Genomic DNA, 72,089 nt, shown 5'->3' with positions numbered 1-72,089 from the left:
GGAACAGCACCACTTCACCACCAATGTCTGGGCCTCCATGCGAGACCTGTGTTCCTTGTTGCGCTGTTTCGAGTACTCCACCAACATGGCCAGTGCCGATAACGCCGTTCTCAGCGTTACTATCCCACTTTTATGCGTCCTTGAAAAAACGCTCATGGCGATGATGGAAGAGGATGTGGCACAGGAGGAGGAGGAGAAGGAGGGATCATTTCGTAGGGTTTTCGGCCAGTCATTCCCAATTGACTCTGAGGGTGGGTTTCTGCACCTATAAACCCAAGGTACACAATTGTCCAGCCAGGGCATAGTTCTGGAGGATGACGAGGTGGAGGATGAGGAGGAGGAGATTGAGGAGGAGGAGGAACCATGTTCACAGCAGGGTGGCACCCAGACCAGCTCATGGCCATCACTGGTGCGTGGATGGGGGGATACAGAGAACACAGACAATACACTTCCCACAGAGGACAGCTTTTCGTTGCCTCTGGGCAGCCTGGCACACATGAGCGATTACATGCTGCAGTGTCTCCGCAACGACCGCTGAGTTGCCCACATTCTAACTTGTGCGGATTATTGGGTGGCCACGCTGCTGGATCCCCGTTACAAGGACAATGTACCGTCCTTAATTCCCTCACTGGAGCGTGATCGTAAGATGCGCAAGTACAAGAGCATGCTGGTAGACGCCTGACAAAGGGGGAACAGTGGAAACACAAGGGGAAGGCAGAGGAAGAGGTCGCCAACGCAGCTGGGGCTCTGCCAGCACCTCAGAGGGCAGGGTTAGCATGGCCAAAATGTGGAAAAGCTTTGTCAGCACGCCACAACAACCAGCACCACCAGCTGATATGGAACGTCTTAGCAGGAGGCAGCATTTCACCAACATGGTGGAGCAGTATGTGTGCACATGCCTACACGTACTGAATGACGGGTCTGCCCCCTTCAACTTCTGGGTCTCCAAATTGGGCACATGGCCTGAGCTTGCCCTTTACGCCTTCAGGTGCTGGCCTGCCCTGCAGCCAGTGTATTGTCTGAACGTGTGTTTAGCACGACTGGAGGGGGTTATCACAGGTTATATTTCACAATGTTTTGGGGTTTACCCTGATTAAAAAAAATAAAAAAAAGATGTAAAAGCAAAAAGCAGTGTAGGCTACCTCCTCCACCGCCGCTTCCACCTACACCGCCACATCCACAGCCTCCTCAACCTCCTACTCCATATGGACCTCTTCCTCCTAGATCAAGATTATTATTTTTTATTTTTACGTATTTTATGTTATTTTAAGTCATTTCCCTATCCACATTTGTTTGCAGAGCACTTGCCATGCTCTTAACCACAATTTGTTGGCATTTGCAGCATTCTAGCCCTTTCCATGACATTTTTACAGCCTTTTTAGTGCTCAAAAGTTCGGGTCCAAATGTACTTAGGGTCAATTCACACGTCCGTTGTTTCTTTCCTGATCTGTTCCGTTTTTTTGCGGAACAGATCTGGACCAGATCTGGACCCATTCATTTTCAATGGGTCCTGAAAGGTCCTGAAAAAAAAATGAATGGGTCCAGATCTGGTCCAGATCTGTTCCGCAAAAAACGGAACAGATCAGGAAAGAAACATTCACACGTCCGTTGTTTCTTTCCTGATCTGTTCCGTTTTTTGCGGAACAGATCTGGACCAGATCTGGACCCATTCATTTTCAATGGGTCCTGAAAGGTCCTGAAAAAAAAATGAATGGGTCCAGATCTGGTCCAGATCTGTTCCGCAAAAAACGGAACAGATCAGGAAAGGAACAACGGACGTGTGAATGGACCCTTAAACTGGGTTTGGGGTCAAGTTCGGTTCAAGTTTGGGTTTCTGAAGTTCGGCCGAACCCGTCGAACCCGAACATCCAGGTGTCCGCTCAACTCTACTTCAGATAAATGCCATGATGACAGTAAACGGTTTCAAATACCATCCATGGATGAATAGACTTATTCAGATATCATCTAAGGATGGGCAAAAAAAACATTCAAACACCATCTAAGGAGGTATAGTGTTAGGAGGTATAGTGTTAGCTGGCCTATAAACTGCCGGAGGTAGAGGACTCAAATCTAGGTATATGGTTAGCTGGGTAAGGCTCTATTCACACACTCCTGGTGTGTTGCGGACCCGCAAATTGCGGATCCGCAACACACCCACCCGACACCCCTATAGAAATAGCAGCTGCGGACAAGAATAGGACATGTTCTATCTTTTGCGGAGCTGCAGACCCAAAGATAGGGGCCGCGCTCCACAAATGCGGATGCGGACAGCACACTGTGTGCTGTCCGCATCTATTCCTTTCTGATAGAGAATGAATGGGTCCGCACCCGTTCCGAAAAATTACGGAACGGATGCGGACCCATTTGCGGACGTGTGAATGGAGCTTTATTCTCATGGAGAGATAGCCATTAGCCTGTTCCTGTGAGTTAGCATGGTAAATATATTATGTAGTTCAGGGGGACAGTGAGCGATACTCATGTGCACGGAAACACCAGATGTACACACAAACAAACAAACCAGGCGCCATATGTTTGAGATGCAAGGCTGTAAGTGATGTAATGAAGCGTATAGAGCTGAAGGCATATCGCAATCAGTTCCAGTATAATTACCTAAGAGGCCGGTCATTAGAGATGGCCTTGTGGTTCGCCCGTTTCGCGGCGAACTTTGCGTGTTCGCCGAACATGCTGTGCTATGTCTAAATAAAGTCAGTTCCTGTTTTAACCCTCAAAGTGAAGTGTCGTCTCATTCTTTGGGGAGGATTTATGGTATGCTGTTCCAGTTTGACTGATAGGAGCGTAAACCTATTCGTATGGTTTCCTATTCAACTGTCTACAGCATTCATATGCTTGAGAGGATTTATATGCTTCTTCGGTTCGGTGATTGTGGGGTCTGCCAGAGTGCTTGGAAACCTCAGGAACACACTAGGAGCATCCATCAACGGAGGTACTCAGTCGGGGTGCCAGGTGATCCGTTACATTGGTGGCAGCAGTGGGATGGCGTCCTGGTGTGAGAGGAACAACACCCTGGAGACACAGGAATTATTATGGAGCGGCATAGAACCAGCGAGTCCCTGGACAATGCTCGAGGTAGGAAATGAATTTAACCGGAGGTTACAGAACCTCTTGGCACCACTGGTCAAGCCAATAGGAGAGGCAACCAGGTTGGACTGCAGAGAGAACGCCCGACAAGAGATGTGGGAAGAAACCCTAGAAGGTGTCCAGTGTTGGCGAGGTGAGCGTCTTCCCAACAAGGAGCAGCGGTTACAGGCCAGAGTGGCCCTACGGATACCTATGCTGGGAGAACAGGCCCAGGAGGAATTGGTGATGCAACTTAATTCACTGGCATGGAGGGAACTGGGTCTCGATGATGCATACCAAGCGCTACGTTGGTACGCGGTTGAGCGGGTTCCCGGAATGGCCAAATTTGACAAACCCGAGGGCAAGGATTATAATGGCCCTGGCTTATTATGGGGGACCTTTGCAGAACCGGAATTTGGGAGTGCGGCAGAGTCACGGCTTTGGGACATATTTGACTACAGAGAGGCCGTGCTGGATCTCCCTATGGCCGAAGACCTAAGGCCAGACCTGATTGAACTAGCTGTCCAGGAATGGGAACTGGAGCAGGATTACCAGCACCTGTTCAGCTCCAGTCAGTCACCCTATACCCTGCAAGTACCACCAGAGCAGTGGGAGATCGAACAGAATTATGCGGACTTATATAATCAAGTGACACCGCCTGTCTCTAACCTGATGGGGCTTATGGACTGTACACCATTGGGAGCGGTGAGTTTCGTTCCCCCTCCCCAACAACTAAGCCCGTCATCAGGAGACTTGCATTCGGTACCTCCTACCCCCCAACCAGCTCCAGAAATGAGGGATTATATCGACTGGTCCTGGGAAGACCCACAGATGGCAGGTGGAGATGGGACTGCGGTCTCTCTACTGGCCCTACAGGGATGCTGGGCAGTTGGCCAAGATCCCCAGCAGCAGAATATTCCACTGAGAGGGGAGAGTCTCGTTCCCCCTCCCCAGCGGCAGCCTAGCCCACCAAGGGGAGACAGTAAGCCCCACAACAGTGCAGATGGGACCGTAGTCTCTGTACCTGCACCACTGGAGATATGGACAGTCTGTCCTGGTCCACAACAACAGGACGATGTATTGAAAAGAGAGGCAGTCTGTTTTCCCCTACAACAAGGGAGGGTGTCGCAGAGAGAGGAGCCTGTTACCCCTTCCCCCCAGCAACAGCTTTGTTCCACCAGGGGAGAGGGCACCCTGGTTACCTTCCCCCCAAGTCATGGATCTACAACTGGGCACAAGTGGCAGGGGGCCATAGGGACAACTACACCTTTTGAGAAAAGCCGGCTGACTATCGGAGTCCCAGACCGACTGAAGGTCTGGAGTCCGGATAGTCTCAATGGGAAAGGGGAGAAATGTGGCGGAACCCGCATCGCCACTGGGCATTGGAGAGGCCTGGCTTCCCACCTCCTACCTGCTGACTATGGCCCCTGGTAAATTTGTACGTTTGGGTGCAATTTGGGTATGTGGTATTTTGTATTGCTGCTGCTGGCCCTTTGGGGACCATCCGTGGACATATTGTGACTTTTGGGAGCGATGCCCTTTGGGACTGTATAGCAGATTGCATTCAGGCTGTTTTGAATGTTATGTATGTTGTTGTGGGTTCGGTTGAATTGTATTGCTGTGTATTGTAGACTGTGTGTGTCTTGCTCTTGCTGTGATGTTTGCTATGTTGGAGGCATTGCTGTTCTGTGCCTCTTCTCCTCCCCCTTTTTCCTGTCCCATTGGTTTCCCAGCAAGGTGTTGTCTCAGGGACACTGGGAGACCAGTTTAAACTAGCTGCTCTGTCCCTCCTCAATCTACCATCAGCCCTTGCTATTGTCTGCCCCCACCCTTCCTTGTACTATAGTCCTCCATGTGCCCTATTGTATGTAAATGAGGCTGTTGGGGGGGTTTAAAGTAGGTGTGCTATGTCTAAATAAAGTCAGTTCCTGTTTTAACCCTCAAAGTGAAGTGTCGTCTCATTCTTGGGGGAGGATTTATGGTATTCTGTTCCAGTTTGACTGCTAGGAGCGTAAACCTATTCGTATGGTTTCCTATTCAACTGTCTACAACATTCATATATTTGAGAGGATTTATATGCTTCTTCGGTTCGGTGATTGTGGGGTCTGCCAGAGTGCTTGGAAACCTTAGGAACACACTAGGAGCATCCATCAACCGAGGTACTCAGTCGGGGTGCCAGGTGATCCGTTACAGCGAACATATGGAGAAATTCGCGCCCGCCATATTCTTTTACATTATGAAGAACTTTGACCCATGACACATCCATCAGGTGGTACACAACAGCCAATTGAGACATTTCAGCACATGGACATACCCCCTACCTTATTACCTTATAAATAAACTTGATCTGGCCGCCATTTTACATTCAGTGTTTTGCCAGTGTAGGGAGAGGTTGCTGTGTGGAGCAGGGAGAGGCTGTTAGGGACACCAAACGCTAGGTAATAGGGCCACAAAAGTCATTTTAAGGACTAGTATAGGTGTGCTATCTATATGTGTGATACACAGAGGGGTGCGATATACTTATACTTTTATTATGAGTCAAAAACACATAGATCTATATAGTGATCACCTGGAACTCAGGGGCCTAGGGGCTAGGGGCTTACTAGGGCCATTTTTATATAGGGTAAGCTTCCGGATGGGGTCGCTCTTATCAGGGCGGGTGGTCTGTAGTTAGGCTATCAGGGCCAGAATAGCACCCCCCTGTAGGGCAATATCAGGGACAGTTCTTTGCCCACCCTGTCCTTCAATACCACATCATCATCTAGCCCAGGGATAGATGGTTTTTGCTTTCCCTCCGGGATTCATGGATGTGCACTGGAACTCCCGGATTGTGGTAAGACATATGGTTTCTGATTTGGTGCCGCCGAGCACCTGATTTAGTGCCGCCGAGCACTTGTTATTGCCTACCACATCTATGCTTTTTGCTTAAAGGGGTTCTGCACTTTGTTTTAACTGATGATCTATCCTCCGACACCCGGGACCCCCGCCGATCAGCTGAAAAAAACCTCCCAGGCTGTGAGCTCTGCGCTGCGATTGGCCAGTGCTACAGCCTGGGAGAAGAAGACACCCAGGAGAACAAGGGCAGTCTCCGCCTATTATAACCACGTGACCGAACATACCGGAGGGCATAGCGGGAGAACGGAGCGGCGCCCAGGGATAATAGTAAGTGCAGTGAGATCCCTGGGCGCCGCTGTACAGATCATGATACTTAGTTCACAATGTTTTGCAAGATGAAAGGTCCTCTTTAAGGGTGAACTCACTTTTGCTGCCAGCTGTTTAGACATTAATGGCTGTGTGTTGAGTTTTTTTGTGGGCACACCAAATTTACATTGTTTTGCAGGCTGTACACTGACTACATTACATTGTATCAAAGTGTCACATCTTCAGTGTTGTCCTATGAAAAGAGATAATATAATATTTCCAAAAATGTGAGGGGTGTACTCACTTTTGTGAGATACTGTATATACAGCCTATACCTATATACAGTCTATACCTATATACAGTTTACACCTATATACAGTTTACACCTATGTACAGCCTATACCTATATACAGCCTATACCAATATACAGCCTACAACTATATACTGCCTATATCTATATACAGTCTATACCTATACACAGTATATACCTATATATAGTCTACACCGTGTAGAGTGTACATAGATGTAGACTGCATGTAGGTATAGGCTGTATATTGGTGTAGACTGTATATAGATAAGATTAAGAACTTCTGTTCGAAACGCGCCAAGTTTGCTACACTTGTTGGTGGATGTCCAGTCTATTTTGTCTACTGCCTGAAAAAAAGACGAAGATTTTAGCTACAAAAATTTGCTGGAACTTAATTTGTTTTCATATCAAGTATTATACCTATGCACAGTCTACACAGTGTAGAGTGTACATAGGTGTAAACTGTATATAGGTATAGGCTGTATATTGGTGTAGACTGTATATAGATATAAAAAACTCACTGAAAAAAGTGGCCTAAACGGGTGAAAATGCTCCAAACCCAGACACTGTGGCATGTCTATAACCGGGGGAGCAATTCCTCTGCATGCGGTCCTCAGACAACGGCAATCCCCAGCAAAAAATGCGTACAATGGAGGATGCCGGGGCGGACCGCATGCACCACAAGAACATCTTACAAGAAATGATACATTGTGCAGATGAAAAAATATACATACAAAAATCACTGCACAAAATGCACCAAAATGATACGCAACTGACAATACTAGCTAATTCCTCAGGCCGATGTTAAAAGCTGAGAACTTTGCCAATATCTTCCAGTCAGGAACATATCGGAGCTCCTCATGTTATGAGTTGGTTTCTAGCACTGATTCTGACCCTGTTCACACACCACAGGCAGTTTAGTGGTAGGACCCCATGCGTGCTGAGACACCGTGACATGGTGCATGAGGGGCTCCGATATGTTCCTGACTGGAAGATATAGGCAAAGTTTTCAGATTTTAACATCGGCCTGAGGAATTTGCTAGTATTGTCAGTTACGTATCATTTTGGTGCATTTTTTGCAGTAATTTTGTATGTATATTTTTTCATCTGCACAATGTATCATTTTGTGTAAGATGTTCTTGTGGTGTATGCGGTCCGCCAAGGCATCCTCCATTGTACGCATTTTTTGCTGGGGATTGCTGTTGTCTGCGGACCGCATGCGGAGGAATTGCTCCCCCGGTTATAGACACGCTACACTGTCTGGGTTTGGAGCATTTTCCCCTGTTTAGGCTTTGTTTCAGTGTTTTTTTTGTCTTTATGTGTATGGAATGTGCCACTTTATTTTGTTGGTAACGTTCTTTTGCACCTGGAAGCTTCTGTGTCACATGGTCTGTTGTGGGTGCGGCTCACAGCTTTATCCTACCTCACAGTGCATTGGTGATACCCAGTGCAGTTTCTAGGTAAAATTTCTCTCAGGGCGAGTGTCAAAAAAACTCTGACCCCCCGGGTACGTCACGCAGTGCGGGCGGTACAGTGAGTGAGCGCCACCGCCCGCAGAGCCTGCCTGTGGGGGGACATTATTTTTAATAAGGATCACTATGGACATTATTTAGAATGGAGGCTGCTGTGGATGTCATTATAACTGTATAATGTCTGATAGGCCTAGTCCTGAGTTATATTACCCTGCCCTGTATAATAATGTACCCTGATACCCCTTAGTTATATTACTCCAGCGGGGTAATATAACTAAGGAGTATCAGGGATGGGTACATTATTATACAGGGCATGGGCAGGGTAATATAACTCAGCTCAGGACTAGGCCTATCAGACATCATACAGTTATAATGAGTAATGACACCAACAGCAGCCTCCATTCTAAATAATGTCCATAGTGATCCTTATTAAACTTAATGTCCCCCACAGTGACAGTGGCCCCCATTTTCATGTCTCCCACAGTGGCCCCCCCATTGTAATTAATTCCCCCCATTGTAATCAATGCCCCCCCCATTGTAATAACCCCCATCCCCCCATTGTAATTAATGCCCCCCCAGACCATCACTCGCCTCACAGCAGGCATCAGCACTGCTCAGGGGCTCAGGGCGGGCGGTAACAGGCAGGCAGTGCGGCGCTCACTCACTCACTGTATGTCACGCGCCTGCGCCGCCTAGTGGGAGGATCAGGCGCGTGACGTCAGTAAGTCTGACCAGGGCCGGTGCAAGGATTTTTGCCGCCCTAGGCAAGATAAAAATTGGCACCCCCGCCCCCCCCTTATCAGATCCGGAAATGCGGACCCGGATCCGCAATTCCGAACCTGAAAAAAAATAGTACATGTCCTATTCTTGTCCCCAATAACGGACAAGAATAGGCATATTCTCTTAGTGCTGGCAATGTGCGGTCCGCAAAATGTAGTATTAATAACTAAACAATTAAATAATACACATATTGCATTGTCTACTTACCACCAGGACAATTAGATGATCTGGTCTCTGGCTGCAGTCTGGCTCTGCGGACTCCCTTGTCACTCTCTTCTCCCCCCCCTCCCTTGTCACTCTCTTCTCCCCCCCTCCCTTGTCACTCTCTTCTCCCCCCCCCCCCTTGTCACTCTTCTCCCCCCCCCTCCCTTGTCACTCTTCTCCCCCCCCTTTGTCACTCTCTTCTCTCCCCCCTTGTCACTCTCATTCTACTCCCCCCTTGTCACTCTCATTCTACTCCCCCCACCCCCCTTGTCACTCTCATTCTACTACTCCCCCCCCTCCCTTGTCACTCTCATTCTACTACTCCCCCCCCTCCCTTGTCACTCTCATTCTACTACTCCCCCCCCTCCCTTGTCACTCTCATTCTACTACTCCCCCCCCTCCCTTGTCACTCTCATTCTACTACTCCCCCCCTCCCTTGTCACTCTCATTCTACTACTCCCCCCCCTCTTGTCACTCTCATTCTACTACTCCCCCCCCTCTTGTCACTCTCATTCTACTACTCCCCCCCCCTCTTGTCACTCTCATTCTACTACTCCCCCCCCTCTTGTCACTCTCATTCTACTACTCCCCCCCCTCTTGTCACTCTCATTCTACTACTCCCCCCCCCCTCCCTTGTCACTCTCATTCTACTACTCCCCCCCCCTCCCTTGTCACTCTCAGTCTCATTCTACTCCCCCTTGTCAATGTTGTCACCTCTAATGTAGCGTGGCCGAGCTCTGTTCGCTCCGCGGTACAGGAGCTTTTGTTTCCTGTACCCGGCTGACAGGAAGTGCTCACTTAGTGTGCACTTCCTTTCAGTCCGGCCGGGTACAAGAAACAAATGCTCCTGTACCCCGGGCCGGACCGAACAGAGCTCGGCCACGCTACACGAACAACTCAGCAGTCTGCAGCGCAGGCAGGCTGCGTAGCACTGAGCCGGCCGCTCAGGAGGCTCAGCATGAGGGGCGCCGCCGGCCGGCCGCCCGATCCTTTAACGGATTTTTTTTTTTTTACCTCAAGGGCGCCCCCTGCTTCTGACAGCGCCCCGGGCGGCCGCCCGTCCCGCCCGCCCCTAGAAACGGCCCTGGTGATACCACTATGGAGGCATGTGAGAGCCTGGCTGTGAGTTGGTTTCTAGCACTGAATCAGACCCTGTTCACACACCACAGGCAGTTGAGTGGTAGGACCTCATGCATGCTGAGACACTGTGACGTGGTGCATGAGGGGCTCCGATATGTTCCTGATTGGCAAAGTTCTCAGCTTTTAATATCAGCCTAAGGAATTGGCTAGTATTGTCAGTTGTGTATTATTTTGGTGCATTTTTTGCAGTGATTTTTATATGTATATAGATATAGGCTATATATAGGTATAGGCTGTATCTAGGTATAGGCTGTATCTAGGTATAGGCTGTATATAGGTATAGGCTGTATATAGGTGTAGACTGTATATAGGTGTAAAATGTATACAGGTATAGACATTATATAGGTGTAGACTGTATATAGGTGTAGGCTGTATATATGTACATAGGTATAGGCTGTATATAGGTATAGACTGTATATAAAAAATAAAGAATCTACGCGGCACTTCCGTGAATGTGCGTTTATTCACCTGGTATCATGCGACATTTCAGTCCTCTCAGTGGGACTATTCTCAAGCAGTGGTTACAAAGTAATGGGGCTCAATGCACATATAAATAGTGACACCATCATTATGAGGCAATGAAAATAATTAATAAATAACAGTGATAAAAATTTTAAAAATTGTGTTGCATTAAAACAAGTGCTGACCATGAACAATTCATTGACATACACAAAGGTTTTTTACATTCATACAAGTTATTATGTGCAAATAATGTGATAAAATATACAATTCAATATTAATAAGATAATTAAAAACACCTGTATGTTTTTGTAGGGGAACAGGGCTCCCACGTGTGTAGGGAAACATGGCTCCCAGAGCGTCTGTGATTACAGACTGCGCATGTCAGAAATATACTTAGAGAAAAACCAGGACCTGTGACGTCCACCTGACAAATCACATGGTGCTCACATGATCGCAAGCAGCATCAGAGGCTGTCAGGGAACCCACAGGTCCTGGAAGGTACAGCTTTCCAATCAAGACATAATTAAAGCTATCTATCACATCTGAATCCACAGGTCCAAAGCCACATGATCACAAACACCTGATATTCTAAACAGGGATGAGTTTAAGAATATACTAGAATCTAAATAATTGTTGATAATGGTCCCACTGAGAGGACTGAAACGTTGCATGATACCGGGTGAAAAAAAACGCACATTCACAGAAGTGCTGCAGAGTTTCTTTATTTTTTGTATTTTTGAGCTTGAGGGATCGCCCTTCAGCCGCTGGCATTTGCTTGATTTACAGTGCTGCTCCCTGATTTATTTATTCTAGCCTTTTAATAAAACATATGATTTATACAGTAGATCAAAAAAATATACATTTTTCATTTACTGGTTGAATTTAAAAATGGATGTTAAGGCCTTAGAGGGCCCCTGCCCCTTTTTCCTCCTTACGTCTTTTTTCCTTTTCATTCTGTGCATTTTGATTCTCTCAATACATTTTGCTTATATCAGTTTTGATAGTTTGTGACTGTTTTGGTGTCTCGTGTCAGACAATCTGGCTGCCTTATAAATACCATAGGTGGCTAGTTTGCAAATCAGCATAATGAATCTCTTATCTTTGGTCATTTTGTGGGTAGTCGATACCATTAGGCCAAACTACCGTAGAGTAAAAATAATTCTGGCTCTTATTTTCTATTTTGCATTTGAGAGATATTGATTGTTATCTCTGTATGATGTTTTTATATTTTTTGTATTTTTGTTGTCCATAGATTGATTTAGTTGTTTTTTATACCAATCTTTTAAAACTTAATAAATATTGATTAATCATAAAAAATGTGTGCTTACATGTATAAAAATGAAAAATAATAAGCTTTGCAACAAACTTTAATTTCCGATTTTGCTCGTGTTGCCTAGCACTGGTCTTGTGTGCCCCCACCACTACTGTTGCTATTCAGTGTCTACTAGTATGACATCAACTGACAGTTGAGGGAATTTAAGTAACATCTTTATAGACCAATGTGATCTCAGTTGTAATTATGGGGCACCAAGGGACTGGAACAAAGAAGAGCATTAAGCAGCCTGTCTTTCAAATTTGAGTCTATATGGACAGATTTCAACTAAACTGGATTAATTGAAGGATATAAAAATATTTGAGATGATAAAGTAATTTATTCTAAAAATCACATCACGATTTATTGCTATACATCAATAAATGTGCAATGAATGCTGTAAGCAAAAGTAATTCAATAAATTTTGCCCAATATTGACTAATTGTTTCCTTCTTACAGTAGAGTTTCCTCTATTATCTCGCTTCCAATCTCTTTTTTATCGCCAGTGGTTTCTTTAACCAGTGATACCAGATTTGAGATTGTTGTGTTGGGATCCAGTAGTTTGACCAGGGGTATGTTTACATTTTTGTCTTTGAGGATACGACTTTGTAATGTCATAGCTGACATTGAGTCAATCCCCAGAGAACTGAGAAGAGTGCTCATAGTGATGTCACTTGGGCTGACTCCTGTGAGTTCAGTAACTACTAACAAAATATCATCTTCACATGTTTCCTTTTTGCTTTTTAAAGATTGGTTTTCTTTTGATGTTTGCTCCCAACTACTCATCTCTCCTAGTACCACACTGTAGAACCGCCTTTTTAGTGCTGGGATTTGTGACATCTGGTTTTCATACGTGGTTTTAAAGTTAAATTTGAATATTGCTTGACTTGGATTATTCAATTGAAGACATTTCTTTAGATGCTCATGAATTTCCACAGTACTCAAGAGAAGTATTCCTTTTGCTTCTAAGATTCTATGCATATGAGGCCGATTGCGTAAAAATCCAAGATTGAGGCCACCCCAACTGATCGCTTGTCCACAAAGGCCCATATTCCTTCTGTATTTGCAGAACATTTCTAGAAAGGAGTTGGCAGCAGCATAATTTGCTTGTCCTGAATTTCCAACAAATGAAGCAATAGATGAATAGCAAACAAAATAGTCAAGTTTCATGTTTAATGTGGCAAGGTGAAGATTCACAACTCCATCTACTTTTGGGCTAAGAACTTTCTCAAACAGGGACAAGTTTAGATTCTGCAGAATCCTATCAATAAAAACAACAGCACTGTGGAAGACACCTTTCACCGGGATATTTGGAAATATTGTTTTTATGAAATCAATGGCATTTTTAACCTCTGGGTAACAGGAAATGTCACATGATAAAGTGACAATCTTGGTAGTTTCATTTTGATTCTGAATCTCAGCTAACTGTTGTTCCATTTCATAGGTTGATTTTCTTCTGGATAGAATCACTATGTGGCCACCACCATTATTCCCAATAAATTTCACTGTTTCAAATCCAAGACCAGTCAGACCACCTGTGACAATGTAAACAGCTTTATCTTTGAAGAGCATTGGATTGGATGCTGACATTGGTATTGCTGAGACAGTACTATTGTCTAGCTCAATTACCGGTAAGGACTGAGAAGTAAAGTAGCTGGCTTCTCCAATATGACAGTCAGATTCTCTCCATGATGGTTGAATCAAGCGTTTTGGAATGTTAATGGTGTTTTTTGAAGTAATGGAATAAAGCCACTTATGCAGATTTTTTGAATGCTGTTGCAAATATGCCTTCTGGAAAATAGCAGAAATATCAAGTAAGTGGATTTGAAAGTCTTCATTGCTGCTAAGAATTGTATTTCGCAAGTTTTTATTATTTTTATGATCAGATACTAATACCACATCTTTGAGGAGTGGTAGTGCATTAAGAACTTCTCTAGGGACATCTCCTACTGTCGGAAGAATAACCATTGAAGTGCACTGCTTATCAACTGCCCTACTTGCAGCAGATATTACAGTTTCCCATCCACTCTGCTTTGCTGTCTTGGCCAAAACTTTGCATAGGACTGAGTTTACATCAGGCGTTAGAATAGCAAGTTTAGACTTATTCTTTGCACGTGGTAGTTGATTGTGCAGAATTTCCCAGGCTAAGACAAAGAATGAGATGCAAGGAGCATTTTTTATCAGTGGAGCTTTTTTGACTAAGAAGCAAACATTTTCGGGAATACTGATGTTAGAGGTTGCAGTTATTGGATAGCAAGCGGCAACTCGATTGCCAACCTGAAATCTCTTAACACCTTCGCCAACGGCAGTCACAATACCAGCAAAATCCAGCGCAACAAGCTCATGCTTATCACTAGTCAACGAGTTCCAGTACAAAGTATTCCCATATTTCCAGCTTGAAAGGCTAATAGGAAAATAATCATCTGTGTGGATGCAAATTTCATCAACACAGATTTCCAAGTCTTTGCTTTTAAGCTCAAATAATTTGTAATTAGACTGTTCAGCAGAAATATTAGTTACAGTATAAGGCTCTGAAGTGTAAAGGGTGAAATTATCAGATTTCTGTAAATAATCGATCTGCCTTGTTCTCTTTTCAGTGTCAGTGAAAATTATTTCATTAGCATAAATAGAACCTTCATTAACCCAGATCTCAGGATGGTCCTCTGGGTTATAATTATGAAGAACCTGGGCTAGTGCCTTAACATCTTGGGGACTTGTGGAGCTAATGTCAATCAGCTGAAATGTTATGTCAGGCATTTCAAAGAGACAAGCTCTTGTCATTCCGACAAATGCAAATCCAGGGTTAATACTATCTACTGTACTGTCTACTGTTCTGAATGTCACTGTACGGATAGAAGGCTTAGGGGATTTTTTACTCACTGCTAAGATCAGCTGTCGATAAACTTCACAGCATTTTGCTAGATATTGTGTAAGGTTGTTTGGAATGTTTTCAGATACTCTTTGGATTCCCCACATAAACACAACATCAGTGCAGTCACTATTGAGAAGCTTTTGTGCCTGAAAATCTGAATCCCAGCTGTTGAACATAATATAGTTAGGTTCATTTGGCATGTACTTTGATAATTTTTCACCTATTCCTAGAGTGTCAGAAAAAATCAACATTTTTGGCTCGTGTTCTGGTATATGACTGGGTTGTGAACATTGTGTCCATTTAACTTGGTAAAAAGTTTTCACTTGTTTGTTCTCTGTTTGTTTTAGAAATGACAACTTAGCACTTTTTATTTCTACTAAAATTGAACCAGTGTTGTCTGCAAAACATCCACATAACTCAATGTACTTCTCTGTTGTTTTTATTGTTTTCATGTAGATGATCATTTCTTCTTGGAGAGGCTGTAGAATCGTTAAACTTCCAATGGATGATGGGAAGATTGCTGATTCTTTTGTTCTCAATCCCACACAAACTCCCATTTGAAGAAAGCAGTCTAAAATGACTGGATGGATGTGGTACTCATACATTGTTTCTCTGACTTCTTCACTCACTTTCACTCTGGCAATCCCTTCTTTGAGATCATTTCCATAATGAACATCACCCAGATGCTTGTAACTTTTCCCGTATTCAAATCCAAGTGTAGAGAGCTGCTCATAAGTCCTTTCAGTTTTGAAAATAGAGGTACATCTACTGAATATCTGTTCAACTGAGATTCTTTTTACTGTGTTTGCCATAGAGTTATTCTTTAGGAGTTGCCCACTTGCAAAAATGTGTGATGTTAGAACTTCAAAATGAGTTACTTTGCCTTCTTGGTGTAGCTTGATTTTCAGGTCAACAGAGTCTTGGTGAAGAACACAAGGGTTGGAAAATGTTACACTGATTTCTAAAGAACTTAAAGGTGCTTTAGGTTTGAAGCTCATGGATGCAGCTGCTAATCCAAGTTCTACATAGAATGCACCTGGAATGAGGGCAGAACCCCAGTTTGTATGTTCATAGACATAGGAAGTAATGGTTTTAGATACCGTACATTGGAAGTCAGTGAAATCCTCACTCAAGCTGCAAATTAATGGGTGGTTAGGACGCAGTTTGGATGCAGTTTGGTTCCCTTGTCTAATTTTTTCATATCTGATATCTTGTTTGATGTGATCAAATTGATATCTTGGAATAATAGATGGAGATGATTTATATGCGTCAAAAACATTACACCACTCAGGGTTGTATCCTTGTGTAAAAAGTGCAATCAGCATGGAAAAGATGGTCTCATACTCTTTATTGGGCTGTAAAGCAGGTAATACTGTTGTGTTGGGGCCTAATGTTTCAATTATGTTCCTTTGTAGTGCTCTCCGAGGACCTATTTCAATAAATAGAGTGTTTTCTTTATCTCTTGCTGAAGCTTCTATAGCTTGTTGAAAGGCAACTGATTCACGAATATTTTTAGCCCAGTAATCACCAGTGGTGAAATCTCCTTTGGATGCAGGCTTTCCGGTCACTGTTGATATAATATCAACATGAATATCTTTTTCCTGTAAATCTCTCAACATCTCTTTTATCTCATTCAATATAGGATCCATCATGTGGCTGTGGTATGCAGCAGGGACATCAAGTATATGCAGAAATATATTATTTTCATTGTATTTCTTGGTCAGTTCCCCTTGGAGGTGTTTTATTGAAAACATGTCACCTGACAATGTGCATGAAGTAGGACTGTTATAAGCAGCAATACATACTTTTCCCTTGTATAACTGAATTATTTTTGATATTTCCATCACGAGTATATTTCCAACTACCAACATAAGTCCCCCAACAGCTTTGCATTGCAGTGTGCTCCTATAATATATAATTTTTACAGCATCTTCAAGTGAAATAAGTCCAGAACAATGTGCTGCCGCAACTTCTCCAACTGAATGGCCCACAGTGCAGTTTGGCCTTACCCCCCAGTGTTTTAGGAGAGCTACTAATGACACCTGAATTGTAAAGAGCAACAACTGTGTCACATCTGGTTTTGAAAAATCATCAAACTCTTCCTGTAACAACTGCAGCACAGAAATGGAGGTGTAAGACTGAATCAACCTATCAACTGCCATACATGTTGTCCTGAACACTGGCTCATGTTCAAGTAACATCTTACACATCCCTTTATAAAGGACTCCATTACCACAGAATACAAACACAATATGAGGGCTGGATGTAGCTATAAGGGGGTATTTGCTCACAGTTTGTAACTGTTGGTGCAATTGAGTTAATGAAGAGGCCATAAATCCTATTCTGTGTTTGTAATTTAAATGACTTCTCCTGCAAGCTGCTGTGTAGACCAGGTTCTCCAGAGTTAAGGATGTTGTGCCGCCTAATGCTATTTTTGTGTCTTCGATACATAGTTGAAGGGATTTGCTTGAGGCTGCAGATAATATCAATATGTCAACTGATCGTTTTGAGTGATATTTGGGATATTCTTGCTTATCTTGTTTGATAACAACATGAACATTAGTTCCACCAAACCCAAAACAATTTATTCCTGCCATTCTTCCAAATTTGATGTCCTCCTGCCACTTTTCAGTTCTGGTTGGAATCTCTAGTTTTGATTCACCAATCATTTTGATGCCATTTTCTTTAGAATAATGTAGAGATGGAGGGATTATTTCATGATGCATCATGAGAAGAACCTTTATTAAGCCAGCAACTCCAGCAGCAGATTCAGTGTGACCTATGTTTCCTTTAACGGATCCAATCTTTAGGGGTGTCATTCCATTCCTTTTTTCCCCAATGATATTTCCTAAGCTGGCAGCTTCTGTTGGGTCACCAATTGGTGTACCAGTACCATGAGCCTCAATGTATTGCACAGAACATGGATCTATCTTGCTATAGATGTGTTGCAATAAATATTCCTGCTGATTTTGAGATGGCCTTGTGATGGGTGATACTGAGTGTCCATCTTGGTTTATTGCACTTGCACTTATAAGTCCCCAGACTTTACAGTATTCTTCTTTAGCCTGTAAAATGTTAAAATGAAGGCGATGTTACCAAGTGTTAAACAAAATATTCACAGCCAAATAGAAATGCGGACACGGATAATAGCATGTGCACCAAATGTCCAGTGAACATGATGAAAACAGGTGTCAAACCAAAACATTAGTTACTGTAGGGAAAGCAGTCATGATAAAGCATTATTTCAAGTGTAACTGCCATTTCAGGTAGTTTTTCCTCTGGAATCTTCCTGTAATTGTCAGCTTTTTCAGGGGTTGTGGGCTGAAACTAGCTGGTTTAATGTATGTCCAGGCATAGGAGGTGCTGAAACAGGAAAAATTTTTCCCTTACACTCTGCAGCGCAACCTCAAAATCCGCAGCAGTAATGAAGGACAATACATACCAGAACTAGCAGTATAAATGTGAATGCAGCAGTTAAGACAGAAAATCACTTATAAACCAGCAATACTCTGCAGCATCCTCTCCCTTCTCTTCCCCCTCCTCCCTTCTTTCTCCATAGACGTCTATTTAATCTGATCTTCCAGTGAGCAGGCAGCCTTTCTTCACTGAAGATAGGTCTGAACAGTGAATTATAGAATTAGGAAAAGAGGAGGGGAAGCAGGATAAGATCCTGATAAGAGAAGGAAGTAACTTTTCTATGAAAAAATAAATAAATTAAAATTACTTAATTTAAAGTGACGCGTAGGTGAAACGTTAGAGTCAGGAGTCAAGTGGTGGAGCTCAATAAAAAAGTGATCTTGCTGAAGACTTGTAGAAAATATTGAGTTAGCCAACAATCCATACCTTTTTGAAAGGTTTTAGTAGAATAATGCCACATCCTTCTCCTCTTCCGTATCCATCTGCTCTATTAGAGAAAGGTTTACTGGTTCCATCAGCGGATAGCATCTTTGCCTTACAAAGGGAAACGAAGATGCGAGGTTCGATGATACAGCTGACACCACCACATATCGCCATCTCACAATCACCTTTTAAATTTATAGAAAGAAATACATGTATGAATTAAATCCTGTTGAAAAAGAAATATACATATGAACAATACTGTCCTTATTTGTCACACTGAAGTGTTTCTGATCTTTAAAGTAAGCGACCACTGACTTTAGGTGGGGCTAGAAAGAATGTTTTATGAAATCCTGAATGAGTTGCTAAATGGTCATGTGAGGTAGTTAGGTACGTCACTAATGCAGCTATGATGTGCAGTAGCCTCTGGAAGAGCTAAGGAATCCCCTTGGTGCTTGAACTGCCTAATTTGCATAACTATAAATGTCCACATATTTCCACAGCTAAAAATAAAAGAAAGTTCTAATTCTAATCATGCTGCATCACATTGTGGACCTATTGACTTCAGTGGGTCTGTGGTCTCCGCATGTTGCAGGAAAGTATAAAAAGTTCTATATTTTGGATCATGGCCATGCGGTTTGCCAACTGTGAAATATTTACAATTGTGAGAATGCCCCCTAATTGCCTCTTGCATTCTCTAAGTGCAAAAGTATGGTCCATACAAGGTGGAATTTTCACAGTGACTTTTTCACTGCAGATTTTGCCACCTTACCCTAGCATAATTCCATGGAAAAATCTGCTTTTAACACACAGTCATCGTACACTGTGCTGTAGATCTGCCATTGATTCCACCCTGACAACCCGCACTCCCACGATCAGCTGTGTCAGTGTAGCTTCAACCAGGGGCAGACTGGCCATAAACCTTACAGGAAAATTTCCCGTTGGGCCAGTGCCTAGTGGGCCACCCGAGCCCTCCTCCTGGCTACAGTTGGTTACCTAACGATCTGATGCTCTCAGTAGTAATTAATGCTTGGGGCATCCGTTACTGTACTTGCTGGTAACTGCAGATACCCTCTTGAATTGAACTGTACTGCACTGAGATAGCATTATTTTGTGCTGCACTGTGGTATTTGATTCTTCTGGGGTGGCATTGTGTTCTGCACTATGGTATTGCTGGCCTCAACTACTTCTGTTCTCCCTGCCTACTTCTGTGGAACCTCTGTCAATTTGGTCATGCCTACAACAAAGATCCTCTTTTAGTGTTTTTTCTGGGGCCACTTTAAGCTTCCAATCCCCCATTGGCTCAAGTACAAGAAGTCAGTGCTGGAACTACAGTTCTGTCCACACTCCTCTGCATGGTGCTTGTAACTTCAGCTCTGCTCCTATTCACTTCAATGGGTGCAGGGCTACAGTAACCAGCTCTGCCCACTTTTTAAGGATGGAGCTGTGTAGTTCAGACTCCGGTGCTACTCTGAAATAGCTGATTGTCTTGGGTGTGTGGTGTTGGACCCCTGGTGATCTGATATTGAGGACCTATGCTGAGGATAGGCAATCAATAGTAAAGGAGTGGGCAAACCCCTTTAGGCTTTACAAAATATTCAGTGGCTCACCTCTGCTGGATACATGGGGGGATGCACTGCTAACAGATCAACCAAATGTCTAGTATAAGTGGAAATTACATACAAAATAATAGCAGGCACTCCCCCACCTGAAATAACCAGGTGCAGTACAGGGCAGTAAAAATCTCAATGATTTATTAGTAAAAAAATAAATACAATATATAATGTCAGCAGGGCCCTTTCTGTTATTAATTAATAAAAATACATAAAATAATTCATAATTTGTTCATTAAACACTCATTGTGAGATATATACCGTATTTTTCGCCGTATAAGACGCACCGGCGTATAAGACGCACCTAGGTTTTTGGGGAGGAAAATAAGAAAAAAAATATTTTTAACCAAAAGGTGTGCTGTGGGTTTGGAACTAGGTGGTCTGTGGATGGCACTATTACTGGGGATCTGTGGATGACGGACACTGTTATGGGGGGATCTGTGGATGACGGACACTGTTATGGGGGGATCTGTGGATGACGGACACTGTTATGGGGGGATCTGTGGATGACGGACACTGTTATGGGGGGATCTGTGGATGACGGACACTGTTATGGGGGCAACTGTGGATGACGGACACTTATGGGGGAACTGTGGATGACAGACACTGTTATGGGGGGATCTGTGGCTGGCACTGTTACAGGGGGGGGATCTGTGGATGGCACTGTTATACATGTGTCATCCACAGACCCTCCCAGCCCATAACTGTGCCATCCACAGATCACCCGCCGCTCCAGTATACTAATATAATATGTCTGATTTAATTAATGGTTATTAAATATGCATCTTTATTCCTAATAGTACCTTAAATCCTAAGCGCTTCAGTACAATGCCGGCAGGCCGGGCAACCGGCGCGGCGCGTCACTCACTGACGTCACTTGCCTGCGCCGCCTGCTTCATTCATAAAGTAGGCGGCGCAGGCACGTGACATCAGGGAGTTACGCTGCCGCCCGCCCGGCCTGCATTGTACGGATGCGCTTAGGATTTAAGGTACTATTAGGCATAAAGGGGCATATTTAATAACCATTAATTGAATATGACATATTTTATTAGTACACCGGAGCGGCGGGGCGGGCCTTTAGTACAGTGACTGCACCGCCCCGCCGCTATTGCCGGCCCCAGCTCCTCCTCCCAGTCCCTCCCAGAGTCCCCGCTCGCTTTACATCGCTGCCAGCGATGTAAAACTGACTGCATTCGCCGTATAAGACGCAGGGGCATTTTCCCCCCATTTTGGGGGAAGAAAAAGTGCGTCTTATACGGCGAAAAATACGGTAATATCAGAGGAACATTAAGTTCACTGTTCCCTAGGTAGTCAATGCTGGGTGAACTGATAGTTCACAGCTATTTAGACCAGGAGGCTGCTTTCATATAAATTACACAATGTTTCCACTTGATGAAGTAGTATATAACAAGTCACATAAGAGCAATTAACTTTTACCACTTCCCATACAGAAGACCGCTTTGAAGTAGATAAAAAAATCTTCTTTTATGACCGGCTGTTAGTCAATGGATACAAACTTGTGGCTGATACGGTGTCTCCCCCATCCAGGCACTCCACGTGTTTTCCTCACTTAGCTCAGGGACCTCCAAGGCCAGTTCACAGATGGAATTACAGAGATATGCAAGTGCTGCTAACAGTTGGCAATGCACAGATATTTACGTGCAAGCCGTACCGATCAGATGTGGGTCACACTCAGTATTCAGGGGGTGGCTTTTCATGGGTATATTTATTCTATTTAATTTAATGCTTGTGTGTGTTGTTAAAAGATATCAACAATATCCACTATAACAGTGACATCTACAGCACCCCACCCCCTTAACAGTGATCTCCACAGCCCCCCACCCTTTAACACTGACCCCCCACAGTGCCCATTACAAGTATTGTTGAGCGAATCAAAATTTCGTTGTGCTTAAAGAAATTCGGCTTTAAGGTAAATTGAATTTTCCCTGAAAGATTCACTAAGGTAAGTAAAAATTTTTTTAATGATTAACCCCTGAAGGACCTTAATATGAATCTCAGATGCAGCAATCAGCCATGAATGCGGCATCTAATGGGTTAAATGATGAAGGGCGGCACAATCGCCGTACCCCGTCATTGCGCCCACTACTTACAAAGAAATGCGCTTTCTGACTAAGCAAATCATAACGGAGCAAATTTTTTTTTTTTATTCAGCGAAACAGCCTAATTGAATTTGTAAGAACTTCGCTCATCTCTAGTTACAAGAATAACCCATAAGAAATACAATAAGAGGAAATTAGATAAAGAAAAAATGCATTGTGCGCAAAAAATGCATAGAAAACGCATATGAAAAAAATCATGCTAATACATGCAAGTTTGTTCATGAATGATTTATTATGATTAGTATTGCTATTCAATTTATGTTTTTCTGATCACAATGTTTTCTATTATACTTTTTTGTTGGCTGAATCTGCGATCCAGCCCATATCTTTGAGTTTGAGGACAAACAGTCCAGAGTTTGAGGGCAAATACTATACTGCCTTAGATCTGGTGGCATTAGAGGCAGAGCTTGTTAAGAGCTCATTTGCTTAACTACTTTCCAGGAACATGTATGTTCTATAAGTTTCCACACGCCGATTAAGGTGATCTCCCCAAGGAGAGATAGTACCCCCAAATCCTGACTTTCACCCACTTAAGACAGTACTCTCTGTTCTGTACTGATGAGGGGCAATCACCCCGAAACAGCCGTCTGTAGATGAGGTGCTGGCTTATTTAATATTTGAGTCATGTCTCAAGGTCTATTTAAAGGGTTGAACATTGACTTATAGGATAGCTGCCTTACATCTGGTGGCATTAGAGGCATAGCTTGTTAACAGATCATTTGTATCGGTTTCTGATATATCTCACAATCAGTGTTTTATGATCTAATTATGAATTGTTTTATGTATTTCTATTAATTAATAACAGCAAAGGGCCCTGCTGAAACTATATATTGTATATATTTTAATAATAAATCATTGAGATTTTTACTACCCTGTACTGCACCAGGTTTTTTCAGGTGGGAGAGTGCCTCATATTGGAGTAAGGTTACATCCTGTTTACTGCCATTACTGTACAGAATGCCCATAGGTCACCATTCAGTGGCTTCTCATGTCTCAGTATCAAAAATTCGATTAGACTGGTTCGCTGGTTCGATCAGAATATATTTGTGGCAGGCGTAGCTCTTGATGACAGGCGTAGCTCTTAGAATCACTGCACACGTCACTTATTTGGGCAGTTACGGGCCAAAACTCACCAAATAACTCAATTATGAACTCAGCCTTACAGGTCAATGTTAGCGTCAAGAAGAGGTGCATTCCTTTTACACCGTCGGCAGCTGATTCCACATAGATGTCTATAGAACCTGTTCTATTAAACCAGGGGTGGCCAACCTTACAGACACAAAGAACCCCCCAAAAAAAGTATGACTACCAGGAGCCACAAGCTATACATTTATTCACAAGAGTCACAACATTTTTTGCCCTACAAGATGCACCTAGGTTTTAACAAAGAAAAATAAGATAAAAATAATATTTTTCATCCGATCTGAGGTCTGCTAAAAATATTTTTTTCTTATTTTTCATTAGCAGAGAAAAAAAGAACAAATATATTTTTCATCAGACCTCAGATGAGAATCCTAAATCATATCCCCAATCCTAATCTGACCTACAATTAGATCCCCAAACCTCATCAGACCTTCAAATCAGACCCCCAATGCTTGGATCAGACAACACAAATCAAACTACCAGTGTGAGACCCTCAGTGCTCAGATCCCCCCAATGCTCAGATCTCTCCCCTTTTCAGATCTAAACCCCCTTGCTCAGACCTGACCAACCCATGCTCAAACAAGACCCCCATGATCAGATCTGCCCCCCATGCTCAAATATGAACCCTCATGCTCAGATCTTCCCACTCACGCTCAGATCTTCCCACTCATGCTCAGATCAGATCCCCATTGCTCAGATCAGAACCCCATGTTCAGATCAGACCTCCATTGCCCAGATCAGGAACCCCCATCCCCTTCCATTCTCAGATCAGAACCTCCCATGCTCAGTTCTATAATAAAAAAAAATCGCTTCCTTTTCCTGATCAGGCACTGGGCTCCTGCTCGGGCACCTGCTACTCTGCAGGTCTGACATGCTTTCCACTGTGAACTTATGAGCACAACGTCAGGTCATAGTGCGTGTCTTCACATACTACGTTCTCACACTGTGTGCATCAGGATGTCGTGGAGAGTGAGCTGGAGTTGCAAAGTAGTAACAATGCCTGATCAGGAAAACAGATATGAGCATGGGTTGGAGAGTGCTTCCTGGCTTCACAGCTAGAGACTCACTTAAAGAAGCAAAGAGCCGCATGTGGCTCAAGAGCCACAGGTTGGCCACCCCTATATTAAACGATTATACAAGTAGAGCCCCCAGACAGAGTGGAGAGGGTGTCAGCAGTAAGTTTGTGTTGAGGTCGCTGATTATTTTGCCCTTCCTCTGATCCGCCAAAACAATAACCCCCCAAAAACAGATCCTGTCTGTGGAGCATCGACCTTCATTCGGTCAGCATTTGGTCAGTAATCCATCAGTATTGCTAAAGCCCCCCCAAAAAACAGGAGTGGATCCAAAACACAGATGACACGTGAATGGAATATTTGCATGTCGTCTGTGTTTTGTACCCACTCCTGCTTTTTGCTACAAAATAATAAGCCAATGATGATGTCAGGCCAAAAGGCAAAATAGTGGCTCAGTCATGAAGTGGGGAGGGTGGGAACAGCATGAGAAGTCCACAGAGTGGCCCTATGACATAGTGGTGAGGTGAAAGCAGCATGAGGAGACCACAGAGTGGCCCAATGACAGAGTCTGGGGGTGGCAGCAGCATCAGGAGGCCACAGGGTGGTAGGCAGACAATGTCATAGAGCAGCAGGAAATGCTAGCAGAATGCTTGGGTGTATAGGGAGAGGAATTACCAGTAGAAAGAGGGAGGTGCTCATGCCGCTCTACAGAGCACTAGTGAGACCTCATTTGGAGTATTGTGCTCAGTACTGGAGACCATATTTCCAGAAGGATATTGATACTTTGGAGAGAGTTTAGAGAAGAGCTACTAAACTGTTACATGGATTGCAGGATAAAACTTACCAGGAAAGATTAAAGGACCTTAACATGTATAGCTTGGAAGAAAGACAACCTGTTATAAAACATAGCCTTTAATCTAATTTACACATAAAATAACAAACTCCCACAGACACACATAGAAATAGAACAAAAAAGATATAACCTTGATGACATGAGATAATGCTGTGATGTCCAGTGGCAAGGGTCAATGATGGACGGGGTGGACAGTCATGGATTCTGATCTGTCCCTATGCCTAGCCCTAGACTCGGCACCCCTGCCTAGGAACGGAATAGCCGCCCTGATAAGGACGATCCGGTGTTCTGGAACCTCCTAGTGGACCTCACACACAGGACTAGTGAGGCACCATTATCCTGTGTACACAGGTTCCGGCTGGAGTGATAGTGGATATACTGCTAACCCCATGAATAGTCTGGGGCCTCCTTGGCTGTATCAGGACACGTAAGTAGTATCTGGTTACTTGTTTGCTATCTCAATGTCTATTATCGCATAAATGAGATTGTCTTAGAAGATTGTCACTCCAATTATCTATGTGGGAACCACTTATGTTTGCATGATTTTGTATACCCTTGTGGGAGTCTGTACCTCATGCTCCATATCCACTACGGCGAGTGATTTACTCACATGGTGCCTCTCACAGGTCCTCGGATATGGTCACTACATCTGACCCTTTTAAGCTATTTTATGAGTGAACTGAATTGACTAGTAAATAATCTGGTCAAATTGTGTCATCATAATTGAGGGCCCTGCTGACTGCTTCGCTACCTCTTACCGATGCCAAATAACAGCATTGTACTATAATATGTCCCCTGAGGAACCCGGCAATCAATTAGGGTGAAACGCGTTGGGACTTTGGCACCTGACTGTATGCCACCAATTTAGGAGGCAGTGCTCCTGGTGCCTAGTGTGTGTATATATCTTATTTACACACTGGCATGTACAAATGTGTACGGCAATTTCGAGTGTATTAATATCACACATTTATTTTGGTGTGTAATGGTTACACATTGATATCGCTTATCTGATGATATATAAACTCATAGATTATCACAATGTGGTTGTCTGTGAACCTTGTATGACGTAAATCCTTGCAAGCAATTGTCCACCCGCGAGACGCAGCATCCATGATTGTGGGGGGTCTATTGCTCATTATACTGTAATTCCCCTTTTTTTTGTTCTGTGTACCTAGAGTAGGCCCCGAAATAGGGACTCATTTACATCATAGGGTAAATTCAGGACCCACTAGGAGGTTCCAGAACACGGGATCATCCTTATCAGGGCAGATATTCTGTTCCTAGGCAGGGGTGCCGAGCCTAGGGCTAGGTATAGGGACAGATCAGAATCCATGACTATCCACCCCGTCCATCATTGACCCTTGCCACTAGACATCACAGCATTATCAACACTACTTGCCTGCCTACCGAAGGAAGCAGCGGATGTCTCCTTCACATCTTGGCTGGCCAGTAGCTGTTCACTGTCCTCTAGAAGCTCATTCTCGCTGTATAGTGGAGCTGATCCCACAGCATATAATACTTCTCTGGATGAGGGAACAGAAAAGGAAGGAGGCAGGTTGAGGACAGGTGAGGGCACAGAGCCTGCTCCTGGGCCATGCCAACTAAGGTTTGTGTCTGACAAACCCAACGACTCTTTTCGACTAATACACGCCACAAAAGGCTTTAGAACATATAACTGCACTGCTAAAGGCAAATTTATATATTTTTTGCCACTAATACACACCAACAAGGGCTTTAGAACATATAACTGCACCACTAAACGGCAAATATATATTGTTTTGCCACTAATACATGCCAAAAAGGGTTTTAGAACATATAACAGCACTGCTGAACGGCAAATACGTCCTTATTTTTTTCCACTTATACACGCCACAAAAGGCTTTAGAACATATAACTGCACTGCTAAAGGCAAATTTATATATTTTTTGCCACTAATACACACCAACAAGGGCTTTAGAACATATAACTGCACCACTAAACGGCAAATATATATTGTTTTGCCACTAATACATGCCAAAAAGGGCTTTAGAACATATAAGAGCACTGCTGAACGGCAAATGCGTCCTTATTTTTTTCCACTTATACACGTCACAAAAGGCTTTAGAACATATAACTGCACCACTGAACGGCAAACATATATATATATATATATATTTTGCCACTAATACACTCCAAAAAGGGCTTTAGACCATATAACTGCACCGCTAAACGGTAAATATATATTTTTTTGCCACTGATACTCTAAAAAGGGCTTTAGAACAGCAAATAGGCTCTTATTTTTTTCCACTTATACAGGCCTCAAAAGGCTTTAGAACATATAATTGCAACACTGAACGGCAAATAATATATAATGTTTGCCACTAATACACGCCAAAAAGGGCTTTAGACCAAATAACTTCACCGCTGAATGGCAAATATATATTTTTTTTTTGCCACTAATAAACGCCCAAAAGGGCTTTAGAACATATAACTGCACCACTGAATGGCAAATATTCCCTTATTTTTTTCCACTTATACACACCACAAAAGGCTTTAGAACATATAACTGCAGCGCTGAACGGCAAGTATACAGTATATATTTTTTCCACTAATACACGCCATAAAGGGGTGCACCGCTGAATGGCAAATATATTTTTTTGCCACTAATAGACGCCAAAAAGCGCTTTAGAACATATAACTGCACCGCTGAACAGCAAATATGCCATTACTTTTTTTCACTTATACGCTCCACAAAAGGCTTTAGAACATATAACTGCACTGCTGAACGGCAAATAATATATATTTTTTGCCACTAATACAAATATATATATTTAGCCACTAATACATTCCAAAAAGATTTTTAGAACATATAACTGCACCGCTGAATGGCAAATGTGCCCTTATTTTTTTTCACTTATGCATGCCACAAAAGGCTTTAGAATATAAAACTACACCGCTGAACGGGAAATAATATATATTTTTTGCCACTAATACATCCCAAAAAGGGCTTTAGAACATATAATTGCACCGCTGAACGGCAAATGTGCCCTTATTTTTTTTTCACTTATGCATGCCACAAAAGGCTTTAGAATATAAAACTACACCGCTGAACAGCAAATAATATATATTTTTTGCCACTAATACAAATAATATATTTTTTTTGCCACTAATACATCCCAAAAAGGGTTTTAGAACATATAAATGCATCGCTGAACAGCAAATAATATATATTTTTTGCCACTAATACAAATATATATATTTAGCCACTAATACATTCCAAAAAGATTTTTAGAACATATAACTGCACCGCTGAATGGCAAATGTGCCCTTATTTTTTTTCACTTATGCATGCCACAAAAGGCTTTAGAATATAAAACTACACCGCTGAACGGGAAATAATATATATTTTTTGCCACTAATACATCCCAAAAAGGGCTTTAGAACATATAATTGCACCGCTGAACGGCAAATGTGCCCTTATTTTTTTTTCACTTATGCATGCCACAAAAGGCTTTAGAATATAAAACTACACCGCTGAACAGCAAATAATATATATTTTTTGCCACTAATACAAATAATATATTTTTTTTGCCACTAATACATCCCAAAAAGGGTTTTAGAACATATAAATGCATCGCTGAACAGCAAATAATATATATTTTTTTGCCACTAATAAACGCCAAAAGGGCTTTAGAACATATAACTGCACCACTAAATGGCAAATATGCCCTTATTTTTTACTCTAATACACGCCATAAAGGGGTGCACTGCTAAATGGCGAATATGGTATTTTTTGCCACTAATAGATGCCAAAAAGCGCTTTAGAACATATAACTGCACAGCTGAACAGCAAATAGGCCCTTACTTTTTTTCACTTATACACTCCACATAAGGTTTTAGAACATATAACTGCACCGCTGACCGGCAAATAATATGTTTTTTATTTTGCCACTAATACACGCCAAAAAGGGCTTTAGAACATATAACTGCACCGCTGAACAGAAAATAGGCTCTTATTTTTTTTCACTTATACAGGCCACAAAAAGCTGAAAACAAAACTACACCACTGAATGACAAATAAAATATATATTTTTGTTGCCACTTATACATGCCAAAAAAGGGCTTTAGAACATATAACTGCACCGCTGAATGGCAAATAATATTATTTTTTTGCCACTAATACACACCAAATAGGTGTCACCGCCAGTCCTGTGAGTTTTGGTTTCACTTTCTTCATGTGGTCAGTAGATGTGTATTAAAAAGAGTTTTGCTTCCGCTCCCATTTTGGTACAACCTGATGTCGCTCTACCTTTTATTGGACGCTTCTGAGGTGGGTGTGGGTGCGGTTTTATCTCAGGGTTCCTCTCCTGCCAGATGGCGACCGTGTGCCTTTTTCTCAAGGAAACTATCCTCTGCAGAGAGAAATTACCATGTGGGAGATAGGGAGTTGTTGGCCATCAAATTAGCTTTTGAGGAATGGCGCCATTGGTTAGAGGGAGCCAGACACCCTATTACTGTCTTTACTGACCATAAGAATCTGGCCTACTTGGAATAGGCCAAGCGTCTGAACCCGAGACAGGCCAGATGGTCTTTGTTCTTTTCTAGGTTTAATTTTGTTGTTACGTTCCGCCCTGGGGTTAAAAATGTGAAGGCGGATGCCCTGTCACGTTGTTTTCCGGGAGGGGGGAACTTTGAAGACCCAGGTCCCATTTTGGCTGAAGGGGTGGTCGTCTCTACTCTTTATCCTGATTTGGAGGCAGAAGTTCAGGCAGCCTTGGCAGAGGCTCCTGATCTTTGTCCTCCTGGGAGGTTGTTTGTGCATCTCGCTTTACGACACAAGGTTTTAAGAAGCACCATGATACTGTCCTTGCTGGGCACCCGGGGAGTAGAGCCACAGTGGATCTCATTGCTCGAAGATTCTGGTGGCCGGCTCTTCATAAGACGGTTGAGGGTTTTGTGGCAGCATGCAAGACCTGCGCTTGTGCCAAGGTCCCTCATTCACGGCCATCGGGTTCTCTCCTCCCGTTACCCATTCCTTCCCGTCCTTGGACGCATCTGTCCATGGACTTCATTAAGGACCTGCCTCGTTCCTCGTGGAAGACAGTGATTCTGGTGGTAGTGGACCATTTAGCAAAATGGCACATTTCATTACCTTTCCTGGGTTACCCAATGCTAAGATGCTGGCACAAGCGTTTGTTGATCATATTGTTAAATTGCATGGCATCCCTTCAGACATCGTTTCTGATAGGGGCATGCAATTTGTTTCCAGATTCTGGAAGGCCTTCTGTACTTGCTTGGGGGTTCAGTTGTTGTTCTCTTCTGCTTTTCACCCGCAGTCGAATGGTCAGACCGAGCACGTCAATCAGAATCTGGAGACATACCTGCGCTGTTTTGTGGCGGAGAATCAGGAAGATTGGTATTCTTTTTTGTCTCTTGCTGAGTTTGCTTTAAATAACCGTCGCCAGGAGTCCTCTGATAAGTCACCATTTTTTGGTGCCTATGGGTTTCATACGCAGTTTGGGACATTCTCTGGAGAGGGGTCTTCTGGTTTACCTGATGAGGAGAGATTTTCCTCGTCTTTGTCATTTATTTGGCAAAAGATTCAAGGTAATCTGAAGAGGATGAGTGAGAGATATAAGCGTGTGGCGGATATGAGAAGTGTGCCTTGTCCGGACCTGAATGTGGGTGATCTGGTGTTGTTGTCTACAAAGAATATCAAACTGAAGGTTCCCTCCTGGAAGTTGGGTCCTAAGTTTATTGGGCCTTACAAGATCTTGTCCGTCATCAATCCCTCTGCCTTCCATCTTGATCTTCCTCAGACTTGGAAGATCCATAATATTTCTCAAAAGTCCCTATTAAAACCTTATGTCCAACCCACTGTACCCTCCTCTTTGCCTCCTCCTCTGATTATTGTTGATGGTAATCTTGAATTTCAGGTCTCTAGGATTGTGGATTCTCGCATTATACGTGGTTCTCTTTAGTACCTCGTTCATTGGGAGGGTTATGGTCCTGAGGAGAGGATGTGGGTCCCAGTTGTCACGACTGTGACTGATCCAGACAGGTCTGGGAGGAGAAGGTCGCAGCGACTTGCTACTCGCGATAGCTTGTGAGTTTGCTCCGTGGTTCAGGGTATGTCATCCGGGTTTTGCCTTGTAAACCTTTTTGTCCTGACTGGGAGTTTGTAGGCATCCTTCTCAGGTGAGTCCTGTCTGCCACTCCCAGCTACTATATTAGTTTCAGTTTCACTTGCAGTCATTGCCAGATATAGTCCTTACTTCCAGTGCTATTCTGACCTTTGAAGGAGATCGTTTGACGGTATTGCTGTGGAGCTCTTGTCTGGCGTGGACTGTCGTTATTGGGATCACCTTCTCTGCTCGTGACTGGATAAGTCTTTCTATGTTATAGATTGTTTGTTTGTTGCTGTCTTCCCCTGTTATTCTCCTAGACATGAGTGATGGTGACTAGTGCTCCCATCTGCCTTTCCCCAGTCTAGTCTTGTTAGGGTGCCTGAGGGTTTAGGCATCCTGCTCGCCGCACGGGTTCACACCCCGTCTAGGGTATCAGGGCAGACAGGTGCCAGATTAGGGTTAGTCAGGGGGGACCGTTCTATTTCCCATCCGTAGATAAGGGTCCCCCTTCCCCTCCGTCTGGTGCGACACGACTGCTGCTGGGATAGCGGTCGTGACACCAGTGGTGGACATTAAGGCCACTCGTCTCATCAAGGCTTTCCATAGGTCTCATCCTGAGAAGGTGGGCTCTGTGTGTCCAGAGTCCACCCGTAGAGGGAGGGGTACTGTCACCGCCAGTCCTGTGAGAAGGTCTGGCAGACGTTCTTCTCTACCTCTTGTATGATGTTCTTTGTTTTGGTTTCACTTTCTCATCTCCTTTACTTCTGCCAAGTGCCACTTATTCAGACTAATCCTTTTCCTTTATATTCCCTCTCATACTGCCTCACTTTGCAGTTTATATTACTTCCTGGATGAAGTGGTCATTGCTGGAGGCTGTGTCTGCTGTTTGTTCAGATAAGTCCTTTACTTTATTGTGTTTCCTTGCTGGCTTGATTCTAGGTGATCCTGACTCTGTCCGTATTAAGTGCAGGGAGCCAGTGGTCATGTACCCTCACTATTATAGGGTTTCCAGGTGTCACACAGACTTAGGTACGTGGGCATGCAATCATCTACCATAAAGACCTTTGCATGGGTATAGCAGTCAGGAAGAGCTCTTAGGGTTTTATAGGGCTCACCTATATGCTCCTTAGTTTGGGATCAAGCCAGTCGCTCGTTTATTTATAAGTTCCAGCTTTCTGCTAACACATCCGTGACAATAGGGCTTTAGAACATATAACTGCACTGCTGAATGGCAAACAGGCTCTTATTGTTTTCCACTTATACACGCCAAAAATGCTTTAGAACATATAACTACACAGCTGAACGGAAAATAATATATTTTATTTTCCACTAATAAATGTCAAAAAGGGTTTTAGAACATATAACTGCACCACTGAACAGCAAATAATATTTTTTTTTGCCACTAATACACGCCAAAAAGGGCTTTAGAACATATTACTGCACCACTAAACAGCAAAAATATATTTTTTTGCCACTAATACACGCCAAAAATGGCTGTAATTATCTGAATTCTCCACACAACGGCAAATAAGCCCTTTTTTCCCCCACTAATACAAGCCAAAAAATGCTTTCGAACATATAACTGCACCGCACAAGGGCAAATAAGATGTAGAAATATTTCCTTGTAATAAACCACGTAAATGGCTGTATCAAAAAGCACTTGCACCCCGATAACAAAACCGGTTTGCTGGAATTACAGAGCTGTATAATGGCAATTTGGATCCCCAGTCAGTGCAGCAAGGTGTAATCGGATTGTTCCTATTACCCAGGCTGTAAACTCCCCTACTGAACCCTGTTCTGCTTCAATCCCTCCCTATCCTTTCCCTGAATGTCTATAGAGCAAAATAAAAGTTTTAAAGTATTTTCTACCACGGTCCCTAGCGCCTAGAAAATGGTAGAATCCAAGATGACTGAGGCTATTTATCGGGCTGTGACATCACAGAACTGGCTGGCTGTTGATTGGCTGCATGTATGGCATTGTTGGTGATTCCTCATTCCCAGAGTTCCTTGCTCCATGTCCTTGCTCCATGTCCAAACACGTGCAGCAGCCATTTTAGGAAAAAATGCATCGGATTCGGTGCCTTTTACATTTTTCCTGGAATTCGGATTGAATTCCACTTCGTCAACCTCGATTCGCTCATCTCTAATCATTACATGAAGAAGAAGCTGCATGACTAGGGTGATCTATATTTATAAAAGACAAAGATAGATCAGTCTAGTTTCAATCTAATTAATTGCTTTTACCTTGCCTGATGGCGTGACAAGCATAGTGTAAAGCAACCAAGGATGAAGAGCAGGCAGTGTCAATTGATAGGGAAGGTCCCATCAGATTAAAGCAGTAGGATATCCTGTTGGCAGCTATGCTTGTTGCTGTCCCAGTGCCATTAAAATGATTGATGTTTTCTGGAGAATTATTAAAAATATAGTCGGCATCTCTGTTCATGAGACCTGTAAATGTATAAAATAGAACATTTTATACATTATAATATAGGGAGGGAATTATTATATTTTTTTTACTTAAAATTCATAAAGAACATAAAAAAATGCTAAATGCAGAATATTCTAATAATGGGCTAACTGCAGTGTAGTTAATAGAGAACAAAACAGTAATACTGATGGCATACAAGATAGTGACATCAGAGTGGGTGGTCCTGGGTGGGTTTGGGGGCATTCCTGGGGTGGGCCTTACATGCCCCGAATTTTCCAACTGTAATGTTGATAAGTATGAGTGACAAAAATTATATTTATACAAAATATTGATCGCCCAAGAATAGTTGCTAGTTTGCAGCTATTCCCGACTGTTATATGTAAAGACTTGTTTTATCTGTCTTAGATATCTGCATTTTTTTCCTAAATCTTAATATTCTATTATTTTGGATAACAATTTGAGGCTTTAGAAACAATTACTCAACTTACAATGGTTTCAACATACAATGGTCATCCTGGAACCAATTAATATTGTAACTTGAGGAACCACTATATATATATATATATATATATATATATATATATATATATATATATATATATTGAATTGCATAGAAAATGAATGAATATACACTGAACAAAAATATAAACGCAACATTTTTGGTTTTGCTCCCATTTTGCATGAGCTGAACTCAAAGATCTGAAACATCTTCTATATACACAAAAGGCCCATTACTCAAATATTGTTCACAAATCAGTCTAAATCTGTGTTCTCCTTTGCCGAGACAATCCTTCCCACCTCACAGGTGTGGCATAGCAAGATGCTGATTAGACAGCGTGAATATTGCACACATGTGCCTTAGACTTCCCACAGTAAAAGGCCACTCTGAAATGTGCAGTTTGATCACATGGCACAATGCTACAGATGTTGCAACATTTGAGGGAATGGGCAATTGGCATGCTGACTGCAGGAATGTCTACCAGAGTGTTGCCCATGCAATGAATGTTTATTTCTCTACCATAAGCTGTCTCCATAGGCGTTTCAGAGAATTTGGCAGTACATCCAACTGGCCTAACAACTGCAGACCATGTGTAACCATACCAGCCCCGGACCTCCACATCCAGCATGTTCACCTCCATGATCGTCTGAGACCAGCCACCCGGACAGCTGCAGCAACAATCGGTTTGCACAACCAAAGAATACCTGCACAAACTGTCAGAAACGATCTCAGGGAAGCTTATCTGCATGCTCGTCGTCCTCATCAGGGTCTGGACCTGACTGCAGTTCGTCATCGTAACTGACTTGAGCAGGCAAATGCTCACATTCAATGGTGTCTGGCACATTGGAGAGGCGTTCTGTTGACGGATGAGTCCCGGTTTTCACTGTACAGTGCAGATGGCATACAGCGTGTGTGGCATCGTGTGAGCGAGCAGTTTGCTGACGTCAACATTGTGGATAGAGTCACCCATGGTGGCGGTGGGGTTATGGTATGGGCAGGCGTATGTTATGGACAACAAACACAGATGCATTTTATTGATGGCATTTTGAATGCACAGAGATACTGTGACAAGATCCTGAAGCCCATTGTTGTGCCATTCATCCACGACCATCACTTCATGTTGCAGCATGACAATGCACGGACCCATATTGCAAGGATCTGTATACAATTCCTGGAAGCTAAAAACATCCCAGTTCTTGCATGATCAGCATACTCACCGGACAGGTCACCCATTGAGCTTGTTTGGGATGCTCTGGATCGGCGTATACGACAGAGTATTCCAGTTCCTGCCAATATTCTGCAACTTCGCACAGCTATTGAAGAAGAGTGAACCAACATGCCACAGGCCAAAATCAACAACCTGATCAACTCTATGTGACGGAGATGTACTGCACTGCGTGAGGCAAATGGAGGCCACACCAGATGCTGAATGGTTTTCTGACCCCACCAGTAAGGCAAAAATGTGCACATTTCAGAGTGGTCTTTTATTGTGGGCAGTCTAAGGCACACCTGTGCAATATTCATGCTGTCTAATCAGCACCTTGATATGCCACACCTGTGAGGTGGGATGAATTATCTCGGCAAAGGAGAAGTACTCACTAACACAGATTTAGACAGATTTGTGAACAATATTTGAGAGTAATGGGTCTTTTGTGTATTTAGAAAATGTTTCAGATCTTTGACTTCAGCTCATGCAAAATGGGAGCAAAACCGAAAGTGTTGCGTTTATATTTTTGTTCAGTGCATATTGAGTAATGTATGTTGTAAATATGATAACAAATGTCATCTATGGATTGATACTTTTAACCATCTAACTGTTTTGCCTGAGTCCAGCTCCAGCAGTGTGAAAAGTAGCTAACTGGAGGAACGAGAGCTGCTTTAGATGCTGCTATCTCCTGAATGGTAGCAGCTAAAAAACATGCAATTGGTCTTGTTTGAAAGCTTTCAGACAATACCAGAATGGTATGTTCATTGCAGAACATGTTCATTGCAGGGGAAGATATCATTGATAGAAATCAGGATGCTGTGAATGCAGCTGAAAGTGAAATTAAAATCTGGTTTTACCCACGATTAATCCCGACCTGATTTCTAACAGTGATTTTTCCTCTGTTGCTTGGACTTTAGCTGTCATTTTGGTCTTGTATGAAAGGAATATCAGCTCTCAAACAATATCAGTTGCATGTTTCTAGCTGCTACCATACAGGAGATAGCAGAATCTAAAGCAGCCCTCCCCCCTCTAGTTAGCTACTTTTCCTCTGCACGAGCTGGACTCAAAACAATTAGGTGGTTAAGAAACCGATTTTAGTGAAGAACCACTCAAGCAATTTCGGCTTAGTGCACAGATACATAATACATGCAGGCAGGGCTTAATAGGTCCTTTAATATGGCAGGCCTGGGAGCCTAACCAAGGCCTAAGACTGCCATAGCAATCAATCAGCAACCCATTATTTTGACGAGGCGGTGCCGATCAGAATGCTTACGGAGCTCTCTTCCTCTGACTAACTCTCAAATGCAATGGTCTGTGTCTGAGGGGTTAAATAACTGGGATGCCTGATCTTGGTCATTGTGATGCATCTATCTAGACCATGCTGCTCAATTCAGGGGTGAATGGGTCTGTCTGTGCTTTAGGGCACATGCACACGGCCGTAGTTTTGGTCTGCATCTGATCCACATTTTTTATGGATAATCTGTGGACCCATTTATGTCAATAGGGGCTGCGAAATATGCGTCTGCATTCTTATGTCCGTTCTGTGGCCCTGCAAAAAAGACATTCCAGCTGGAGAAAAATAAATGACAGCATGCACTCGGACGGCATCCTTGTTTTGCGGATCTGCGAAACACTTGCAGCTGTGTACATGAATCCTTATGTGCAGTCCCGAGGGGGAGACAAATTTATATGACATATAGTAGCTGTATTGTATAATGGTGCTCAAGCATGAGTGCTCTACTCGTAATGAATTAACAATATACTGTTTTCTGCAATTCCTATGAAGGCACTGTGATATATTTCTTATCTGTAAATGTTGTATAATTTCATGTTTAGTAATGAACTGTTTGAGCTCTTTTTTATATGACTGTAGTACCTTTCCTCCATATGTATATTGCCAAAACTAAGAATTCAGAAGATCTATTTAGAATTTTTTATTCCGCTTATCCAATTTATAGTAAAAAAAAACAACAAAAACTGTGTTACCCTATAGTTTTCTGCTCCCCTGATCCCTGCCCATATACATTATAATATGGTTTGTTATATTGATTTTCTTACCTATGAACACTCCAATTTTCCTTCCACGAATATTTTCAGAGGGATAGCCTGCATCTTCCAGAGCTCTATATGTGCATTCAAGCAGTAATTTGTGTTGTGGATCCATATTGGCAGTTTCCGAATTATTCATTCCAAATACTTTATTGTCAAACTCATTAATCCTTAAAAAAGAAAAAAAGCATTTTTTTTAGAATTTAGATATGTGCATGCACTGGAGCAACCTGGATAATGTAACCTAGCGGCCTATCCAAAAGACATTCTTTTTTGGGAAGGCCACCTCCTATAAAGAGCAGATTTCCCAAGATAGACTTTGAATTCCCCATGTATTATGAATGCTGGCCATCTTCTTTAACCCCTTAAGGACCTGAACAATTTTTGTGTTTTCATTTTTTTCCTCCCTACCTTCCAAGTGTCACAACTTTTTTAGTTTTCTGCGTAAAATCAACAGGTGTGGGGGGGCACACTCAAAGAGGAAACACAAAGCGGTATAGTGATGATACACTTTATTCTGCTAAAATTTTAAGAACATACCCCTAAAACATACATAAAATATATATGATTCTTATACGAATAAAGGTGTACACCAGTATACTCCACACTCAATCTCTATGGAACATACCAATAAATCGCAATAGATCACAATAAATCGCAATAAATCGTAATCACAATAATCGCAATAAAACCGCAGTGGAACCGTGTGCTGGCTAATAGTCCCAGTACTGTGACGCTGTCCAAAGTCAATTGTATCCAGCAGATATAGTAGTAAGGAGATCAATTCTGCCTCTACGTGGCGTCCCATGTGAACTGGTAACCAAGGAGACCGGATACACGCTCGTATGGTGTCAGTATTGTGCGACCGCTTCCCAGTCACTCAGCGCTGCTTTATTCGCTTCACTTTACTTTGCTGCTGGCTTTTCTTTTCTTCTGGCTTTAGGTGGATCAACGCTCACTCTAGCAACCGCCAGGCGCGTTTCGGGGTCTCATGCCCCTTCCTCAGTGGCCTACTGAGTGAACGGATCCTCACTCCTTATAAATGGTTAACTCCACCTACCATCCTCCATACTCCTTATACACTTGTATTATATGGACTAAAGACATACTGTGAAAAGGGATTGGAGATGGGCTTTCTTTCTGAGCAGGAAGCTAGGTTTATTTTGGACACCGAGAAAAGGATCCCGATGTTCTATTGCATCCCCAAGATCCACAAAAATTTACAATCACCCCCAGGTCGTCCAATAGTGTCAGGGATTGAATCCATATCATGTAATTTATCGAAATATATCGATCAATGGCTTATTCAACTAAATGAATTTACTGTAGACGCTACCTTTGTAGTCTTTTTTGGGAAACTTGTAATTCTACAGTTAGCACATCTGCCGCATTTAAAGAACCCATTTACTGCTAACCAATTTTCTTTATTGTGGCTTTCCTTCTTCTACTTCACCGTTGGAGCTATTTTACCGGCCACGTTGTTTGCCCTGGTGTAAGTAATTTTGGGTACTTCACTTAAAAGGGGACTAACTACCTTATCATTTAATAGGTGTCCCCAATGTTTACGGATGCTCCTTTCCATTGTTTTATATTGAGAATTAAATGGGAGGATAATCCTCAATGTTTCATCACGTGGTTGGGGATCCCTAGCCAAAAAGAAATCTTTTCTTTCCATTTTCTTTACTTTTTCCAGTGACCTATCAATCACCTGAACTGGGTAATCTCTTTCCAGCAATTGTTGTTTCAACTCAATCGCTTCCTCCTTAAATTTGATATCATCAATACAGTTCCGCCTGAGTCTCCGGAACTGACTGGTTGGCACATTTATCAGCCATTGAGGTAAATGACAGCTAGCGTATCTGATAAAGCTGTTTTTTGCGACTGGTTTGAAAAAAGTGTTGCAATGTAGTTGGTCCCCCTTTACCCATATTTCAAGATCTAAAATTCCACTTTTAGTTTACTAACATTAGGGCTGAACACCAGATTCGTATCATTCATATTAATATTCTGAAGGAATAAATCTAGAGATTCTGACGTATCCTGCCAAATGAACAAAATATCGTCTATGTAGCGCTGCCATAGCACCAGATTAGTCCCCAGCCTGGGCATGATGACCTCCTTCTCCCATTGAGCCAAAAACAGATTGGCATAGCTGGGGGCGAACCTGGTGCCCATGGCGGTGCCGGTACGCTGTACATAGAACTCCTGATCAAATGAAAAATAATTATGGGCCAATATATATCTCACCCCGCCCAATAGGAACTCTAACTGTTCCATAGAGAGACTGGCATCCCCCGACATTTGCTCCTGCAATGCCTGTGTACCTTGAGTATGATCAATAATTGTATACAGTGATCCTACGTCCAGCGTCCCCAAGATCCATCCGTCTGGCCACCTAATAGTCTCTAGGGTTTTTATAATGTCAGTGGTGTCGCGTATATATGACGGCACCCGTTTCACGTAGGGTTGAAGCCATTGATCGATATATTTTGATAAATTACATGATATGGATTCAATCCCTGACACTATTGGACGACCTGGGGGTGATTGTAAATTTTTGTGGATCTTGGGGATGCAATAGAACATCGGGATCCTTTTCTCGTGTCCAAAATAAACCTAGCTTCCTGCTCAGAAAGAAAGCCCATCTCCAATCCCTTTTCGCAGTACGTCTTTAGTCCATATAATACAAGTGTATAAGGAGTATGGAGGATGGTAGGTGGAGTTAACCATTTATAAGGAGTGAGGATCCGCTCACTCAGTAGGCCACTGAGGAAGGGGCATGAGACCCCGAAACGCGTCTGGCAGTTGTTAGATTGAGCGTTGATCCACCTAAAGCCAGAAGAAAAGAAAAGCCGGCAACGAAGTAAAGTGAAGCGAATAAAGCAGCGCTGAGTGACTGGGAAGCGGTCGCACAATACTTACGCCATACGAGCGTGTATCCGGTCTCCTTGGTTACCAGGTCACGTGGGACGCCACGTAGAGGCAGAAGCACACCACGCGGGACGCCGCGGGTGTGCGGCCACCTGGACCCATGCTGCAGGAGAAGCAGTGAAGACGGGTAAGACCAGATTCGATTTAGAGCGTTATTACTATGAGCATTGTATGTGAAAGTAAGCAAGATTGAGCCCACCATTGCGGGCAGTATATTACAAGTGTATTGGACAATTAATTGGGCCCCGATACTACATCACTGTATCGAACAGTTTAGTGGGCTATTGGATGAGAACTTTTCAATATTATAACATCTGCTGGATACAATTGATTTCAGTATTATAACATCTGCTGGATAGAATTGATCTCCTTACTACTATATCTGCTGGATACAATTGACTTTGGACAGCGTCACAGGACTGGGGCTATTAGCCAGCACGCGGTTCCACTGCGGTTTTATTGCGATTATTTGGATTACGATTTATTGCGATTTATTGTCATCTATTGCGATTTATTGGTATGTGCCATAGAGATTGAGTGGGGAGTACACTGGTGTACACCTTTATTCATATAAGAATCATATATATTTTATGTATGTTTTAGGGGTATGTTCTTAAAATTTTAGCAGAATAAAGTGTATCATCACTAAACCGCTTTGTGTTTCCTCTTGGAGTGTGCCCCCCCACACCTGTTGATTTTACGCATTTTCTTCTCTGGTCCTGAGGGTGGGACCTGGGGGGTGAGCACCTTTTCCATATAGAGAGGGGGTGAGCCGCTGTATTCTTTTTAATTTTTCAGTTTTCTATTCACATAGCCATTTGAGGGGTTTTTGTTTGCAGGACAAGTTGTATTCTTTAATGGCAACATTTAATTTACCATATCTTATATTGGACAACAGGAAAAAAATCTTTCTGGGGTGAAATTGAAAAACCCACAATTCCGAAATGGCTTTTGTTTTCACAGTGTTCACTGTGCGTTAAAAATGACACAACGACCTTATTCTCCTGGTCAGTACAATTACGGTGATACCCAACTTATGCACTATACTGAGTGTTTTTTTTAACAACAAAAAAATAGAAACCTTTGCATCACTATATACTGACACCCAGAGCTTTTTGAGGGCATGTTTTTTTGCAGGCCGAATTGTATTTTTATTTATTTATTTATTACTATTTTGGGATGCATGACTTTTTAATCACTTTTAGCAATTTCTTTTTTTTGGAAGGAGGGCCTGGTGACAAAAAATTTGCAAATCGTGACTATAGATATTTTCATATTTTAATAGTTCAGACATTTTGGTTAATACTATTATTTTTTTTTTTACTGTTAATTTATTTTTATATGCAAAGTTTAAACTAGGGACTGGGGGGAGGGTAATTGCGTTATAGGATGGGAAGATAGTGCAGATAGAGACCGGGGGCAAGGTAATGTGACTGGGGGAGGAATGGAAGGAGGAATTAGAACAGTTCAGAAGGAAAGATGTAGAGTAAAAAATATACATAAACCTCTTAATTGTATGTATACTAATGTCAAAAGCCTGACTAATAACACTGGTGAATTGGAAGTAGTGATGTGTGAGGGGGACTATGACATAGTGGGAAAAACTGAGACATGGCTGGATGATAGCTATGACTGGGCAGTTAATATACAGGGTTACATTCTGTTTAGAAAGGATTGCAAAAGAGGGGTCTGCCTTTATGTAAAGTACTGTCTAAAGCCCACAGTCTGAGAAGATAGAAGTGAGGGACATGATAATGTGGAGTCACTGTGGGTAGAAATACATGGAGGCAAAAACAATAATAAAATACTAATAGGAGTTTATTATAAACCAGCTAATATACCAGAGTCCACAAACAATTTGCTACTAAACGAGATAGACGAGGCCGCAGATCATAATGAGGTAGTTATTATGGGGTACTTCAACTACCCAGATATAGACTGGGAAACTGAAGCCTGTATATCTCATAAAGAAAACAGGTTCTTGGCAATAACCAAAGGCAATTGCCTTTCCTCACTGGTTCAGGACCCGACTAGAGGGACTGCTATACTGGACTTAGTATTAACCAATAGACCTGACAGAACAACAAATGTGCAGGTTGGGGGACACCTGGGAAATAGTGATCATAAAGTAATAACCTTCCAATTGTCATTCAAAAGACTGTTTCTTCAGGGAGGAAAAAAAATACCAAACTTCAAAAAAGCAAAAACTAAGAGAGGCCATAGGCCTAACTAACTGTCCTCAAAAATAAAAAATACTGCCACAAAATGGGATATTTTTAAAAGCATCCTAAAATCTAATTGTGAGTGGTACATACCAAATGGGAATAAAAGCTTAAGGAACAAGAAAAAAAACAATGTGGATAACTAGAACTGTAAAGAAAGCAATACATGACAAAAAGAGAGCAAAACTAACCCTAAAATGTTCTTCAATTATATAAATAGTAAAAAGTATATCTCTGAAGGTGTCGGCACTCTACAGAGTAATGGGGGGAGTTGCAGAGAGCGATGAGGAGAAAGCAAAGCTGTTAAAAAAAAAATTCTACATTGTATTTACTGAGGAAAATAAACTGTCAGATGAAATGCAGACTGTAAAATTTAATTCCCTATTAAAAGTGCCCTGTCTGACCCAGGAAGAAGTACAGCGGTGTCTTAAAAAGATTAAAATAGACAAATCGCCAGGACCAAATGGCATACACCCCCGTATCCTAAGAGAATTAAGAAATGTCATAGCCACACCCTTATTTCTGATATTTAAGGACTCTATAATGACAGGGAGTGTTCCACAGGATTAGCGCATAGCAAATGTGGTGCCAATATTCAAAAAGGGTCCAAAAACAGAGCCCGGAAACGATAGACTGGTAAGTTTAACGTGGGTAAACTGTTTGAAGGTTTTCTAAGAGATGGTATCTTGGAGTACCTAAATGAAAATAAGCAAATAACACCATATCAGCATGGCTTCATGAGGGATCGGTCATGTCATTAAATTAGTTTAATCAGTTTCTATGAGGAGGTAAGTTCAAGACTTGACAGCTGCGAATCTATGGATGTCGTATATATGGACTTCTCCAAAGCATTTGACACTGTACCACATGAAAGGTTAGTATATAAAATGAGAATGCTTGTACTGGAAGAAAATGTCTGTATGTGAGTAAGTAACTGGCTCAGTGATAGAAAAAAGTGGGTGGTGATTAATGGTACACACTCAGATTGGGTCACTGTCACTAGTGGAGTTCCTCAGGGGTCAGTATTTGGCCCTATTCTCTTCAATATATTTATTAATAATCGTGTACAAGGCTTGCACAGTAAAATATACATTTTTGCAGATGATACTAAACTGTGTAAAGTAATTAACACGGAAGAGGACAGTATACTGCTACAGAGGGATCTGGATATATTGGAGGCTTGGGCAGATAAGTGGCAGATGAGGTTTACCGCTAACAAATGTAAGGTTATGCACATGGAAAGGAATAATGCAAGTCACCCGTTCATACTAAATGGTAAAACACTGGGTAACACTGACATGGAAAAGGACCTACGAATTTTAATGAACAGCAAACTAAGCTGTAGAAACCAGTGTCAGGCAGCTGCTGCCAAGGCCAATAAGATAATGGGTTGCATCAAAAAGGGCATAGACGCCAGTTATGAGAACATAGTCCTACCACTTTGCAAATCACTAGTCAGACCACACATGGAGTACTGTGTACAGTTCTGGGCTCCTGTGAACAAGTCAGACATAGCAGAGCTGGAGAGGGTTCAAAGGAGGGCAAATAAAGTAATAACTGGAATGGGGGGGGGCTACAGTACCCTGAAGGATGATCAAAATTAGGGTTATTCACTTTAGAAAAAAGATGATGGAGGGGATATATAATAAATATACTGTATATAAATATATCAGGGGTCAGTACAGAGATCTCTCCCATCATCTATTTATTCCCAGGACTGTGACTGTGACGAGGGGACATCCTCTGCGTCTGGAGGAAAGAAGGTTTGTACACAAACATAGAAGAGGATTCTTTACGGTAAGAGCAGTGAGACTATCGAACTCTGTGCCTGAGGAGTTGGTGATGGTGAGTTCACTAAAAGAGTTCAAGAGGGGCCTGGCTGTATTTCTGATAATATTACAGGCTATAGTTACTAGATATGTGTCGCTGATTCAGGGAGTTATTCTGATTGCCTGATTGGAGTCAGTAAGGAATTTTTTACCCCTTAAGTGGGGAAAATTAGCTTTTACCTCACAGTTTTTTTTTTGTCTTCCTCTTGATCAACTTGCAGTTTAACAGGCCAAACTGGATGGACAGATGTGTTTTTTAGGCCTTGTAAACCATGTTACTAAAGTTGTGAAATAGGGGGCTGAAGTTTTAATATTTTTGTATTTTTTATTATTTCAAAAACTTTTTTACTATATTTTGTAGTCCACTTAGGGGACTTGTACATGTGCTCTTCTATGGGATTTTTATAGGACTTATGTGATGGCCTCCCACTGGTACAGCTTTGCAGGTAGCTTACTATAATATTCCTGGGAGTCTTGGCAATGCCCAATGCTTTCATAGTAACTGATTGAAACCCAGAAATGTTGCTGCATGGGCTGTGATTGGAGGACAAAGCCTTTTGTTGAACTGCTCAGAAGTGCAGTCTCTATTAACCGCAGCTTCTGAAGGATTAAATTACCAGGTTCAGAGTTATCTCTGATCCTGGTCGATGCAGCCAGTTGTCTGTTGTATTATATAGCAGGATCCTGATTTTTAAGGTGCAGGCTCAGCTCCTGAGTCTGCCCCATACATCCCCTGCAGCTAATACCATATATGTACAATATGTGTGTTAAGGGTTTAAGATGACCATCCACCCACCTAGATGACTACATTTTAATGCTTGCACTGTAGATCTGAGCAGAGTCTTTGAAAATAGTAAATATCATAATCCTATGTGGCCTTTTCTATAGTTTTGCTAACTGTCCAAGTACTATAGCTTTCTTCTTGGGAGTGAATTCACTACACAACACCGTACTAAGCGTAATGTTTTAGAAAGCTTTTTTTGGCAATTTTGAGCCATGTTCAGAAGTAGGTTGGAAGGGAATGAGAAATTTAAAGGATATACTTATACTTCTTCCTGCTGGATCCACTTCTAACATTGGCTCAAAGAAATTGAATCAAAAACTGGCACAATAATCTGGGCATTACATCACCCTAAAGGTAATGCCCACTTTGGTTCCTGAGAATAAACTGATCACAGGGTGTTCCTCTACTACAGTAGAAACCCAGAGATTGACTATAATCTATTGGAGAACCCAGCATAGCCGTTCCTCTGCAGTGCCAGCCACAGTGGACATGAAGCATTTGTGCAAGCATTATACAAATGGCATATAATAAATGTCGGGAGCTTTTCTTGAATTGCTGTGCAGAGTCAATCTGGGAGGGTTGCTACACCAACCAGACAAGCCTCAGCTGTTGGAATTGTCAGTATGGCTGGAAACAAAGCCAATCATAGTTCAGTCTCTGTGTCCAATCATAGAGCAAGTCAGGGTATTTAAATCAGCTGTTCCCAATCATCAGTGCCTGGTATTTTGTTTGTCTAGGCTCTATACTTTGTCATTATTATTGCCTTCTGGTTTTGTCCTGCGCTTGTTTTTGGATTATCTTTTACCGCTGATTCAGCTCAAATTGACTCTCTTAGAAACAGGATTTTCTTTTGTTTGCTGAAATCATTGTGTTTATCTCTCCTGGTCTTCTGACCCTGTCTGCTGATGCTTCTTTTACTTAACTGGTTTTCCTAAGAGATCTGCTACTAGTGTGCCTGCATGAGTAAACAGTTATCTGGGTCCTTAGCAGCCAAGTCCATCCTCCCTTGTCGCAGGCTTTGGTGAACACCTAAGGGTTGCCTTAGTTTAAGACTACACAGATAGGTTTCAGAAGGCCGGTAGCATATTGTGGGCACACTAGCGGTGGTCTGGGTGATGACTGCTTTCTCTAATGATAAATGTAGCTTAAAAGTGATCTACACTGAAACCACACTCCCTTCTGAACTCCAAAATAGAAAGTGGAGCAGAGGCAAAAATGTTGCAAAATTAGTTGCAACATTTTCATACCAAAATATTAGGGCACTAGTTTTCATAAATGTCTTCCATAGAGTTTACAGGTTTTCCCCCCATCAATCTTCACTTCAATTTTGCATGGACATAAGAACTGAGATTCTTTGCAATGATACTTAAAATGTAGCTCTGTTGACCTCACATTTCTCTTGATCATCTTTCAGATGTTTCTGGACCTTGATTGGAGTCTATCTGCAGTAAATTCAGTTGATTGGGCATGATTTGGAAGGATATACCCCTGTCTATATAAGGTGTCTAACAGCAGTTGCGGATCGACAGGGTTCGCTTACTCACTACTGCGGTCCTAGGCTTGATGCTCAGGCGAGCATTGCCCTCCCTGGCCGCCTCCATCATTGCCCGCATCCAGCAACATTACAGGCCAGGCAGCAGTCGTGATCTGCTGCTGGTGTCTCTCCATGCACTGCTCTGGTCCTGAACTTTGTGCCTGCAGATGTAGTACCTTCTGGAATGTGTTCCACAGTTTTCTTTCTTCCCTGGACACAGCATGCCTTCTAGCCTGTTTCCTGTAGCACCTCAGTAAGGGCTGGCATGCATCACTTCCTGTGATGTAAGGGTTTTGCACATGTCACCTGTGCAACGAATCCAAGCCTTCCTCCACCTATATACAGTGCTGCCCATAATTATTCATACCCCAGGCAAATTTTGACTTAAAGTTACTTTTATTCAACCAGCAAGTAATTTTTTGATGGGAAATCACATAGGTGTCTCCCAAAAGATAATTAGACAATGTACAAGAGGCATTGTTGTGGAAAAAAAAATTCTCAGCTTTTATTTACATTTGAGCAAAAAGTGTCCAGTCCAAAATTATTCATACCCCTCTCAATAATCAATAGAAAAGCCTTTATTGGCTATTACAGCAATCAAACGCTTCCTATAGTTGCAGACCAGCTTTTTGCAGGTCTCCACAGTTATTTTTGCCCATTCATCTTTAGCAATGAGCTCCAAATCTTTCAGGTTGGAGGGTCTTCTTGCCATCACCCTGATCTTTAGCTCCCTCCACAGATTCTCAATTGGATTCAAGTCTGGACTCTGGCTGGGCCACTCCTAAACGTTAATGTTGTTGTCTGCTAACCATTTCTTCACCACTTTTGCTGTGTGTTTTTGGGTCATTGACATGCTGAAATGTCCACTGGTGCCCAAGGCCAAGTTTCTCTGCAGACTGCCTGATGTTGTTGTTGAGAATCGTAATGTATTGCTGTTTATTCATGGTGCTGTTTACTGTGATTTAGGTTCCCTGGTCCATTGGCTGAAAAACACCCCCAAAGCATTAGGTTCCTACCACCATGTTTGACAGTGGGGATGGTGTTCTTTGGGTTGAAGGCTTCTCCTTTTTTAAGCCAAATGAAGGAAACATCATTGTAACCAAACAATAAAATGTTTGTTTCATCTGACCATAACACAGAAGACCAGAAGTCTTCTTTGTCCAGCTGAGCTTTTGCAAAGGCCAAGCGAGCTTTAGTGTGCTTTATCTGGAAAAGTGGCGTCCTCCTTGGTCTGCAGTGTCTGTTGGATTGTCTGCCTTTAGACATTGCCACCAGCAGAGCCCAGATTCACCAGGATGGCCTTGGTGGTGATCTTTGGATTCTTTTTCACCACTCTAACTATCCTTCTGGCCAGCACAGGTGTCACTTTTGGCTTCTGACCACGTCCTCTGAGATTTTCCACAATGCGGAACATTTTGTATATAAAAAAATGCTGAGAAAAAAAAAATTCACACAATAATGCCTCTTGTACATCGTCTTATTATCTTTTGGGAGACACCTATGTCATTTCCCGTCAAAAAATTACTTACTGGTTGAATAAAAGTAACTGTCTTGGTCTTTCCACATGCAACATCTCTCAAGTGCAACTCTTTAAGTGCACAGACTGAATTATACCAGAATTGGACAAGAAGGGGACCACAGGTAATTTCAGACATAGTCAATGCTAACAATGTTTAAATTTTTCCTCTTACTCCTCCTACTTTTCCACAACCTCCTAAAATACCCCCACATCCATTCACCCAGCAAGGCACTATTCAGCTCTTCTTCCATCTTACCTTCTCATCTGACCGCTTGCACAAACCTGTTTGCAAACATAAAACACTTCCTTCCCAAACACACACACCTCATGCCCTCTCCTATTCTCATCTATTAACACTTTCTCTGCTTCTCCTTACTGCTGGTGATATCTCTCCAAATCCAGGACCCCCTCAGCAAATCCCCACTATCACTTCCATGTCCCACTACAAATCTCCTTCTGCAAAATTCTGCAACCCCTTAAACCTAATTACCATTCCTCTGACCCCTGCCCCTTTGGTTCCTCTTGCAGGAGCATTATGGAATGCATGCTCTGTCCGTAACAAACTGTCGTACATTCATGAACTGTTCATCTCTCAAAACCTTTCCTTTCTGGGTCTCACAGAAACATGGCTGACACCCTCAGACACCTCCTCCCCTGCTGCACTCTCTTATAGTGGATTTCAATTCACTCACACCCCCCGCCCCGGCTGCAAACATGGTGGCAGAGTTGGTCTTCTCCTATCAGACACCTGCTCCTACAGCCCAACTCCACTGCCACCCTCCATTACGCTCACCTCATTTAAAGTACACTCTGTTCGCATCTACTCTCCCTCCTACCTTCAAGTAGCAGTCATTTACCTCCCTCCAGGCCCAGCCACCATATTTCTTGACCACTTCAACACCTGGCTACTACACTTTCTTTCTGCCGACATCCCCACTATCATCATGGGTGACTTCAACATCCCTATTGACACCTGCCACTCGGCCACCTCTAGACTCCTGTCGCTCTCTTCCTCCTTCGGCCTATCACAGTGGTCTTCAGCTCCCACCCACAGAGATGGTCACACTCTGGATCTGATCTTTACCCGCTTTTGCTCCCTATCTAACCTTTCTAACTCGCCTCTCCCCCTATCCGACCACAACCTACTCACCTTCTCTTCACTGGTCTCTTCTGTAGCCCCCCGGTCCACACACCAGCACACCCCCACAGGAGCCTTAAACATCTCGACTTTCACTTGCTTTCTGACTCTCTTCTTCCACTCTCTACCATCTGTTGCCTCCAAGACCCAGAAGCTGCTACCACCCTATATAACACCACAATAAGTACAGCTCTGGACACTGTTGCCCCCCTCACACATAACAAAATCCGGAAAATCAACAGACAACCCTGGCACACCAACCTGACCAAGAAACTCAGACAAGCTTCCAGGACTGCTGAGCGGCGATGGAAAAAATCCCCTTCTAAAGATCATTTCACTGCATACAAGCAATCCCTTCTCATATTCAAATCCTCACTCGCTGATGCAAAACAGGCCTACTTCTCATCTCTCAGATCTTCCTTGTTACACAGCCCTAAACAACTTTTTAGCACTTTTAACTCCCTTCTCCGCCCCCCAGCGCCCCCACCCTCTCCTCTCTTCTCAGCTGAGGACTTTTCCAAATATTTCAAACAAAAGATAGTCCACATCAGAGAAAGCTTTAATACACAGTCCCCACAGACCCTCTACACAACTGCTCGGTCCTCTCCCCCCCAAAACCCGCTTCTCCACCATTACAGAAGAAAAACTCTCCACTCTACTCTCCAGATCACATCTCACCACCTGTGCACTTGACCCGATCCCATCCCACCTCATCCCTAACCTCACCGCAGTGTTTATCCCAGCCCTAACTCATCTCTTCAATCTATCACTAAACTCTGGTGTCTTCCCCTCTGCTTTTAAACATGCTACCATCCTCAAAAAGCCTTCACTTGACCCATCTTCCTTGTCCAGTTATCGCCCCATATCACTTCTTCCGTATGCCTCAAAGCTACTTGAACAACATGTCTATTCAGAACTGTCCTCCCACCTCTCCTCCTGCTCCCTCTTTGACCGCCTACAATCTGGCTTCCGAACCCACCACTCGACCGAGACTGCCCTTACCAAAGTCACCAATGACCTACTGACAGCCAAAACAAAGAAACAATACTCTGTCCTCCTTCTCCTTGACCTGTCCTCTGCCTTCAACACTGTTGACCACTCCCTTCTGTTGCAAACTCTCTCATCTCTTGGCATCACTGACCTGGCTCTCTCCTGGATCACATCATACCTCACAGACCGGACGTTTAGCGCCTCCCACTCCCGCACCACCTCCTCATCTCATGCCCTCTCTGTTGGTGTCCCGCAAGGCTCTGTCCTAGGACCCTTGCTCTTCTCAATCTACACTTTTGGCCTGGGACAGCTCATAGAGTCCCATGGCTTCCAGTATCACTCCTATGCTGATGACACACAAATCTACCTCTCTGGTCCAGACATCACCACCTTACTATCAAGAATCCCACAATGTCTATCTTCTATATCATCCTTCTTCGCCTCTCGCTTTCTTAAACTTAACATGGATAAGACAGAATTCATAATCTTTCCCCCATCTTGTTCAACCCCCCCAACAGACCTATCTATCACGATCAATGGCTGCACATTATCCCCAGTCAACAAAGCCTGCTGCCTTGGAGTGACCTTAGATTCTGCCCTTTCCTTCCGACCGCACGTCCAAGCCCTTTCCACCACCTGCCGCCTCCAACTCAAAAACATCTCCCGCATCCGTGCTTTCCTTAACTTTGAATCTGCGAAAATGCTCATACATGCCCTCATTATCTCCCGCCTAGACTACTGCAACATTCTCCTCTGTGGCCTTCCATCTAGCACTCTCGCACCCCTCCAATCTATCCTCAACTCGGCTCCCCATTGCCCAACGAATCCACTTCAAAGTACTAACAAACACATACAAGGCCGTCCATAACCTGTCCCCTCCCTACATCTCTGAGCTACTTTCCCGATACATCCCCACACGCACTCTCCGATCCTCACAAGACCTCCTTCTCTCCTCTCCTCTTATCGCCTCTTCGCACAATCGACTCCAAGATTTCTCCCGTGCATCCCCCATACTCTGGAACTCACTACCCCAACATATCAGACTCTCACCTACAGTGGAATCCTTCAAAAGAAACCTGAAAACCCACCTCTTCAGACAAGCCTACAACCAGTGACCCTGCTGCCTCTATACCGTCATGACCAACTTAACCCACACCTACTGTGTCCTTCTCCCATACCATGTAGATTGTAAGCCCTCAGGGGCAGGGCCCTCTCTCCTTCTGTACCAGTTTGTAACTCATATTGTTTATGATTAGTGCAATTGTCTGTGTTATGTATGTGCACCGCTTATCATATGTACAGTGCTATGGAACGAATGGCGCTTTAATAATAAATAATAATAATAATAACTGCCTGTAGTGCTCAGAGACAGGCTTGTGTAGAGGCACAGATCTGAAGAAGGGTACAAAAAAACAGAACAATGGCCTCCATAAAATGGCAGCAATTAAGGTGAGAGAAAAAAAAAGAAGGGATTGGCGCTCATAGGGTGGTGGGTAATGATAATGTGGTTTAGCGAAATGGATGGAGTATGCTCACCTTTTGGTGTTGTGCGGGTTAAAGCACAACGTCCGTAAGGGCAGATACACAGAGAGAAGGGGGGGGGGGGGGTCGGTGCTGCCAGTACCCGTTTGGTCCCTTTGGATGGAGTTGCCCAAAAACTCCTAGGGACTGTGGAGGAAGTTTGTATGTGCTTGCACACAATAGGGTACTTCTTTGGCGCACAAAAGTTAGGGAACTTTTGGTGTAATAGCTGTTTATTGTGCAGTAGACAACGCGTTTCGGAGTTTATAACTCCTTTCTCAAGTTTAAAAGTATACAACAAAAGTGCCAGAGCCAAATGTATTCCCACATAATTAGGTGGGTATGAACATGCATTATACAATAGAAGGTTAGAGAGGTATGTACGTACATTATGCACTAAAAGATGTATATTTATACACATATAAAATAATAATAATAATGAGAACTATAGTTTACAGAGAGGAATAAAATGCAAATGTCAGTTTAAACTACAATAAATCAATCAATTAAAAGCAAAGAGAGTCAATAGGTGTTCCATATTACGCGTATAAGGCCACTCATGGACCTAGTAATGTCTAATAGATTCTGCTGGCATAAAATTTGTGTACTCCAGTGTGTCTTAGATGAACAATTTTGTTATAATAGATGAATATATATGGCATGTAGGAAGATCATGGTGTCCCTAGTGTGGTGCTTATATGGTGGCGTGTATTGTTGCGATGTGTAGTGAAGTGTATAATAGGTTTTTTCATGGGAAGGTGTGTAGGACAGAGGGAAGTTTACCTTGGGGGCGTCAGCAACAAGAGTGGCCAGATGGCTGTAGGTAAAAAAGAAACAAAAGGAGAAGGTACAATAAAGCATTAGTGTATATATGTGTGGTAATATGGAATGATTGAATAAAGGAAAGAGCTTGTGGCTGGGGGCGGGGGGGGGGGGGAGACATTTGGAACAACCAGGACCCTTCCTAGATCTGTCCGCCCCACCAAATGAAGTAATTGGTTGGGAAGAGATTTTGGAGGAGGGATGATTAAGAACCCAATGACTCACTGACTGAGCTTCAAAGATTCTGTGTAAAGATGGGAGAAACTTCCAGAAGGTCAACCATCATTGCAACACTCTGCCAATCTGGGCTTTAAGGCAGAGTGGCCGAAAAGAAGCTAAATTAAAGCCCGCCTGGAGTTGCTTGCAAAAAGCACCTAAATGACTCTCAGACTGTGAGAAACAAGATTCCCTGCTCTGATGAAACCAAGATTGATCTTTTTTGCCTCAGTTCCAAGAGTGATGTCTGGAAGAAACCAACCACTGTTCATCACCGGCCCAATTTAGCAGGGTAGCACGTTGGTAGCAGCATCATGCTTTTCAGTGGCTGGGACAGGGAAACTGTTTAGAGTTGAGGGAAATCTGAATAGCGAAAAGTACAGATATATTCTTAATGAAAACCTGGTCCAGAGTGGTGTGGACCTCAGACTGTGATGAAAGTTCACCTTCCAACAAGACATTGACCCTAAGTACACAGCCGAGCCAGTGGCTTACAGACAACTCTATGAATGTTCTTGAGTGGCTCAGCCAGAGCCTTAACTTGAACCCCAAAACAACTATGGAGTAAAGTAAGAAACCTAAAAATGGCCGTCCACCAACCGTCCCCATGCAACTTGACAAAGCTTGGGAGGAGCTGCATAGAAGAATGGCAGAAAATGCACAAACCCACAAATCCTGTGGCATCATACCCAAGAAGACTGGAGGTGGCAATTGCTACCAAAGATGTTTCAACTAAGTACTGAGTAAAGGGTCTGAATACTTATGCCAATGCAAGATTCTAGTTTCTCCTTTGTAATATATCGGCAAAGACTTCTAACATTCTGCTTTCACATTATCATTATGAGGTATTGAGTGCAGTTGAGAAAAACTTGATTTTTCTATTTTTTTTTTATTTTAGCACAAAGCTGCAACATAAAATGTCAAAAGTGTCTGAAGACTTTCCAAATGCATTGTGATTTGTATATTAGAGTTATTTTTATTTTTTTTACAAATTCATTAAGCCTCAAAACAATCCTTGTTGTCTATCAATTAATCATAGTGCAGTTTTCACGTTTCTAGTGCAGTTTTAAAAATGACAGCTAAGCTTGGATTGGTTGCTATGTGCAGCAATTTTTTTTTTTTCTTTTGATAGACGGTTTTGATAAGTGAAATCCATTTGCTTACAATTATCAAGCAGTGTACACCATGTCTACACATGGTGTACACTGCTTAATAATTGTAAGCAAATGGATTTCACTTATCAAAACTGTCTATCAAAAGAAAAAACTAAATTGATGCATTCAACATTTTGGCAGTCAAATTTGTGAGAATAGCAATTGTGGTCATCAAAGAAGACAATCAAGGCTACATTTATTATTTGGAATAGGAGGAAATGGCGCACATTTTGAGGAGAATCTACACTTGCTCACAAACAGGCATGAAATCGATGTGTGGAAGTCTAATAATTTTATAGGTACTGTTTTAATGATTATTTTTTCATTATATAACAGAAAGAAACATAGTTACTTACCCATCTACAAATGCTGCCCGACTGGTGTACATTTTGCCTGGTTTGGTATGATCAGAATCGTACCATTTTTTCAGGTCAAATCTTTCTTCTGGTATTTCTGTTGTACAATTTCTTCCGTCAAAAATAACTTTCCAGAAATGTTCTATGCCTTCACCTATTGAATGATCATTTTTGTATGCATATTACACAAAAATAAACAAACTCATACCATTCCTATATTTATAGTTACACTGACGATCAAAAGGGTAACAATGTTTTGATATTTTGACTTTCAGGCTCCATATCTCACCAGCCACTACAGCTTCGAACGTAAGACTACCATCATTTTATAGTCAATTATCTTGACTATCTAATACATAAATTGGACTTACAACTATTTAGCATATGATTAGTTATGCAGAATCTTGTCTTGTAACTGCATTGTTACTGTTTTGCTCCAGGTGGTGGAACAATCTTTTTCTTCTTGTATGATACAAATTACAACCTGTTTTCACGTTCCCCTAATAGCTCAGTGTGTTATTAGGTTGATTCCCAAGCAAAAGGTGACTGGTTCGAACCCATGAGCAGTCATGAAGAACAACAGAATTATCCAGCTCATCGATAGCAGTATCTGGGCTAAGAAAATTCCCAAATTGCATCATGTGAATGCCATGACAGTTGGCTGAATATAAAATTAAGCCTGTCCATCCATTCCAAAGCCAAGAGGTGGACATCCAGGCAAAACATCTGAGTCAACAAGTCAGCTCATCATAAGGTCTATCAGTTCTGGTGCGATAAACACGGCAGTGGAGGTGGCTCATATTAGTGAGATCACAGACGTCTTTGCAAGAGACACGCATTACACAAGTCTGGAATGGTGGCCCAAAAAAAAAAAAAGGTGAAGAAGCCTCGACTTGACTATCGTCATAAAAAGCGTCGGCTCCAGTTTGCAAAAAAGTACAGTGGACAGTAGCAGATTGGAAATGTGTCATGCAGAGTTAAGATAAAAAGATGTTACTTTGTACACTCTATGGCTATGAAATGGACGACATAGTGTTCCAGCAGGACAACGACCCAAAGCATACATCATGATTGATGAAGAAATGGTTCAATGAAAATGAAGTAGAGGTGCTGGATTGGCCCCCACAGTTCCCAGACCTCAACCCTATTGAACAATTGTGGGTAGAGTTGAAGAAAAAGCTGTATTCATACCCAAGTGAGTTCACCAGTATGCACCAAAGTTGGTTATGTGTAGAAGAGAGTATGCACCAAAGTTGGTTATGTGTAGAAGAGACCTGAGAACAGATTTGGGTTGAGACATGCTTGAATTTGAGAGCATGCCGAGAAGGATTCAGTGTTGAAAGCCAAAGGTGGATTTACAAAATACTACCAAAATAATTAAAAATAAAATGTTTTATTTTAGGAGCAAAACAGTAGCAGTTACATGACGAGAATCTGCATAACTAATCATATGCTAAATAGTTGCAGGTCCAATTTATGTATGAGATAGCCAAGACAATTGTCTATAAAATGATGGTAGTCTCATGTTCGAAGCTGTAGTGGATGGTTAGATACTGTATGGAGCCTGAAAGTCAAAAGTTCTAAACATTGTTACCCCTTTTACTCGGCAATGTATAGTTCTCTGAAGTGATTTTATCTTTAAAAAAATCAGTAGTACCCCACATTAACAAGATAGAATAAAACAAACATGACAAAACATGAATGTCACCTTTATTATAAAATGTCAGGAAACCCAGCATTCTTGCAACTTTCAATCATTAGGCAGGTTGCTTCTATTCTGTACAGTCAGGCCTGGGAAAAAGACCCAGGACTGACTGTAGGGGTGTAGATTCTAAACTGGGGTCACTTTTTGGGGGTTTTCACTGTATTGGTAGCTCAGGGTCTCTTTAAATACTGCATGGTGCACAAAAACTATTTCAACAAAATCTGCCCTCCAAAAAACATATGGCGCTCCTTCCCTTTTGACCACTGCCATGTGCCCATAGAGCAGCTTATGACCACATATACAGGTGTTTCTGTAAATTGCAGAATCAGGGTAATAAGTAGAGAAATTTAAATTTAGAAAATTGTGAATTGTTCAAAATTTTTGGTAAATTTAGAATTTTTCTTATAAATAAAGGAAAAAAAAATATTAACTCAAATTTACTGTTAACATGAAGGACAATGTGTCACCATAAAAACAGTCTCAGAATAGGTTACATATGTAAAAACAAGTATTTACAATGAAACTTTACATTTTAAAGTAAAGGAGTGCTGGCTTTTCTCACATTTTGGACTTGTTTTACTTTGCAGGCCCATCGGATGTCTGATGAGCCCACAAAGATTGTGAATACAGCATCCTAAAGGAGAGTCATAAAATGTGATACACCAACATTGTGGCATCTGAGATCAATATTTGAGTTTGATCATATATAAAAAAAAATGTAAACATTGTACGTAAGATATAGCATGGAATCTCGTGCGGCGCGTGATTACATCATCATGTCGGCTGGCATGGTGACATCATACGTCATTGCACACAAGATTTCATGCTGGTTCTTCAAGCAAGATGGCTATGGCATTGCAGGAAATCGAAATTTTCCTGAAATTTAAATCGAAGTCCACTTCGTTAACTGCAATTAGCTCAACCCTATTTAGAAAGTATAAATAAGTGTTGCTGGGGGTCATTTCTTTGGGGATAAAGTAAACTGAGGACTTTCCCTGGTTTCTGTATTTATCAGGTACCAGATACGATACCAAAATGCCTAAGCTTCTAGTTTATTGAGAAATTGTTCTGCATTATAGTACTATATGTCATTTGGTGTATTTTTCTATTATTCAAGCATTCTGCCATTTTTGTTATATTAAACTATGTTTAATAAGTTCTGTCTTGTGTCCTTAAACTAATTAATGTGCCAAACTTGGCACATATAATGCTACTGTTAAGGTTAATTGTCCAATAATTAATGTAAAAAGTGAAAATCAGACATCATATAGTACATGAGAACTTCTTTATAACAACCTCCCATGGATCCAGAGATCTCCACATTACTTTTACCAGTTGTTCTGCTAGATGTACATCATGCTGGCAGGTTAGGGGCATGTCCTTTCTGCTGCCATCATAGGGTATGTCCTTTCTGCTGCAGCTCTCTCCCTATTATAGCTCAAGAGACAGTTGAAGGACGGAACTTAGCATGTGCTTCCACCACAGGGAGAACGACAGAGAAATAAGAAAAAAAAAATGTAGATGGTGCTATACAGATATATTTTATTGAATTACTCTGTGGCTGCACTACATTTTTAATTACATACAATTACAAAGGTTTGAAAAATGCAGAATAGTTTTCATTGGACAGCACCTTTAATGGAAAATCTTGTATGTGAAGATAAGTGAGAGAGTAACTGAAGTTTGTTTTCTTTATTTATATGTGCACCATGGTTATAACACTCACCTCCGGGAAAATTGCATCCTATGCCAACTATGGCTATTTGATCTTCTTCCATCCTGACAATCCTTTACTTCTGAAAGATAAATTAACATCTTTTTAAGGTTGAACATTCTGTGCTGATTCATATCATTCAGAGCTCAGTTTTTTGGATACAAGGCTCCAAATCTGGTCACAAACATGCACCTTCTAGATAAAATAGATTGCCATCTAAGTAGACAGTAGTGACCTGTCTCTTGTCAAAAGATAAAACTTTATAATTTATCGTGAAAGATATGTGTCACAAACATTTTGGTTGATTTAGGTTTGATATTCTGTTGGGTTTTTCAATATGGCATCAAAATGTGCACATTTATCTAGTTCACCAGCTGCGCCATTTATACTTAATCTGTTCTGTTATACAAAAACTTACTGTCCATCAGACTTGGCGTCAACAGGCAATCTAATATATAGGCGCCTTTACCTAGTTCAACTGCTGCGCCATTTACACTTAATCTTTTCTGTTATACATAGACATACTGTGTATCAGACTCAATATCAACAGGCAGTCTAATATATAGGCATGTTTATCTAGGTCACCTGCTGCGCCATTTATACGTAATCTGTTCTGTTATACATAGACTTACTGTACATCAGACTCAGAGTCAACAGGCAGTCTAATTTATAGGCATGTTTATCTAGTTCACCTGCTGCTCCATTTATACGTAATCTGTTCTGTTATACATAGACTTACTGTACATCCGACTCAGCGTCAACAGGCAGTCTAATATATAGGCATGTTTATCTAGTTCAACTTCTGCGCTATTCATACCTAGTTACATAGTTACATTACTGATTCAATTACTGTACCCTATGGCCAACAGTTGCCTGGGCCCTCAAAAGGAACAGGCAGTGGCCAAAATGTTGTTGTAGCTGAAACAAGTAGCAGCAGAAGAAGAGGTGGTGATAGCTGCAGCAACAGGCCAGAGCTGCCACTGTACTGGAATGGTTGACTCACTCTTCAACATCATCTCAGGTCACAACAGATACAAACAGCCAGGAATCAGTGGGTTCCTCTAACACCAAACTTAGTTGGCATGGCCCAGGAACAACCTCTGTGCCGTTACCTGCCCGGAACCTTCCTCTTGCTTTTGGTGCACCTTCTGCTCAGGATCTAATGCATGCTGTCGGATCTGCTCCACTTTTCAGTGAGAACGAGCTTATGCCAGCACAGACTTAAAGGAGAGGTTCACTGTGTTTCCCCTTAGGGGTGCAACTAGTGATGATGGGCATTATCATCATCTTTATCAGGTGGTGAGGGTGGCAGCTGACCCGTAAGACAGCAGCAGGGTGGCAGCATTCCGAAGAGCCAGCACAATTGAAGCAGTGGGAGATCTGCAGCCAAATGTGCCCAGGGTAGGCTGTCTACTACTAAGGTGCCTACCTGTCACGAAACAACTATCGGTGAACGAGTTCAAAAAGGCAGTGGCAGGCAGTCAGCATCGTTGTTGGGGTAAAATACTATACTCTGCAATGTGGGATTTTTTTTATCAAGTAGCTGGAGGACGTTAGTTTGGCAGTATGCACGGTTCGCCTTTTTTGAAAAAATTTGGTTCAACAAATCGCATAAAAAGACTGCTATTTCCTGGCTGTAGAGAGCCTTTATAGTGGTGTTGAACACTGTGAGTTGCAGTAATATGCATAGGGAATCTGCTTTGGTAGTGAAATAATACTGTGAGTCAGTATGACATGCAGATGACAGGCGTTGCTCTTAGAATCACTGCACACTTCACTTATTTGGGCAGTCACAGGGCCAAAACTGGCCAAATATCTCAAGTAGGTATGAACTCCGCCTCCTTACAATTCGATGTTAGCCCCAAGAAGAAGCGCGTTCCTTTTACACCGTTGTCAGCTGATTCCACATAGATGTCTACAGAACCTGTTCTTTTAAACTCTTATACAAGTCGAGCCCCCCGACAGAGTGGAGAGTGTGTCAGCAGTAAGTTTGTGTTGATGTTACTGATTATTTTGCCCTTCCTCTGATCAGTCAGCACAATAACCCACAAAAAACAGATCCTGTCTGTGGAGCATCGCCTTCACTCGGTCAGCATTTGGTCAGTAATCCATCAGTATTGCTAATGACAAACTAAACAGGAGTGGATCCAAAACAGAGATGACACGTGAATGTAATATCTGCATGTCTTATGTGTTTTATACCCACTCCTGCTTTGGCTACCTAATCACAAGCCAATTCTGATGGGGCCATACAGGCCTTACAGCTGCTACACAGACAGGATCCGTTGTGCATCTCATTTTTCCTTCCTTCTGACAGATTTGAAGAAGGGTCAAATAAATGATGATATCAGGCAGGCCGAAAGGCAAAATAGTGGACCAGTCATGAAGTGGAGAGGGTTGGAACAGCATTAGAAGTTCACAGAGTGGCTGTATGACATAGTAGTGAGGTGGAAGCAGCATGAGTAGACCACAGAGTGGCTCAATGACAGTGTGGAGGTGGCAGCAGCAACAGGAGGCCACACAGTGGCACAATGTCAGTGTGGAGGTGGCGGCAGCATCAGGAGTCCACAGAGTGGCAAGTTGACATAGTGTGGAGGTGGCAGCAGCATCAGGAGACCACAGGGTGGCAAGGTGACATAGTGTGGAGGTGGCAGCAGCATCAGGAGACCACAGAGTGACCCGGTGACAGAGTGGGGAGGTGGATGGCAAGACCAGTACCAGCTGAAGATGGTGGGTGAAAAAAGGAACACTTAGCATCAGATGTGTGGCTTCAGGCGGGTGGCAGCATCCGAATAGTAGCTGAGGCAGGTAGCCAGAAGAAACCTGTGTCTTTTATCAAAGTGTTGGTGTGGCACCATGGATGATCTAGTCTGATGCATCAGGCATTGGTGGATGGAAATCCTGGCTGATCCACACCTGATTAATCTTGACAAAGTTCAGTCTCTCCACATTTTGGGTGGATAGGCGAGTTGTACTTGGGGTAAACATGGCCCCCGCCGCACTAAACACCCGCTCTGATGCCACACTACTGGCTGTGCAGGGCAACTTTTCAGTTCAAACTCGGCCAGTTGCGGCCACAAGTCCAGTTTGGCTGCCCAGTAGTCCAGAGGATCTATAATGTGGGGTGGCAGGATGCTGTCCAAGTATGCCACCACCTGCAGGGTTAAGGTTCTGCTCCAGGTGTACATGCTGCTGCTAGTGAGTAGTTTCTTCACTAGGCGGGTGAAGAAAGCTGCTCATCAGTGACTCTAGACTCAGGCTGCTGCTGATGATGCTGGTACTGCTCCTGCCACCCCACCCCTCCCCAGTAGCCATGGCAGTGGGACGTGAACACAGAGGGCCCCCCCAGTCAGACCGGCGAGAGGATGGAAGTTGGCGCAGATAGGCAGTGGTCAACTCACTAAATCGGATGTCTCTATAGTAGTTCAGTTTGTCCTCTGCCTCAGCGGGCGCAAAAAAGGCCCCCATTTTGGATCGGTAGCGAGGGTCCAACAAGGTGGAGAGACAGAAGTCATCCCTCTGCCAAATGGTGACAATTTGTCTGTCACTACGCAAGCAAGTCAGCATGCATCAGGCCATTTGTGCAAGTGACTCGGAGGGACTCCTTGCCTCCATCTCCACTGCATACTGCCAAGGTCCTCTGCCTCATCTTCCTCATCGCCCTGTAGCTCCTCTGGCTGCTCCTGCTCCTCCTCTACTGTCACCTGTGTAGAAAAACCACCCATTTCGCTACACATTGCTTTTCCTCCAATTTTCTCCTCCTCCCCCAGTTCAGCCCCCACAGGGCTCATGTGGCCTTGAGATGTAGGTGCCACGTCACTAGTCCCCTGACCAGCCAGATTTACCAGTATCTGTTCCAAGACATGAAGCAGTGGAATCACATTGTTTAAAACTTAGTTCTGGTGACTGACAAATAACGTGACCTCCTCGAAGGGCCTCAGCAAAACGCAGTTGTCACGCATGAGCTGCCACTGGCTGACATCGAAGTTGCACAGGGAAGTACTCCTGTCCACTTGGATCATCAAGAAATAGTTTCTCTGTTTGTACAGTCGGTCAAAGATATGGAGGGTGGATTTCCAATGGGTGCAAATGTCGCATATCAGCCTATGTTGCGGAATGCCATTCTGCCGCTGCAGTTTAAGGAGGGTGTGCTTTGCGGTGTACGAGTGGCTGAAGTGCATGCAAAGTTTCCTGGCCATTTTTAGGATGTCTTGCAGATGGGTGGAAGACTTCATGAACTGCTTGACAACCAGATTGAATACGTGTGCAATGCAGGGCGCATGGCTCAGCCCTCCTTGATGCAGCGCCGACACCATGTTCTTCTGGTTGTCGGTCACCAAGGTTCCGATTTTCAGTTGTCGAGGATAAAGCCAGGATTCGATTTCTTGATGAAGGACACGAAGCAGTTCCTCCCCTGTGTGACTCAGTTCGCCCAGGCAAACAAGGTGCAGAACAGCGTGATACCGCCGTTCCCTGCACATGTGGTTTGCTGGAGGGGCACTGTGAATTATCCCTGCTGAGGACACGTGGAGGATGAGGAGGCAGAGGGGGACATTGTTGCAGGACCAATGGCGTGACAACGTGGAGGCGGAAGCGGCGTCACCTGGTCAAGTTGCAGGTGTGGCTGTGCAGGAACTACTATCACCCAGTAGGCTGTAAAGGACATGTATTGTTCCTGACCATAGTTACAGCTCCACACGTCGGCGCTGCCGTGCACTTTGGCAAGCCCTGACAGGCTCAAGGACTGGCCCACCTTCTGTTCTACATGTGTGTGCAGGGCTGGTACTGCCTTTTTGGCAAATAAATCACGGCTTGGGACTCTCCACCTCGGCTTGGCACAAGCCATCAGTTCTCTGAAAGGTGCACCACTAGTCCACCACTTTGAAAGGGAGTGACTGCAGCACCAGCAACTTGGTCAGGAGCACATTCAGCTTCTGCGCCATTGGATGAGTGCACACATGCTGTTGTCTCTTGGCAATCTTTTTGTTGATAGATTGCTTACGCAATGACTGACGAGGAGTAGGAGGACAAGGAGCAGGAGCATCAGGACTGGTAGATGATGGGAAGGACAGACAGCTCCCTTAGGCTGAAGTGGTGGAGTCTTAACTGCCTGAAATTGGCTGCGTGCCACTGGGCGATGCAGCAGTTGCTGCGGCAGGCTGGACCACCACATTGGAGGCACGGTTCTCCCAATCAACTTTATGGTGAGGCTGCATATGTTGACACAGGGCCGTGGTGCCAACATTGGCACCTTGGCGACGCGTCACATTCGGCCCACAGATTCTACATATGGCCATGTTCACCTCCTACGGAGGCTTAACAAAAAACTGCCACACCGCCGAGTAGGTGATTTTACCCCCAACACTATGCACTGACTGACTGCTACCACCGCTGCCTCCGTGAACCCATGCACCGCTACTTCCCGGGCAGGTATGCTCCTGCAAAGCGTGTGGTCTACCCTGGGCACGTTTGGCTACCGAACTCCCACTGCTGCCACCCTGCTGTCTCTCGGCCACGCTAGCGACTTGCTGGCTCTGCCACTGCCTCACGGGCGAGCTGCCACCCTCTTCTCCCGATGATGAAGCCCCTTCATCACCTGGCTCCCAAGTGCGATCAGCTACATCATCATCATCGAGTACTGTCTGCATGTCACTGATCTCCTCCTCAACTGTCTCTGGGTCAGAAGCCTGACCGCTCGCAACACCAGCTCCTACACCACTTTCCTCATCACTATTTGCCCGCCTACCGGAGGAAGCGGGTGATGTCTCCTCCACATCTTGGCTTGCCTGTAGCTGCTGACTGTCTTCTAGTAGCTCGTCCTCAGTGTATAATGGAGCTGAGCCCACAGCATACAATACTTCTCTAGCTAAGGGAACAGAAAAGGACAGAGGCAGGTTGAGGACAGATGAGGGCACAGGGCCTGCTCCTGGGCCATGCCAACTAAGGGTTGTGTCTGACAAACCCACTGACTCTTGGCTGGGGGTGTCTGATGTCACTTGGGACGAAGTGGGTGACCGAGTCAACTATTCAAGAACCCCTGGGTTGCTGGTCAAGACATGACCGCTAGATGACACCGGGAGCTCTGGCCTCTTGCTGACATTTTTTTTCCACTATTACACAACAAAAAGGGCTTTAGAAAATATAGCTGCACTGCTGAAAGGCAAATAGGTTCTTATTTTTTTCCACTTATACATGCCGCAAAAGGCTTTAGAACATATAACTGCACTGCTGAATGGCAAATATATTTTTATTTTGCCACTAATACACAACAAAAAGGGCTTTAGAACATATAACTGCACCGCTGTACGGCAAATATATTTTTATTTTGCCATTATTGCACGGCAAAAAGGTCTTTAGAACATATAACTGCACCGCTGAACGGCAAATATATTTTACTTTTGCCACTAATGCATGACAAAAAAGGCTTTAGAACATATTACTGCACCGCTGAATGGCAATTAGGCCCTTAATTATTTCCACTTATACACAACACAGAAGAAGGCTTTAGAACATATAACTGCACCGCTGAACGGCAATTGTATTTTACTTTTGCCACTGATACACGACAAAAAGGGCTTTAGTACATATAAGTGCACCGCTGAATGGCAAATATATTTTACTTTTGCCACTAATACACGACAAAAAGGGCTTTTGAACATATAACTGCACCTCTGAACAACAAATGTATTTAACTTTTGCCATTAATACGCGAAGAAAAAGGGCTGTAATTTTCTGACTTCTCCACACAATGGCTAATAAGCCCTTTTCCCCCACTAATACAAGGCAAAAAATGCTTTAGAACATATAACTGCACCTCACAAGGGCAAATAAGAAATAGAAATATTTCCTTGTAATAAACCTTGTTAATGGTCGTATCAAACAGCACCCCAATAACAAGAATAGTTTGCTGGAATTACAGATCTGTATAATGGCAATTTGGGTCCCCAGTCGGTGCAGCAAGGTGTAATAGGATTGTTCCTATTACCCAAGCTGTAACCTCCCCTACTGAACCCTGTTCAACATAAATGCTGTGGAATGATTCCTTCTTATCCTTTCCCTACACCTTGAATAATCTTTCCCTGCACTTGTCAATCGTTTTTTTTAGCACAATAAAGTTTTTCCTAGCACTGTCCCTAGCTCCTGCTGACGTCTCTCCCTGCACTAAGTACACTGGAAAATGACAGAATTCAAGATGGATGAGGCTATTTATAGGGCTGTGACATCACAGTTCTGGCTGGTTGCTGATTGGCTGTATGCATGGCATTATGGGTGATCCTGCCTTCCCAGAGTTCCTTGTGCCATGTCCTCACACGTGCAGCATTTTAGAAAAAAATTCGGATTTGGTACAAATTTAAATTTTCCTGAAATTCGGATGCAATTCCACTTCGTCAACTTCTATTCGCTCATCTTTTAGCTGGCGGAGTATCCACCAAAGTTATGAAGAGGTGCAGGCCTCTCCATAATCTCGGCTCATCCAGTGCCAGTTCTTAATGTCTTATTATTTTTTTGTTTTTTCTCACAAAGTCTCACTTTCCGCTAACTTGGGACAAAAATTTCAATCTTTCATGGACTCAATATGCCCCTCAGCGGATACCTTGGGGTGTCTTCTTTTCAAAATGGGGTCATTTGTGGGGTGTTTGTACTGCCCTGGCATTTGAGGGTCTCCGCAATCATTACATGTATGGCCAGCATTAGGAGTTTCTGCTATTCTCCTTATATTGAGCATACAGGTAATGAGATTTTTTTTTATTCTGTTCAGCCTTTGGGCTAAAAGAAAAAAATGAACGGCACAGATTTCTTCATTCGCATCGATCAATGTGGATGAAAAAATCTCTGCCCAAAAAAAAAAAGGAGGGGAAAGGCGTCTGCCAGGACATAGGAGCTCCGCCTAACATCCATACCCACTTAGCTCGTATGCCCTGGCAAACCCGATTTCTCCATTCACATCAATCGATGTGGATGAATAAATCATTGCCGGGATTTTTATTTTTATTTTTTATATACAAAGTGTTTGCCAAAGCATATGTAAACCGCCACCTCCTCAGCTCATATGCCTCGGCAAACGTATCTTTTACTGCAGAGGAGAAATCTCATCTTGCAGTGCCGCATACACCGACTTGTGTGTAATCTGACAGCAGTGCAATGCTTCTGTCAGAATGCACATCAGTGCTGCAGCTAGTCGATCGGTTGGTCCACCTGGAAGGTAAAAAAAAAAAAAACAGAAAAGAAAAAACCAGGTCGCAACGCAATAAATTTTATTAACTTTATAATAACCTTTGAACATATAAACTTTATTTAACTTTTGGAACTGAACGTTAACTTTTTTGCTGATTGGTGTTTTTTTTTTTTTGCTTGTTTTTTTTTACCTTTATAGGACAAACCTTTCCTTCCCCATGGGGCAATGTGCAAAGCGCAAATCGCCCAAAGATGTGGCGAAGTGCATTATGCTCTTTGTCCCAGGTGAAAGGAGAGGTTTGCAGCAGCTCTGTGTGTGAATGGGCCCTAAAAGCCCTGTGTGCCTGTCCTGTGAGATGTGATCCCTATGCTAGGTGTACCTGTGTGTGGTACTTCTGGAAACACTCCCCTAAGCATAGGGCAGGGTGGTCAGGGCAGTCAGGACAGAAATAGCGGGTGTCACGCCTTATTCCACTCCTGCTACAGACACAACATCTTTTTCGGGGTGACGGTTGGGTTGAAGTACCAGCAATGACATTGGGGAAATGTCGCTCGTGTAGACGGCTAACTACACTGGTGGATGGGGCCACGGAACCTCCTGGATTCAGGAGGTTCTCGATGATCTCTTCCTGAAATTTGAGGAAGGATCCTGTTCTCCCAGCCTTACTGTAGAGAACAAAACTATTATACAGAGCCAATTGAATAAAATATACAGACACCTTCTTATACCAGCGTCTGGTGCGTCGGGAAACTAAATACGGAGCCAACATCTGGTCATTGAAGTCCACCCCTCCCATGTGAAGGTTATAGTCGTGGACTGAGAGGGGCTTTTCAATGACACTGGTTGCTTGCTCAATTTGGATTGTCGTGTCTGCGTGAATGGAGGAGAGCATGTAAACGTCACGCTTGTCTCTCCATTTCACCGCGAGCAGTTCTTGGTTACACAAGGCAGCCCTCTCCCCCCTTGCAAGACGGGTGGTAACGAGCCGTTGGGGGAAGCCCGCGCCACTAGTTCGCGCGGTGCCACAGCAGCCAATCTGTTCTAGAAACAAATGCCTGAAGAGCGCCACACTTGTGTAGAAATTGTCCACATAAAGATGGTACCCCTTGCCAAATAAGGGTGACACCAAGTCCCAGACTGTCTTCCCACTGCTCCCCAGGTAGTTATGGCAACCGACCGGCTCCAGGGTCTGATCGTTTCCCTCATAGATCTGAAATTTGTGGGTATAGCCTGTGGCCCTTTCACAGAGCTTATACAAATTGACCCCATACCGGGCGCGCTTGCTTGGGATGTATTGTTTGAAGCCAAAGCACCCGGTAAAATGCATTAGGGACTCGTCTACGCAGATGTTTTGCTCAGGGGTATACAAATCTGCAAATTTCTGGTTGAAGTGGTCTATGAGGGGCCAAATTTTGTGGAGTCGGTCAAAAGCTGGGTGGCCTCTGGGACGGGAGGTGGTGTTGTCGCTAAAGTGCGGGAAACGCAGGATGGTCTCAAATCGTGTCCTGGACATAGCAGCAGAGAACATGGGCATGTGATGAATTGGGTTCGTGGAACAATATGACCGCTATTCATGCTTTTTGGTTAGACTCATGTTGAGGAGAAGGCCCAGAAAAATTATAATTTCGGAAACTTGGACTGGTTTCCACCAGAAAGGCTTGGCATAATAGCTTCCCAGGTTGGCGGATATAAATTGAGTGGCATACCGATTTGTTTCTGCCACAACTAAGTCCAAGAGCTCCGCAGTCAAGAACAGCTAAAAAAATCCCAGGGCCGAACCGATCTGAGCTGTCTCAACCCGAACTCCAGACTGGGCGGTGAAAGGGAGAACTACAGGTGCGGCTGAAGTTGGGGACTGCCAATCAGGGTTTGCCAGCACCTCAAGGATTCTAGGGGCTCTATGGGCCTGTCTGTGTGGTGGCTGCGACCGGGTAACTACTGCACGTGCCACCGTACCAGCTTCAACTGCCCTTCTGGTGCTCGCCACTTCACCATGTTGTACGGCAGTGCTGGTACTAGGTCCAGTATGCCTCACCACGTTATCTGACAGCGCCAGCCCCACTCTGCTGCCCTTGAAGCGGATCCTGCGCAACCTGTGGTCTAGTAACACAGGGCTGGGTACGCCTGGTGCTATCAGGGACCTCAACCTCCTCGTCCGAACTTTGAGTCAGACTGCCACTGCTTTCTACAGGTTCATATTCTGACCCGCTAGATTCATCAGATGAGGGTTCCCATTCCTCATTCGACTGGGTCAGAAGCCTGTAGGCCTCTTCAGAAGAATACCCCCTGTTTGACATTTGGGCTACTAAATTTAGGGGTATTCCCTGAGACTACCCAAGAAAAAAAGCAAGCCTGTCTTACAAATGGGAGGCTAGCGAAGTACCGGAGGCCGCTGCGGTTGATAAAAAATATCAAAACTGATTTTTTTTATCGCCGCAGCGCTTGTGAAGTGATTGTGCAGTGATCAAAAAATATATATTTTTTGTCACTGCGGCGGGGCGGGCGTGGGTGAACGCACGTGTGGGCGACCGATCAGGCCTGATCGGGCAAACACTGCATTTTGGGTGGAGGGCGAGCTAAGGTGACACTAATACTATTATAGATCTGAATGTGATCAGTTTTGATCACTAAGGCTACTTTCACACTAGCGTTCGATCGGATCCGTTCTGAACGGATCCGATCATAATAATGCAGACGGAGGCTCCGTTCAGAACGGATCCGTCTGCATTATATTGGCATATAAAAGCTAAGTGTGAAAATAGCCTCAGACGGATCCGTCCAGACTTTCAATGTAAAGTCAATGGGGGACGGATCCGCTTGAAGATTGAGCCATATGGTGTCATCTTCAAGCGGATCCGTTCCCATTGACTTACATTGTAAGTCTGGACGGATCCACATGCCTCCGCACGGCCAGGCGGAGAGCTGAACGCTGCAAGCAGCGTTCAGCTCTCCTGGCCGTGCGGAGGCGAGCGGAGCGGAGGCTGAACGCCGCCAGACTGATGCAGTCTGAGCGGATCCGCATCCATTCAGACTGCATCAGGGCTGGACGGAAGCGTTCTGCTCCGCTCGTGAGCTCCTTCAAACGGAGCTCACGAACGGACCTATGAACGCTAGTGTGAAAGTAGCCTTACAGATACTATAAAAGTACAAATGCTGATTAGCGATACGCTAATCAGCGAATAAGTGACTGCGGTGCGGTGGGCTGGGCGCTAAACGATCTCTAAACTACCTAACCAAGGGGCCTAAACTATCCCTAAAACCTAACAGTCAATACCAGTGAAAAAAAAAAGTTACAGTTTACACTGGTCACTTTTTTCCCTTTCACTAGTGATTGACAGGGGCAAGAAGGGGTGATCAAGGGGTTAATTGGGTTGCAGGGGGGTGATCTGGGGCTATGTGTGGTGTTTGGTGCTACTCACTGTGATGCCTGCTCCTCTGCTGGAACCAACCGACCAAAAGGACCACATTTACTAATATAATGTGTTAAATGGCTTCTGATTTGTGATTTTAAAAATTGCCAGCCTGCCAGCCACGATCATTGGCTGGCAGGCTGGTGACGAAATTGTGCTTGTAATTTTGCCGGCCCGCGATGCGCATGCGCCGGCCGGCTCAGTCCGAAATCTCATGTCTCGCGAGATGACGCACGGATGCGTCCAGGGGGAATCAATCGACCGCCTCCCGGACGCATCCGTGCGTTATGCAGTCCGGAGGCGGTTAACCACCTCAGCCCCCCTAGCTTAAACACCCTTAATGACCAGACCACTTTTTACAATTCTGCACTACACTAATTTCACCGTTTATTGCTCGGTCATGCAACTTACCACCCAAATTAATTTTACCTCCTTTTCTTCTCACTAATAGAGATTTCATTTGGTGGTATTTCATTGCTGCTGACATTTTAACATTTTCTGTTATTAATCGAAATGTAACGAAATTTTTGCCAAAAAATGTCATTTTTCACTTTCAGTTGTAATTTTTTTTTTTTAAAACGACATCTATATATACATTTTTCTCTAAATTTATTGTTCTACAGGTCTTTGATAAAAAAAAAATGTTTGGGTAAAAAAAATGGTTTGGGTAAAAATTATAGCATTTGCAAACTATGGTACAAAAATGTGAATTTCCGCCTTTTGAAGCAGCTCTGACTTTCTGAGCACCTGTCATGTTTCCTGAGGTTCTACAATGCCCAGACAGTAGAAAAACCCCACAAATGACCCCATTTTGGAAAATAGACACCCTAAGGTATTCGCTGATGGGCATAGTGAGTTCATAGAACTTTTTATTTTTCGTCACAAGTTAGCGGAATATGATGATTTTATTTTTTATTTTTCTTACAAAGTCTCATATTCCAAACTTGTGACAAAAAATGAAAACTTCCATGAACTCACTATGCCCATCATGAAATACCTTGGGGTGTCTTCTTTCCAAAATGGGGTCACTTGTGGGGTAGTTATACTGCCCTGGCATTTTAGGGGCCCAAATGTGTGGGAAGTAGTTTGAAATCAAAATCTGTAAAAAATGGCCTGTGAAATCCAAAAGGTGCTCTTTGGAATGTGGGCCCCTTTGCCCATCTAGGCTGCAAAAAAGTGTCACACATCTGGTATCGCCGAAGAAGTAGGGCAATGTGTTTTGGTGTGTTTTTTTACATATACCCATGCTGGGTGAGAGAAATATTTCGGCAAAAGACAACTTTTCCCATTTTTTTATACAAAGTTGGCATTTGACCAAGATATTTATCTCACCCAGCATGGGTATATGTAAAAAGACACCCCAAAACACATTTCCCAACTTTTCCTGAGTACGGCGATACCACATGTGTGACACTTTTTTGCAGCCTAGATGCGCAAAGGTGCCCAAATTCCTTTTAGGAGACATTTTTAGACATTTGGATCCCAGACTTCTTCTCACGCTTTTTCTTCAGCCCACCTAGGCTACAAAAAAGTGTCACACATGTGGTATCGCCGTACTCAGGAGAAGTTGGGCAATGTGTTTTGGGGTGTCATTTTACATATACCCATGCTGTGTGAGATAACCGCCTCCCGACCGCTGTACGCACGGATGCGTCCGGGAGGCGGTTGATTTATTCCTCCTGGGCGCATCCGTGCGTCATCTCGTGAGAGGCGAGATTTCCTGTGAACGGGCGCACACAGGCGCGCGCGTTCACAGGAACGGAAGGTAAGCGAGTGGATCTCCAGCCTGCCAGCGGCGATCGTTCGCTGGCAGGCTGGAGATGCAATTTTTTTAACCCCTAATAGGTATATTAGACGCTGTTTTGATAAACAGGACACAGGTAGCTCAGTAAAGTACCACCAAACACCACTACACTACACTACACTACACCCCCCTGTTACTTATTAACCCCTTATGAACCCCTGATCACCCATGATCACCCCATATAGACTCCCTGATCACCCCCCTGTCATTGATCACCCCCCTGTAAGGCTCCATTCAGACTTCCATATAGACTCCCTGATCACCCCCCTGTCATTGATCACCCCCTGTAAGGCTCCATTCAGACATTTTTTTGGCCCAAGTTAGTGGAAATTTTTTATTTTATTTTTTCTTACAAAGACTCATATTCCACTAACTTGTGTCAAAAAATAAAATCTTACATTAACTCACCTTACCCCTCATTTATATTCCAGACTTCTTCTTACGCTTTAGGGCCCCTAAAATGCCAGGTCAGTATAAATACCCCACATGTGACCCCATTTCGGAAAGAAGACAGCCCAAGGTATTCCGTGAGGGGCATATTGAGTCCATGAAAGATTAAAATTTTTGTCCCAAGTTAGCGGAAAGGGAGACTTTGTGAGAAAAAAACAAAAGAAAATCAATTTCTGC

The 72,089-nt window shown here is 43.2% G+C and overlaps 1 protein-coding gene across 3 annotated transcripts; it reads right to left on the bottom strand.

Annotated features, from left to right (window-relative positions):
* Nucleotides 1-12,159: 12,159 nt before the first annotated feature.
* On the bottom strand, nt 12,160-58,157 carry LOC122938661 (mycocerosic acid synthase-like polyketide synthase). 3 transcript variants are annotated; one of them, XM_044294347.1, is made up of 6 exons: nt 58,085-58,157; nt 54,654-54,807; nt 37,647-37,807; nt 33,699-33,902; nt 18,612-18,793; nt 12,160-17,833 (listed from the first exon to the last, which is right to left on the bottom strand). In XM_044294347.1, the coding sequence occupies exons 1-6, from the start codon at nt 58,134-58,136 to the stop codon at nt 12,350-12,352; spliced, it is 6,237 nt and encodes a 2,078-aa protein (XP_044150282.1). In that variant the 5' UTR covers nt 58,137-58,157; the 3' UTR covers nt 12,160-12,349. The 3 variants fall into 3 exon arrangements, with proteins under 3 accessions (XP_044150282.1, XP_044150284.1, XP_044150283.1); XM_044294349.1 differs by lacking the exon at nt 58,085-58,157 and adding an exon at nt 57,691-57,776; XM_044294348.1 differs by lacking the exon at nt 58,085-58,157 and adding an exon at nt 57,655-57,769.
* Nucleotides 58,158-72,089: the final 13,932 nt, after the last annotated feature.

Source organism: Bufo gargarizans, chromosome 5 (assembly GCF_014858855.1).
Source record: "Bufo gargarizans isolate SCDJY-AF-19 chromosome 5, ASM1485885v1, whole genome shotgun sequence".
Taxonomy (NCBI): domain Eukaryota; kingdom Metazoa; phylum Chordata; class Amphibia; order Anura; family Bufonidae; genus Bufo; species Bufo gargarizans.
This window is presented reverse-complemented; position numbering and strand designations above follow the sequence as displayed.

What these genes read in the sequence shown, in the direction of transcription:
- LOC122938661 (XM_044294347.1), bottom strand. Translation starts at nt 58,136, where the DNA reads ATGGAAGAAGATCAAATAGCCATAGTTGGCATAGGATGCAATTTTCCC. An exon ending in AGGATGCAATTTTCCCGGAG is followed by an intron (nt 54,808 to 58,084) that starts GTGAGTGTTATA and finishes ATCATTCAATAG; the next exon opens with GTGAAGGCATAGAACATTTC. An exon ending in TTGTCACGCCATCAGGCAAG is followed by an intron (nt 18,794 to 33,698) that starts GTAAAAGCAATT and finishes TAAATTTAAAAG; the next exon opens with GTGATTGTGAGATGGCGATA.